The 72,089-nt window shown below is 42.9% G+C and overlaps 1 protein-coding gene across 2 annotated transcripts; it reads right to left on the bottom strand.

Annotated features, from left to right (window-relative positions):
* Positions 1–2,755: 2,755 nt before the first annotated feature.
* Positions 2,756–46,967, bottom strand: dlc1 (DLC1 Rho GTPase activating protein). Of its 2 annotated transcripts, none has more exons than XM_030093169.1 (14): positions 46,706–46,967; positions 18,658–18,729; positions 16,852–16,933; positions 15,672–15,735; positions 12,087–13,756; positions 11,100–11,279; positions 9,432–9,591; positions 8,398–8,605; positions 7,771–7,987; positions 6,927–7,041; positions 5,696–5,911; positions 4,433–4,650; positions 4,153–4,326; positions 2,756–4,063 (listed from the first exon to the last, which is right to left on the bottom strand). In XM_030093169.1, the coding sequence occupies exons 1-14, from the start codon at positions 46,821–46,823 to the stop codon at positions 3,964–3,966; spliced, it is 3,594 nt and encodes a 1,197-aa protein (XP_029949029.1). In that variant the 5' UTR covers positions 46,824–46,967; the 3' UTR covers positions 2,756–3,963. The 2 variants fall into 2 exon arrangements, with proteins under 2 accessions (XP_029949029.1, XP_029949030.1); XM_030093170.1 differs by lacking the exon at positions 46,706–46,967 and adding an exon at positions 24,579–24,893.
* Positions 46,968–72,089: the final 25,122 nt, after the last annotated feature.

A 72,089-nucleotide genomic window follows, 5' to 3' on the forward strand; every position in this document is an offset into this window, starting at 1 on the left:
AGTCCTGCAAGTGCTCAATCGGAGCAATCCAGTTCACACAGACATCCATGACCCACGGTTCCTTTCTGCTATTTGGCAGGTCTGTGGGATTTCTTTTCATGGATGTTGGGGGAAAGGGGGGGAGCTTCTGCTTTCCCTGCAAAATATGAAGCGATAAACAAGACGCTAAAGCAGGTTAGCCCTTGAGCATCAGACAGGCCTGTCAGTTGTGTAATGGAGACAAATGACTGTGCACAGGTAAATGCTAGAATATGCATTGTGATGTTATGCAATTACAGAGTCTGCCTTCTGTCAGGGCTGCAACTATTGTCATTTATCTTAAAGACGGGGGCTGTCAGGCTGATGCTTTCTGCTTCCGAAGGACAACACAAATTGAGTTCTCGGCTCAAAAACAGGATGTGAATTAAAATTGGATCAAAGATAATGTAATGAAGTTTTTCTCTCCCCTATGACAAACTAAATACTGCATTTTGGTAAATCCTTGTCAAATCCAAGGCAGGACACACACCGGGGATGGCTCGCATTAATATTCATTTATCAATGTGGGAAAACTCTTGTGCTCGATTCTCAACCCAGGGAGCAGGAATGCAGCTCCGCTGCTGACTCTTGTTCAGCCTTATCTGTCTCTGCATAATCTCTCCGAGGTGTTGGGTTCTCAGGAAAAACACACACACAAGTACGTGCAAAAACATACCAGCGTTTGAAGTGTGTGGGCTAACATACACACACAAAAAATTCCATGACCTCAGAGGACATTAACTCACATTAATTTACGAAATACTTGCTCTCACTATAGCTAACCAAAGCAAATCAAGACACGATTTACTCTTGTATCCATTTATGTATGTTTTGCAGCACAGTGAAGTCGTGGTGAGAATTCTCACCTGAGAGCAGCTCGCAGCTGAAGTCCAGGTTGGGTTTAAAGGGAAAAGTTTGCATGTCATCATATTGTGTTTTGGGGTTTTCAAGTCCAAAAAAGTGAGTGATACAGCTCTACAACTCCCTGTAGATGTGATTAAGAGTGTGTGTGTGGTATCTGTCTCTGTGTTTTCCCTGTGATGAGCTGGTGACCTGTCCGGTGTGTGTCCCGTATTCACCCTTAATTAGCTCCATTGCTCTGGGAGACTCAGTAGATGCGAGGAGTTCTTTTCCAGACTTATTTGACATCGACTCCCAATAAGATGATGACATAAAGTTATCTTTTCCCGCACCACGACCACAGCTGAACCATCCACACAAACGTTGGAAAAGAACAGCTAAAAATATAAAGAACACTGTCTTCAGGTTTATGTTATTGAAAGAAAGAGTGGAGACGAATCTGTTGAATGTACGTGATGATTCGAAAGGCCAGCACATGCGTAGGTATTAGGTTTCGTCTGTATTCATTCGGGAGGCTCTGCTTAATCTCAGTGTCACACTCCAGCAGAGGAAAGGGTTTGGGTCCAAAAGAAAAAAAAGAAAAAAAAAGAGGTGAGCAAGTATGCCAGCAAGAAACGTAAATGCGCCGTACAGGCTCGGTGCTTTTCACAGTCAAGTCAACACTTGTTTCAGCTGTCACGCTGTATGACTATGGAAAGTACTCGTCCTTGAGTTTTGGAAACACACACACGGCCCTGCTATAGGGATCATAATAACACTAATGTTTGGATAAAAGAACAGGACGAGTACAGCACGTGGGAAAGACGCGCCTTCCCGCTAAAGACGGCTCCTTCTCACTTTGCCGAGCGATTAAAAGCATAAAGGGGTCCCATTAGCCTGCGCTCTGACTCCTGGACCCCCCTTTTCCCTTTGCTGCATGACTGCTCTCCCCCATGTCGAGCCTGCCCTGTCTGGCCATGCCAGCTGTGGTTACAACAGACCCCATTGTCTTCGGCTATATGAAACTGTTATGTAAGAAACAAGAAAAGGAGATCACAATCTACCAGGCCTCTCCGGTCCAATCATGGAATTTATTGGTGAGGAATGAAGGCGAGATGCAGATATGACGATGAGGGGAAGTGACGATGGAAATCCAGAGAGGCCGTGGCTCTGGGAGGGCGTAATTACTTGGAACAAACCGAAGAGTAAACAAGTGACGGTGAAGATTAAGAGGGATTTGAAAAGAAAAGGAAGAACAAAAGCCACAACCTTATGAGCTGAATATTCAGTGTGGGCTGTGCACCCGTTATTACAAAACACAAACACACAGTTTTATTTTAATACATTTAATAGTGCACTTTGATTAACCTGTACAGAAATAATATTAATAATAAAAAAAAGATAAACATTTGTTTCATTTCTGTAACACAAAGTTTAACATGTACAATAAAATAAAATGGTATGATACAAAACAAACATATCTGAGGTATAAATATTTGCTTTAAATTAACTGTCATTGTCATGGGTTATTATTTGGCAGAGACACAGTTAAAAGTACAAACACTCATGATATGAACAATGGCTTAGTGAATTAATCACACAACGCAACATGAACAAAGCACATCCTCAGACTGAAGTGTGAGCGTGATGAATGGATGAATAAAAGATCCACTATGATGAGGACCCAGATGTAGAACTTCTGCTTTTGAACACTGACAAGTGAAACAGAGAAAGAAGCTTACCCAAAGATACTTTTCCTTCCTTTAAAACCACACATTCAATCTTCACTCTTCTTTACAGTAAAACCTGTAAAATGTCCACCTTTATAAAAGGACCTGTTGTTTTCTCTGTGTTCATCGTTTCTTTCAGACTATCAGGAGGTTCTGTTTGAGCAGTGATCCAAGTTTTCTGTTTTTGTATGCATGAAAACAACTATAAAATCTGTATTTTAGGTTTTTTTTTTTCAACATATAGGTGAATTCAGGCCTAAAACAACTTTAAAAACCATCTTTCATGCAGTGCTCTGACCAAAACAACCTCTAACTTGTGAATGAGTGAGAAAAACCTACTTCTTTCTGAATCCATTCATTCATTCCTTTCTGGCCCATTAGAATTATTGGTGTTGGGTTTTAGTGTCTCCCTGTGAGCTTCTCATCATCTCTCGTACTGTTGAAGTCAGTGATTATAAGGATTTTGGCACAATGCTCATCACTCTCATGGAAATCTATTCTGCCTGCAAATGTTCAAGAACAAACAACTTTTTAAATAAAGCTCCTGACACACTGAGGCGAGACGGATTAAATTCTTCACGAAGGAATGACGAGACAATACATCTCTATTTGTTTGTCAGTAAACAAAGACTTCTCTTTGATTGCTCCTTTCTGTTTGGTGAGCCAGCCACCAGCCTTTGCCAAGAAAGAAAGAAAAAAACCCTCCATGCTATCAGCCACCTGTCATCTAACAATATCCTGTCTATTGTCTCCACTCAGTCTGCATATTAACAGCACGTTCACATCTATCTGCACCCACTCACTCATTAGTTAGCTTACCGTCATATTGTATATTATTCCTCCTGTACTTTGATGTAACAGAAAAACAGACAGAGGTAACACCAGACACACATCGACCACAACTGTGTGAAGAGAATATTATATGTACAGATTATTTGGTAACTGAGAACCAGTATGACATATCTATATATATATATTGACCATTTGTTGCTTTGCAAGCACGCACTCACGCACACACACAGACACACACAGTTACATATTTGTGCACATGTTGAGTCCCCCGTGCTTCTCAGAAGCTAAACCATCTGTTGGATCAAGTTAAACCGCACGTCCAGTATCAGCATCGTGGCTTCTGGCCCAGATAAAAGTTTCTGTGAATTGAGTCCCAACAGAACTATTAAACCCAACATCAATCCTTTTCGCTTTGACCCCCCGACCCCCACCCCCCCCCCCCAAAAAAAAAAAGAAAAAAGTCCTTCAATCCAGGATTCAGGTGTTGTCATTTAAATGTGAGAGAAAAGAGGTTTTAAAACATCAAGCTTGCTGACTAAGGTGGAACAAATCAATTCGTTCCAGGAATCCAAGTATCGCTTTCTCATTTGTCCATGGTCACTGAGAAGGAGTCCCGTATCCGCGCCACCTCCGTAGCACACAAGTGTCCATAAAGTTTATTGTACCACTCTGGAAAACGACCCCTGAATAAGAAGAAAGATACACGGTGTTAGAGTGACAGCTTAATATAACGTCTTGTTTTTGCAATTAGGCCTATAATGAATCTACTCGCCTGCAGTCGATTCTGGAAATGTGTGTGAGTCTGGATTTGTTGGCTCCACAGGGCTCAATGAAGTAGCGTGAAGTCAGGACATTCACTCGGACGCCCACCACAGACACGCCGTCGTGGTCCACTGATGAACACACCAGAGCACAGGCTCCCTTTGGCAGGTCTGTGATCCACGTCCTGGTTCAAAAACAAAGAAAGTAAAAACAGTTTGGATTAGAAAAAAATGGCAACCTAAAAGAAAAATGACACGAGAATGACAGGAGAGAGGATGAAGACAGCGTACCTGAGCACGAGGTGGTCCCTGGTGGGATGCGGAGCCATCGTGTTTCTGACGTACTGGTAGATCTCCGTCCTCTCGTCAAGGGTCTCCACCACCCGGCTCTCCAGCAGGTCTTCATCCCAGTGGCCCTGCTCTCGCAGCACCCGGGTCAGAACCTCCTCGGGACTTGCGGGAATCTCCACGGTCACCTTCCACTGCCGCAGTGGAAACCCATCATGCACCTGGAGGAAAAAAACACCACAAGATTTGTCATGTAAATGTTTTTAACTATTTATAGTATTTAGCATCGTTTTGTGTCCATATTTGGTGGAAGAAAGATGGCAGGAAAAAGAGAAAATGACATAAATCAAATGTCCACACTCTTGAAGTGAGAATTTAAATTGTTTACAGCACTACTGTTTCATAATAATAATAATAAAAAAAAGCCAAGTGAATGATATAACAATTTGTCAAGGAGCAAGACATTAAATAATGAAGGTCATATATCTTTTAATGCTGGACGCTATGTTTTTTATTCAAGTGGGCCGGAAAAGATAAAACTGGAACTTCAAGTGTGTTATGTAAGTGCATAAAAGTTTCCCATGGGACATCTAATTCAATCAGACGTATATTTATTATTAAAGCATTCAGATGTCGCAATCCAGCCGTAAGTTGACGCACAACACTCAAACACTTGTGTTTCAGAAACCATCCACTGGCCTTCAGCGGAGTCAGCTGCTTCACTTCGCCATGAGATGATAAAGAGGACGCATTCTACGCCTTGTGACTCTCAAACTGGGGGAAAAGATAACCTCCCGCTGGCCTCTTGCACACGAGACACAGGAAATGTAGGCCTGGGATAATTTCAAGGCCCATGTTTGTGTGTGTGTGTGTGTGTGTGTGTGTGTGTGTGTGTGTGTCAGGCTGATGTCATTCTGGGACAGAGTCCAGTTCTCGGGTGGGAACGAGAAGCCGAGGGCCAGGCTACTTTCACATGGACGTGTTTCTGTACAGGAAACCGTAACTGCTGGTTTTCCACTCGGTATTTAGAGGAGAGGCGGACATGAAGAGGAGACAGGAAGCAGGGACGGCGTGTGCGCTTCATGAGTCAGTTCGCGTTTACACTTTGAATACAGACTGACAAATGGTTTGTCATTTTCTCGTCCAACATTGAACCTTCTTGTTGTTGTTGTTGTTTTTAGCCCGTCACTTTCACCATGGGGTATATTTAAGTTTTCTATTCTTCACCAAACATTCTGTGAAGAAGGCGCCAAACTGTCCTCTTACCTTCCTGTAGGCAAGTTCGGCGTGTTCAGGCGTGGAGCAGCTGTCATAGCCTTTGAACTTGTCTTTGGCCTCCTTGAGCAGAGTGTCCAGGCTGTCCTGCAGGTAGGCTTTGTAGCCTCCTTGATTGGCGTCTTCGCCGGCAAGCTCCTCCAAGCGCTGCGGCAGCAGCGCCTGCTCCACGTAGGAGTTCCTGCACCGATTCATCTCTTCTGGGATCTGTGGGAAAAGGGGAGGAGGGTCAGAATGTTCAGCCGATATGTTTACCACATTACTGCTGAAGCATGAAGATATGAGAAAACTGAGCAAGTTCTTCACTTCAAATCCACTATTCAGATTTGGGGGAAAACAAGCTTGCAAATCTTGAATTGTGTGGAAGAAGAACGATTGAAATATTTTTGTCATTCGCATATCTTCATCCTTATTAATCTTAATTCCTATGGATGCATAGGAAACAGATATTAGATAACAGTAGTTGTATATGTGATCCTTTTCAATGTATTTGTGGCTACAATCCTTCAGATTTAACAGACGTAACACTATTAAAGGGTGAAATTGTCATTAGATAAAAAATACAGATTCAACAGGAGCTAATTACATTCATTCATTTCACAGGATGTCTCCCGCAGTAGATACAAACTAAGTTATAGGAAATAATTGAGTTTGGCTCTGTGATGGGACCACGACAGGAAACGAGGAAGCGCTCGGATAATTGAATAAAAGTTTTTACACTGTATGTGACCTTTTCACTTCTACCGCTGCCTGTCAGAAAAAAGATGGCACAGGAGCAACTCTTCAGATGAATGTCATTTTAATTGGATCTGCTAAGCTGCATTTTGTGGATTATTTCCTGTTTATCCAGTCAGGTGCTGTCTTTGTGCTCTGTAACGTACCCCATTGACGGAGATGGATTGGTGGATTTATGACTTTCCTGCTCTGCACAACGGAAGCATTCAAAGCAGGAGGCATGTTGGCACATTTACTTTATGTAATCATAACAGAGCTTGAACAAACGGGCGCATGAACTGGATCAGAGAGTTACGTAACGCGGACTATGCTTGTTTACAGCACCAAACGCTGGGACACAAGGTTCGTGGGCGTGCGTTGACACTGTCATTGAATACACCTTCGGTGCCCTGCCATGACCATGGCCAGTTTGTCAAAACTGCTTTTAATTTCTAGGTTTTCTCCCAATAAGGGTAAAAACTGGGCTTTAATATAGTTCATCACTGACCCTGAAGAGTTTCCTGCACTCCTGGATCATGTGCGCCAGGCCGTGAGTGGCAGCCAGGTTCTCATTCAGGTCTCTTTGGTCTGGCTTTCCCAGTGTTTGTTTCCGGTTCATCACCCTGAAGGGAAAAAGTAGGATGGGGAAATACCAGAACAAGTTATCCATCAATCAGGCAGGATGTGAAGATAAGCAAGAGGAAAGACAAAGATTGAAAAAGGGATGTTGGCTATATACTAATGAACAAACTGAGAAGATCAGACATCCAGGTCATGGTGTATCAAAAGGCAACAGCTGCTGCTTGAAGCTTTAAAGACTAAACATAGTCAGAGCCAGGTTTCAAATGAAGGGTTTTACAGTATATATGATGAACTTACAGACTGATGAACTGATGAAGAGATACGAGGGGAAATGTTTAAAACTTCAAAGTGCAGTAGCCTTCCTCTGGAAATGCACCTAACTGTGGTTGTTGGTAGCATTCATGAGCCGGATACAATATTATCCCACCCCTTGCTTCTAAATATATATACATAAACACAACATTTCTATAAGGACAGGGGACATCGTCTAAACTGTGGCTACGCCTGTAAAGGGAGGGTTACATATATGTCAAAACAATTCTTGGTGGGTTAATTAGGACAACGTGTTTATGTAACCTTCCTATTTCCTGTGTCTCACTCTTTTCCTCCAGCTTTTCTCTCTTTCCTTTCTACCTTGTCCTGATCCTGCTCTTTTGTTTCTTTGGAGTGGCACTTTCCTGTTTTCAAAACGTAAAGCGGGTCCCCGTTACATAACAGTAACTGTGTCGCTTTAGAGGCACGGATGTAAAGCCGAGCGCTCCGACACACACCTGGGCGAGGAGCTCTCCTTCCGGCGCAGCGTGTTGAGGTGGAAGAGGGAGGGGGCCAGGCAGACGGCCAGGTTGGTGGGAGTCATCTGGTTCTCGGACACGCTGGCCGTCACGTCGCTCAGCAGGCACAGGAGAGTCCGCAGCGCCTCTCGGTTCTCGTCCGGCAGCAGCAGCACGGCGGCACGGGCCGCCTGAAGACGAAGCTCTTTGGGCATGTCTGGAGAAGAAGATGGAATTTGTCATGGCTCCTTTTCAAAAATAATACACCACTGTCATGCCACATCATGTCATCTTTTTTTTAGCATCTGCTGGTTATTCAGGAAGGAGGTTGTTTAGGGGCTCCCTTTCCACTGCCAAGAATGAGCTATCATGGGATCAGAGTTGACCTAAGTGTGTTATGTAAGAATATCTGTGTGTGTGTGTGTGTGTGTGTGTGTCTGTGCACACTATGCTGTATGCTTCATGGTCCATACCTCATGCACAGGCCAAACTTTCCTTCCCTCAATATAAGCAGCAATAACAGCTGAACAGTAAGCAGTCAAAGGATGGATTTCTCACATGTGTCCCGCTGTGTAGCCCCCCCCCCCCCCCGACACCAACACACGGGAAGCTGGGTAAGATCCTTACACTGATAGATCTGGAGAAAGGTCTCAGACAGCTTGCTTGTGAGAAGAGGTTCGGGTAAGTCTCTAAAGTACTGCTTCAGCATGTCGGCAACATCATATGCCGACTGGCCCTCGTAGTTGACGCCTCCGCCGTCCGCGCCGCTCGCCTCGTTCATCTGACGAAGAGCTTGGATACGAGATTTCACTCCCGATTTCCTGAAGAGACCCACCTAGGGGGGGAAAAAAAAAAAAAAAAAAAAAGCCTAATGAGTCACCTTGGAACTGTGGTTTCTTATTAAAACCCGAGGCTGGTGTGTTTATAAAATATCGCTTTTTTAATTCTTCACAAATCAAAGTGTACTGTCAATACGGTTACATCACAAAAGATCCTGTTGACTATTAACAAAAAGCCGCTGTGACACTCAGAGCTCGGAGGGCATTCATGTTCTCAGTGCGGCATATGACTTCATTAGTGGCCTTTTCGGGCTCCATGAGATCACTGCTGGGATGAAAACAAGTCGGAATTTTTTCCAACAACTGTCCATACTTCCAAACAGAGGCGCCATGTCCCACTCTGAAAAGAAGGCAACTATTCTATTTTCTGTTTTTTCCCCTCTAATAACAGATTTATATGAATTTATCTTTTTTTCTTTCTTAATGAGTGCACATTGATCCAGGAGCTGACTCTCTGCAGGCCTGGTTGTTTCTGCGTATGACTGACGGAGGATGAGAAAAAGACAGAAAATGTATATACACACATTGACTAAGTGGCCTATCTGGCTTTTTCCGATTCCCAGCTCCGTCTTATGTAACTTGTTAAAAAAAAAAAAAAAGACATGAATGAATACTTGACTGATTGCAGATGTCCTATAATTGAAATATTATGCAATTCAAGTGCCTGAATGAGAAGTTCTTTCCTACTGAAGAAACCGGAAACAGTGCTTCTGGCTAAGACACAGGCTCTCAGAATATTTGGCATGTAATTACAGTGACATTTATTGGATAGGATCTGTGAAGAGTAAATATTTGTGTGTATATCTGCGATCTTTGTGTTACCTGGTCGAGACATTGACTGCGTAAATAACGCATGGCCTGCTGAATGCCTTGAGGGAGCGGCTGGCCTGTCCGCTGGACGATGACTTGCAGTGGCACTCCAAACACATTCCTATCTTTGTAGTCGCGCACCTTGATCCGCTTCATAAACTTTGGCACAGCCCTGCAACGCACATGCAGGCACGCACACACAGAGGAAAAGATCAATCAGTGCCAACTGTAATCAGAAATTCAGGTCAACCATTTTTTTTCCCCTGAGTATATGAATAACCACCAAAAGTAAATATTTACTCAAGTTGATTTAAAGCTTTATTTATACTGCAAAACTCCAAAACAAAATATTGTTTACTGATCAGCCTGCTACCAGTGAAAGTGTTTTGACCGAAGCGGCTGCAGAAGCTGGTCTCCAGGTTTACGAGGGCATAAGGTGAGCGCATAATAGAAGTGAGAGTGGGATGAAAAAGCCACCGTGTCAACAGGAGGGACGTACTGCTCTTTACATCCACTAACACAAACACACACAGTCACTATTTTTAACTCTTTGCGAGTGTGTGCGCGCCTGTGCAGGAGTGCTACTGAGCAGTAAGTCCATAACCGCAAACCCAGGATTGAAACATGCCACCCTGACCATTTCACAAGAATGTGCTCACAGATTTATGGCTGTGTATCTATCTGTACGAGTGTGAGTGTGTTTAGCTGGGCGACTGGGGTGCGTGACTCAGTACAAGCGCGTCTTTGTAGGAGCTGGCGTTCACAAGACTCAGAGCGCTTCTCAGAACCACAGTTAGGGAAAAATGAAAAAAAGGAGCATATTACGGTCCCTGCCGGAATTCTGAATATGTACGGGCCTCCAGCGGCTAACAATCAGACTCTGTCTTTCAGTGAGCACCAACCTGTCATAAGACTGTCATAACGCCTTCTATTCCTGTCCATGGAAGGCCTCGGGGAGAAGGAAAACACAAGGAGATGCTGTGTGTGCGTTTTTAATGTCAGTGGTTTTCAAATAAAGTGAATTTAAATGTCATAAAGAAGTGACTGTGGTGTATCTAACTGATTCTCAACCATTTTTACATTTTTAAATATGGAAGATGAACATTGAGATAATACATTGTTTTTTGTTTTGTTTTGTTTTTAGCTGCTCTTATTTCAAAGGTTTTACTAAAGAAACATAAAGCAAAGTAAAAATCAGATTTAGAGTTGGGCAGATAGCAGAATATCAAAAGCAGACACACTGTCATGTAAGACGTTCGGTGCAGTTGGTACGGGATAGTTTAGAGGGAGGATTGTGGAGGGCAGCTCTTTCCAGCCTGTGGCTCAACACCTTGCGTGTGAACTGCCATGATTGCCCCGTTGAGAAAAAGACAATGTACGCCCCTTCCCAGCAATTATAGGCCTGGGAAAAGAATGTGAAACCCAAGCTGTCTGGACAGCCATCACCACTATACGGCAACCTGCAGATGGAGTGGATTGGCAGGAGTGGGGTGAGCGGATATATCCACGGGCGCTCTTTACAGAAACAATCTGCTCGGCACAGAAGCGGCTTCTCGCGTGAAAAGCACGCTGTAAAGATTGCGTGTGTCAAACGGTGACTTTAAGCGAACACACTCTTCTCTGCGTGTGTACTCGGGATGAAAGAGGCAGGCTTACACAAGGAGGACGCAGTCAACTCACCAACTGAAGCCATGTTTGTTTGTAGGAGTGTGCTTCTCCAGCAGAGCGGTGAGCTGCAGAAGGGAGAGCTTTTGGAGCAGATTCATCTGCAGCACAGACTGGCAGCTGATCTGGAGCTGGGCAGAGGCCAGGCTTGGCCGATGGGAGTTCTGGAAGCTCGGCCAGCGGAGTTTCTGAGGTCTGGAGTAGATTGAAACACATGGGGGGGGGGGAGTGCAAATTAAGACTTGCAAAGAAGAGTGAGGACTGAACAAAGGCAGTTTAACTCTTAGATTCTGCGTCATGCTTTTGTGTACACATAATGTAGAGAGGAACACAGGCCCACACACAGCATTTGTAGTTGTATGTACCAAGTGATCACTTTCGGGATTACAAGGATTTATGTACACCTCAATCAAGAGATTGTCTAGAAGACTTTAAAAACCCTGCGACCACCGAACGTAATTCCGCTGGTGAATTCCTCAAAGCACAGAGACAGTCGCCATGGGGACAAACAGCATTCCAGTGAATACAGCATCATTACGTAAGAAGAGAAGTCTTAGTGCGTTCCCTGGTTTATCCTCTGCAGTCACTTTCTATGGAAACCTCCCTATTTGTTGATGATACCTTAATGTGTGTTTTATCATCATAAACTCTTTCGTGCACGTCATGTATTTACAGAGCAACACTAAGCGCATCAGCTTATCTATAACCACTACACTGAATTGTAACTTTCCATCAGTTCCAACAAATATGAAAACATTTTTATGGAAGGCAAAACTGCACCACAGAGAGCTGACAGCTGTCCTTGTATATTACTAGCTAAGATTCTAGCTTTTGAAAGCTCACTTCTCAAAACATACATGCCATAAAAGGTGAGTGAATAAACATTTTCTGTGGTTATTTCAGTGAACTGACTGAAGTGCTCAGTTTGCTCTTATCAATATAATCTGAACGTTTAGTGCACACCATGTGTTTGAAAGAAGAGAGTTTATTTTCCTCACTGACCTGCTGGTTCGAGTTAGGGATGCCCCAACGCCGGAGTCTCTCCTCTCCCTCATGCCTTCCTCTCCCTCGCCCAGGGGGTTTCCTGTGCTGTCTTGGTCACTTCCATTCTCAGTCTCCTCCAGTCGGTTTTGCAGCGGCGAGGACGGGCATGGAGACGCCGAGTCCAGTGCAGAATCAGAATCGCCTTCTTCCTCTTCATCTTCGTCTTCTTCTTCCTCTTCGCCAGCCACGGCCTCTGTCCAGGCGTTAACGAAACGCTGGAGACCGCTGACGTGCTGAAGCACTTCTTCTAATTTGCGCTCATCCCCCTCTTCTTCCTCGCCCTCCTCCCGCTCAGTGTAGGGGACGTTGTCATAAAAGCTCAGTCGGCTGTCGACTGAGCCTGAGGAGCCGCGACGATGGCGTCTGCTTTGCCGCCCCCTGAGGATCACTGAGTTCCCATTATCATTCCCATTGTTATTGCGTGAACTCCCATCCTGCAGGGCTTTGGGGAAGGTTCCAGGCTTGTGGCCCTCTGGTAAATAGAAGAAGATCATGCCGTCATCTTCCCCATCCTCTTCTTCTTCTGCCTGTCCATTGCCTTCTTGGACACTGCAGTTGTTCCTGCGGTTTTGCTCATCAATTGTGATTCCATTAGTAGCTTTGCAGGGAATGGGCGGGGCCGATTTGGGCGCAGACGACGGTTGCTGATCTGAGCCCTGCGGGAGAACGCTGAAGGGATCGAAACCCTCCAGATACATTCCTCCTCTCTTGCTTGAGCCTGCCGCCGTGCTGTGGCTGCGAGCTCGGGTCACCGGACTGGGCGTGCTCACTGCGCTTCCACTGCTGGCTTCAGACTGGCTGCTGCCGGTGCTCCCGGTGCTTCCGTGGCTGGTCTGAGTGGAGTAGGACACGGAGCGGTTGCGGTTCAGCGTCATCGTCTGGGTGGGATTGCGGTGGTGATTGAGGTTCTGATTGAGGTTGATGCTGGAGATGTCCACACAGTTGAGCCTCCGCAGTTTGTCATCGTCCAGACCCTCTTTGATGACAGGACCGCTAATCTCTATTTTCCCTCCGCCCGTGCTTCCCTTCTTCTTTCTCTTCGAGGCCGACCCACTCCGAAGCCGTAGACTCTCCATCCTCTTGAGGAAGCTCTTAGCTCTTGAACGAGTACTTTTGCCACTGCCGCCTCCTCGGTCCAGGCTTCCTCCGAGTCCCACCATCCCAGTTTTCATGTCAAAAGTGAACTGTCTGAGTGTCTCCAGGGGAGATGGGGGCAACCCATCAGACAAAGAGTCCTCGTTAGCGCATCCTGATCCCCCTGTGCCTGATGATGAACACATGCTCGCCACTGAGCTCGCCCGGGTGGCGCCGGCGGGTGCGGCTTCGTTCGCCACACTGGCACCATGGACCTTCTCCTCTCCTCTCCCGACGCTCCCGCTGCTGTGAATGGAGCTCACTTCCGGCTGCTCACTGAGGTCGGTCAGCACACTTTCTGAGCTGTTGCCCTCCCGCAGGGCAAGTTTGCCCTTCTGGGATACTTGGTCCTTGGGAAAAGAGGCCTGGGGAGCATCTGTCGGCAGCGAGGAGAAAACCTCCAGCTCCTCCATACGAGACCAACGCTTGCTGTCCCTCTGGAAGGTCCAGCGGCCGCTGATAGCGCAAGGCTCGTCCTCATCCGAGTCCTCGCTCTGAAAAGGAGCGAAGGAGGGAACAACAGAGAAGGCAAGGACAGAAAGAGAAGGAAAAAAAAGAGGGAGGGAGAGGAACAGTCAGAGGACATTATGGATTATTGCGTTTTTCAACTTTTTTTTTCCAACATTCCTCATCTTGATCCAGGAAACTTTGAAGAGTTATGAAACCTATTTTAGATTTGTTCTAATTTTAAACTGGACAGTAGAATTATATACAATAGATGTCAAATGCTATCATAACAAAAAAGATTTGATGTAATGGATGACAAATTCAACTTCAAATATATTGCATTACACAACAATCTGGCATAATATCAATTTCAAACAATGGTTTAACAGCTAGGCATGTCATAATCCTGTACAAGATTTAATAGTCAGCAGTAAGGTCTCACTCACTTCCTGATTGCGCGGACAATACATACATAAATGGCTGTTGTTGTTTGTCTAATTTAAACTATACACCTTAGCAGAGCATACACACCTCCCCCACTTTAGTTAATCTATCCCAAACCCTGAAGGGAGTTCAGGAAATTCCACCATGACCCCCATTGCTCACAATGCAGCCAGCCAGACTGGGGTCACCGCCCCACACCCCCACCGCACAGTCGTTATCTCCCCGGTCCGTTTATACTCCCGTTCAGCATGAGATATCATCACTGAGACTGCCACTGTCGGTTTTTAGTCATCGCACATGACCGATATATTCACCGTCCTCCAATCACTGTGGACGTCTTTATGAAGCCAAAAAGCACTGACTACATAGTTAAACTCTCTTTCCCTCATGTTCAAGGGCCTTTTTACTGTGTAGCCCGACCTCATAAAACTCCCCGCCATAGGTGCCAAAAAAGGATACTTTAAAGAGACGGCAAAAATAAAGCACTGCAAAGGAAATTAGAGATAATGCTTGCATGCTTTTTGTCATGCATAGACGGCAGCGTCTGGTCATGGTGCATTTTGGAGAGACCTTAACCTTAGAAATTACAACATCTAACCAGAGAAATAACTGCAATAGTTGGCACTCCGAGTGTCACGTCGAGGAGTGTCCAGAATGAAAACTATTTAATATTACAACAGCGAGTCAACCACAGGGACACGAGAGACATGGAGATGGAAATTTAAGAGAGGGAATGTGAAGACATGAGGAGATCAATGCATTCCTGAGCTGTCTGGGTGGGGGGTGGTAGTCATCCCTCAAGAGTAGAGGAGTCAAAGAGGCAAATAACCTCTCTGACTCCTCTAGTCTTCTCTGTTGACTCCTGAAATGAAAGGTGACACAGAAAGGGTCATCCTAATGAATACCACCACGCATGGAACAAGGATGTTACTATGTAGCCCCCAAAGGCAGAAGGTTGATGTATATAAAGTGGAGCAATTCCTGCTCGCACACAATAGTGCATGTCAGTCGTGACTTAACACAGTTTCAAAGTGAGATTTATAAAAGAATTATCCTGTTGACTTTGATGAAGAAAAAACACCTTCTAAGAAGCCTTTTTCCTTGAAAGCCTGAAAGCTTGGGCAAGATCACAGTTGAGCAAGTTTCTGTGAGAGCGTCAGAAAGGCCTTACAACACAAACCTTCACTCTCTTTATGGTGACCCCCGACTATGAGGGAGCGCCTAAGTATAAAGGTGAATGTGTCTCGAGTGAGGAGAGCCCCTCGTGAATTCAACCCCTTCATTTAGACATTAAAGCCGTGCTGCCCTCCCTTCCCTGAGGCGCCTCACACACTACTTGATATAGGAATAAACCCGACAGGTGCCTTCTCATTAAACAAGATGAGAGAAAACACAGCGTTGCCCTGTGGCCAAGGGTGAACTGACAGTTGCGTTGAGGATGTGCAATTGTGGGTGAGGAACTGTGCAAAGGAGCTTTTTAAAAAAAAAGGATGATAGTTCGGGTGTGTTTGCACTTACTCTTTTTCTCTGTGGTGAAATCTCCAGTCTCATTAGAGCACACTTGTTGAGCGTGTTCAGCCTCCTACAGACACAAATATAAAAAAAAGGTTGCATTTTAAAATAAACAGGCTTTTTGTGCCAAAAATAAATACATTCTTATCACAAAACAGGATGTTTATTGGAAATATAAACTAAATAAGACAAAAAAACTGGGGTGCATTCAACCTGGCTAATGAGCTGCTGGAGAACAATCCCTACAAGAGCAGGAAGAGAATGAGAAGGAGACAGTAGAGGAGAAAGAAAAAAAAAGAGAATGAAATCTGCTGGAGTAGCGGCGAAAACACTGGGAGGTGACAGAAAGCTTATCCCCCCCAGCCACCTGGAGAACTGGAGCAGAAGGTAGTGGTGGTGGTGGGGCCGACCCTCTGGAAAGCTTTAAGAGGATATCGTGTAACAATGGAGAGACGGAGTGATGGGAAGTGAAAGATAGTTGGGAGCAGTGGGGAAAGAGGTGGAAGCCTGCCAAAACCAGAGACACCGAGATGATAGCTTCCACATGTATGGACTACACCTGCTGTAGTTTATTACTCAGCCTGAATTTGATGAAGCAGCAGAGTTCATTAAAGAGCTGTTAGCCTCCTTGTCATATGTTAATTAACACTGCAGGTCCGTCAACTATGATGCAAACTCACTGTTCCCGGGTGACACACGTTACTTTTTAATCAAAACAAGGAAAGACACATGTGAAAGTTTATTACAACAAAGTTTTGAAAACTATGAAACTAGTAGTTTTTCATTTACACGGTTTAAGTGGCAAATTAAGCTGAATAAAGCAGGAATAAATGCACCATTCAAGAAGTATTGCGTGACTTTTGCTTTGAACAGTGAAAGTTCGGAGTGAGATATGTGGCAGAACGAAACAAGAGGCTCTAATGACCACAGTAAACACTATCAGCCTCACAGAAAAAAGAAAACAAAGAAAGATGAAGGAATTTACAACAGAAGCAGAGAGGTACAATGCTTTACTCCAAGGTGCTTATCTCATCTGAGACTTTCCAAAGCATGCCCCCTTTTGAAGTCATGCCCACATGGATTCATTTGAAAGGAACAAGTGATAGTACTGACAAGAAGAATGCCGCGCAGCATCAAAAGACAGACAGAAGAAGGCCGAAAGGTTCATATTGGTGGGCGATCTCACCTGCAGAGAGCCTCAATGGCATCCCGATCGAGGAAATCATGGTCTCTGGTGACTGAAGAAATGTCAATGGGAAACTGTACATCTGAAGAGAAAGAAGGAGAGAGAACCAGAGTTGGTACGGGCATCTCCCTGCTCAGATAAAACTACAGATATCAACCCGAGCCTCAAACACACCCACCCACTCAAACACTGCCCCCCACCCCCTCCACCCCCAACCACCACCACCATACAGCCACGATGAAAAGCTAAAAGAGGAAGTAGCGTCTTAGCCGACCAAACAAACACAGCTGCAGCTTTCAGGGCTGGCAGGCAGGGGGGATATGGAGCACAGAGGGAGAAAACAGGGGACTGATTGAAGAATGACAATAGGTACTCCACTGCTGCTCGGAGGACCTGCTTCCTTCTCCGCTCCTTGTTCTACCTCAACAACGGGATCACTCATTCACCCAGTCATTACGCACATAGTTCGTGTGCCTTTAAACATAAAGCCCATTTATTTGCCTCACTCCAGCTGGAATGTCAGTCACTGAAGGACGGAGCGATGCTAAAATGTTTTATCCTGGAATGTGTGACCAAACCCGGATGAGGAATCTTGCGTCTTACTCCTCAGGGCTGATGATGATAAGAAAATGCTATTCATGCAAGGGTGGCACCTTTAACCTACAACACTGCATGCCTATCAGTCTGTTTATCTTTAGTGGGGCAATAGTCCCGATAGCACAGACAATAGAGATCCTCCAGTTATGGGTAAATGGGATTGGGGAAAGTATCACACATAAGAGCAGCAACTGCTAACTCGTGCTATGAGATGGCTGAGCACACAAGAGCGAGTGCACGGCACATCGACTGAGTGTTCTTTGCACTTTTGTGTTGCTGCTCACGTCTGGATAAAAGGTCTCATCACCTGTGCAGCTACACAATGATTGTTCCGTTTCAATAGGAAACCTTTCACAGTTAAGTGGAAGCAAGCAATAACCTGTTGACAATGGCAGCTTGGTCCTGCTGTCATCGTGCTGTAATTACATAAAGGCAACTGGTATGCCCACCACATGCCACAGTTAAGAGCAGCTACGTAAAGTACGAAGAATGTTTGATGTATTCTGCTATGTGTGTGTATGTGTGTGTGTATGTTTAAAACTCAAGGGTCACGCAAAGCAATCTCTGCTTAAACATTTGTCACCGTATGTGCACCTTCAGAGCAAAAACAGTAATCTGAATAGATTAATATGGTAGATTTGCTCTGAAAAAGACATTCATTACATAATTACTGTTTAGTAGGCTTTGCCAGGTTTATATGGCAAATGGAAAATGTAAAGACTGAAAAAAAAAGCCCACCTCCGCTTCCTTGTGAGGAATGTTTTGCTGTGTGTGGCGTGTATGCATGCACAGGCACAAATGTGCATGTCGGTGCTTTGTGTGGCTGACAAATGACACAGTGCGGGAGTGAATACAATACAGTGTACTCACACAGTCTGGAACACCAAAAGAGAATGTCATCTGCTTTGCATTTGTTTTATTGAAAAAAAAAATTCCTAACCTTGATTGGTTTCATGTAGGGAGATCAAGTGTGGTATGAAGAACATTAAACTTAAAATAATAATAATAATAATAATAATAATAATAATAATAATGATAATAATAATAATAATAATAATAATAATAATAATAATAATAACAACAACAACAACAACAACAACAACAACAAAAAGATGTAATTTTTCACACATTTTTCAGCGAGTAACACAAAAAAAAATCATAAAACACTTTTGAATTTTGAATGGAATTTTGAATGGAATTTTCCTTTACCTTCATATAGCTGCGCATACTGTGGGAAGCCTGCAGCCCGGAGCCAGGTACAAGCCTCTTTGGCTTCAATCTCTACAGAGGAGAAAGTCAAGAACAACATAAACAGTGGTTAGAAGTTGCAGAAGATTCTTCCAGTCAGTAAAATGTAAAAAAAACATTCAAGTAAAGAAACTACAGCAACAGTGTGTCAGCGCATCCATCTGTAGAGAGTGAAAAGGGGAACTGAAACATCATTTGAAAACCTCTTTAGGTCAAAATGTCTTTATAAGACAGAAAGTCCTTTAACTAAAAACTTCTGCACTGCCAGCAGCTTATCAAATGTGCACTCCTTGACCTTATCAGCTGTCTCACAGTCGCTCTCTTCTCACATGTTTCAAAAGCTAGAGCTCACGGCATCATTTGTTCAAATCATATTAAATCGGTCACACTCCATGTGTAGACTCCTCAGTCAGGTATTGTATCATTCTTTGTTGCTCACATACCCATAAGTAATGTCAGATATGAAATTAATCATTTTCCAAGCCTTTGCTATTGTCCAACAAGTCATCAACATGGTCAACCAGAGCACTTCACAATAAGCCACTTTTAAAACAAGGTGTGACATTCGGACTCGTAATGCTAAGTACTGCGACTGAAGTTAGGGTTCACGTTGTGTCAGAGGAGCCGCGGGGCAGTCTCCCAATTATCTGCGAAAGGCTTTTAGATGACATATGCCAAATGGCTGCCCACTCCCCGTTTCCCCCCCGCAGCCGGTTGTTTGAAGAGAGGAGACAGAAACACGTCTCAAGGCCTCAAAAGAGCTGACTTTACAATGTCCTCTGTAGTGGAATGACAGCAAGTACAAATGTAGCACAACCTTGAGAAACACTTGTAAACACAACCAGCGGGACAAAGGCAGGAAAAGACACTGGTAGGCTGGATGAAAGTGACAATACAATGACTGCTAACAGAAATGTGAAATTCAAAAACTGTGAGTGACATCTTAAATCACGAGCAGACAGCCAGAACTTTCTATTCCATGCCAATGTTATAATTTGCGACTCACAAGCAAACCGCTAGCAACCACTGGAGATGACACGTCTCATATATTTCTTTTTGTCTCTAAATCACAGTTAAACAGCCTCACCTCATTTCAAAGTTAAATTACCCAAACAGTTTTTCTCTGCAAGTTCAGAACCATGAAAATCAGACTTCATCCAAAAAGAGTCTTAATCTTTGAGGATAAGAGAAAGATAAGTTTTCAGTAAATTATGCGAAAACACAGTAAACTGCATCATTTTCAGGTACAGTAGAGCAGTGTTTCCTCACTGTCAGGCAGACAGAGAGGCCACAATGAGTGCAACGCGAGAGGACTACACAGAATACCTACATTTACATACCAACTACAAGCTTCGGAGGCAGACAGACCTGTAAACAACATGACAACAACAGTTTCTCCAGTCCCCACACCAATTTGCAGAAGACAACGTCTCCTGAAGCAGGCCCGATGGCAGAACCATGCAGACAAGTGTCAAACACTGCATTAACAACAAGGTTTAATATAATTTCATCAAACATTCTTTGTGAAACAGCATATTTCTGGGATCATGTGTTTGAGTGTGATTGTTTAGTCTATTTTTGGATTGTAGTGAAATTAGTGGAAAGGAGAAACCAAGGGGTATTTTTCTTGAGAGCAAGTCCGACATGGGTCGACACATTCTTGTGCTTATGTGCCTGTCGTGCTGGAGTGACCGCCCAAGAAAATCAGTTCGTTTGCAAACACCAACCTCATGTTTAAAGACAAACCACTCAAAAGACAGTACAGCTATTGAAATGCAAATCAGACATACAAACACATGGTTAGCTTTCCACCCCCAAAGCCCAGCAAAGAGCGGAGGGATCCAATAAGTGCCTTGGGTGGGGGGCTTTCCAGTGACACACCCCAATGGGTTAGAATGTGTGTCAAATCTCTTTAACGGTGACATATTGTGAACTTTGTGTGCCGAGGAAACAAAATGATGACAACAAGATTCACCACGCAGATGGGTCAAACTGAATAATATTTGTCAGAGCGCCACATTGTGTCTCCATTCATTCGTGGGGTGAAGCAAATACATTTTTTGGCCTTTTGTTTGGCAGCAGGAAGTGGACAGGGGCATCTGACACAAACAACCTAACAATAGAGCAGCACACACATTCATGTCCATCTGGAATTAAAATAAAAATGGGCTCAGCAAATAAACTAAAGGAATTTACAAGAAAATCCCAGCACTCTGGCCATAAAAATGTCATCCCATACCTCCCTACCCTCAGTCTTCTACATTTCAGTTTGCTTCCATAATTTGAGATCCAAAGGTGTATTTCTTTTTTTTTCTTCATTCGCTGTCGACCCCAGTTCCTGAGCCCTCGCCAAAGATCTACCTCACTTCCCCTTCCTGCTTCCCTCGCAGGAAGTGGGCCGAGCGGCGCTGCAGTGGCCACCGACCACTTGGCTGTAGGGCCCTGCCTTCATTTGTTCCTGGCCAGATAATGGACGGGGAGGCAGCCAAGACAAACATGGGCTCCGGTGATTGTGTGCACTTACCAAACGTCCGCATGGTTAAAGACAGCTACAGCGCCACCCTGGACCAATATCTTACCCCACATGCTTAGAATTTAAAAGGAGTGGCAACAATAGTCAATCGCTGCGGTAACCTTTGGTAAAGAAGAGTTTCCTCACCTCGGTGATTACTGACTGATTACAGAACTTGTGCGACGTGTGCCTTGTTGGCTCAAGTACAGGAGATAAGAAATGCAGAGGCAAGTCAGAAAAAAAAAAAAAAAACAGAAAATACATGCTCTGCCAGAATTTAAAGCCAAACCATGAGCTGGTTATTGTATGGCTGACAGCGACATGGACAAGAAGATAAACAAGCACTTGGAGAGATTCATGAGTTCAGACTGGAGCTTGTGGTGTTGCTGATGGAGCCATGCAGGATGTCTCAAACACGCCTGTCAGATGGAGGTGTGTGACTGAGTCCGAATGGGTCTCATCGGGACATTATGGGACTGTTACAAGAACATATACACAAAAGCATACTTCTCTGTGGAAAGGAATTAGGAAAACTCCTAAAAAAAAAAGTCTGTGTCACACTGTGTCTGGTTGCTATCAATCCAAAAACAGTTTAAGATGCACTTATTGTTAGCAAAAAAAAGCTGAAAACAAATATCAGACTTCTCTCCCTCTGTCTCCCTTTCTCAGCCTCTATATGTTTTTCTTCTGCTGATATATGGCCAAATCACAACCTGTTAACAGCGAGTCAAAATAAATCTTCATCCACTGCTCTTCCATTTTCTAAAATTATCCATCACGGTATTTTCTTTGCCTTCCTTTAGCCTGCTCTCACCCTCCTCTCCTGCGCTGTCTTTGGTTTTTTTTCAACCCTGCTCGCCACTTCTCTTCTCTCCCTTCCGGTGGCAGGAAATTCTCACAATTGCCGGCCACGGTTTCCTTACATCGCAGGAGTCAGAGGGGTTTGGTCAGGGCCGGGGCTGAATGCTCAACTCCAGTGGGAGTTTCTCAGCAGCTCGCAAACAAAGGATGCGGCTCCCCACCTCAAAGGCTCTGCTGTAGCAAACTGGAGGTCAAGAGTCTGCATACAGATATCTTTGATTCTGGGTCTTTGAAGTTGGCAGATTGAGAAGAATGCTTCACAAGCAACTGTTGTGAACTGAGGCGGCTTATCTGGAACTGCCCCCATCACTGCTGGGTCTCCAAGTGCTAACTGTAAAAGAACCCAAAAGGCAGTCACAAGGTTGTTATCAGCTCCCGTTCTGAGTGGCTCGTTCTGAAGGAGCTGCAAAGTGGGTCCAGACAGTTGATGTGATAAACCAGGCCAGACTGTGTGTCTCAGCAGCAATCTACAACAAGCAAACCCGGGAGCCCGAATGCTGCCGGTGTGTGTCCTTCACCTCGCCGGTGACAAGGGCAAACTCCCGACGTGTTCATGAACTTGTCAAAACATCTTCACTCCTGATCGAAAGTCTTGTGCGGGCGACCTAAGTTTAATCCTCTACTTGTGTGGGTATGAAACAGTCAAGATGGATTTTGGATAACAGCTTTTTTAGCGTGACAAACACAAAATATTTCGCTCACTGCTGGAATGTAAAGATGGGTGATAACAGATTTTTTTTTTTTTTTCCCTGATGGGTATCATGTTTTGTGAGTGCACTGCCATGACAGCTGGTGGTCACTGAGAAAGTCTGGCTGTTAGCTAAATGATACGGTGCCAGGAATATCACCATCTGGCCAGCCTCAAGCCATGCCCTGTTGACACACACACACACACACACACACACACACACACACACACACACACACACACACACACACACACACACACACACACACACACACACACACACACAAGAGAATAATGAAGTTACTACAGGGTCCTTCCCAGTTATCTACTACCAGCTGGCATAGGCATCCAGGCACGGTTCCACCGACACATGCACACGCAAACACAAAGCTGGTCCAGATGGATCATCACAGCGCGAACCCCAAAGGCCCCTGTGAACCCACGATGACAGATTTATGCTCACACGGAGGGCTCTCGTCCTGGATCAGGTGGCCAGGCACACTGAAAGACTCTGAGACGCTTTCTACAGCCAGATGACGGCTTACCTGCAGGGACCCCTGCCCCCCACAAAACATCACTCTGACAAAGATGTATTAACATATCTCTATATAGCCCGGTGCCTCCAGTCCTGAGAAGGTGAGAGTGAAGACAAACATGTGTGTGTCTCCATACAGGACACAAAAAACAGCTGGATGTAAATCTTTCAGATAAGGCCTCAGCTCACTTCCTGTTTCACAAAGAGTAGAGATGAAGTGTGTTTCCTCCACTTGGCCCCAAAAGCCCAACAAACTGACAAACCACCTTACACATTCAAGAAATTAAAGATTAAAAACATCAGGAAAAAGCCGGTTCCTTATATTACCCTGACAGGATTAGGGAGTAGTGGGGAAGGGCAAGTCATACAATCTGCATGTCTGTGGTGTGTAAATAATCTTCATTGACTCTGCATTATCATTGCTGAGTGTGTGTGAGTGTCTTAAGGCACGTCCATGGCTCTCCACATCTGCTTTATGGCTCAACTGAATCTGACTGCTCTGCTCATATCAGCTCCAGACCCGAGGTGGCTGATAAGCAACCATGTGCTGGAGCAAACGATCAAAAACGGTTCAGACAAAGGGGCTGGAGCTCACACACCAAACTGAGCCTGCAAAAACAAAGCTGAGAACATGATTTAATTCTGCTGCAACACGTCCTCTGAGACCCTCATGCTCGCAAAAGGTCGCCAGCCAGGCAAAAGGCGGAGGAAGCTGGCCGGACTGGAGGCGCAGAGATGGCAGAAGTGTCGCGGGCTGGTACTATACCATCGGATAATCTCCAAATACACTAAAGTCGATTTAAGCTGAACATTCCTGTTCGCGACCCTGTTTCCCAACTCGGATCAAACTTTGCCTTTAATCCCGGCAGAACAGTGCGCTCGGTCTGCTCGAAACTCCGTGCGTAAAAGGAGTGCTCTGATTGAAGATTACTTTTACATGCGATAGAAATCCCCAAAAGATGTAATGTAAGTTATCAGTAAGAGGTAATTCAGTAATTCAGTGAGAGGGGACCGGTCAGGCGACAGGCGGCGGATTTCTTATCTGACAGCCCGCAGCGTTATGACTCCAAGACGACAAGTATGTCTAATTTCAAGAGAAAAGTCCTGCATACATCAAGAACCTTACAAATAAACAACGTCGTGAAAAATAACAGCAATAATGTAATAAACTGGTGATCCTCAACAGTGAACGGTGCATTATAGATGGACAGGAAACCGCTTGAATGTATGAAGAACAGAAAAAACAAGACGTAAGCTTCTCAGACATTTAAGCGCATGTGACTTACGTGTTAGTATCATGTTTTTAAGTTAACGATGGGGACCGGCTTCACCATAAAAAAAAAAATTATAAACAAAAACCCGAAGTCCCGGCTGCGCCTCGGCAGGTCAGCTCCGCTCCGCTGTTAGGACGAAGTCCGCATGATAAATCCACTGGAAGGAAAAATCAGGAAAAAAGCGAACAAAAAGAAAAACTACACAGCCGGTTGTAAGTGTCCTCTAAGTCTTGTGCAAGACAGCAGATCCATCGTTTCGATATGTCTCTCTTTAGGAGTATTCCGGGTTTGAACCCCGCCGACGCGGCGCGCGGCTGGATGATGCGGCGCTCCAGCAGGAATGTGAATGGAGAGAGGAGTGATTCAAGCTTTAGGAATGGGCAACTCCGCCGTGGCTCCACCTCCCGTTCCACCGCTCCCCATCTGATAAGGAGCCAGAGACCCACACGTACGCTCAGAAAACCCCTCAGGAGTTCATAATGTGAAGGTGACAAGTTATTATTATTATTTTTTTAATTACAATAGAGAGATTTTATATTATGTGAAAAGGCGCGCATCGCGCCTGCTGTAAAACCTGCAGCGGAACATCTCCTGATCTACTGTAATTGACTGGTTAAAGAAATAAAACAAAAATTCTTTTTTTTTTTTTTGTGCTCTCTGGGATCCCTCCAGAGCCCGGGCCACCCCACCGCCGCTCCCCCACCAGGGAGCACTTGACTCGGAGGCTGGCACCCTGTTTGCATATCATTAGAAACTAGTGGCGACAACTGTGAGGCGCCCTATTGTGACGCTAGATTTGTCTGAAAAGCGCAAGTGGTGCCGTGAAGAGACAACTGTCGCAGGTAGAAGCCCCCGCCACGGTCACGCCTCTGTCCGCCTCGCGGCCACTGGGCGCCGGGCGCACGTACACCACGCTCAGTCCGCTGCAGCCACAACACAGCAGACGTCCTGGATGCGGGGCAGGGTGCAGTCTGCATGTCTGCACGTATAACTGGTACATTTAAAATCAGTCAGCTTATTGTTGAAGTCTTATCCTCATCAGTGATGTCCTCATCCTTCTGGACTGTTCAACCAGAGTTTTCCAAGATCTGTTCTGGGACCAGCTCAGTGTTATTTCCATGGTAACACTACAGGGCACAGAAAAAGGGAAAGCCAGACGAGTTACCATGTGGCGGGGAAATAGGCGTAATCCAGAACTTGGGCGGCCCGGAGGGGGGAAAGGATGATGCAGAAAATCCTGGCTGAGTGTGCAGTCTGGCTGCTGCTCCGCTCCCAGCTGACAGTGGAGTCACCAGTGATTCACCCCAAAGAGACCCTGCCAGCTATTAGCATGCCAGAGGCCCGGGCTGGCGGAAGCATGTTATGCCAATATGTCAAAAATATATATTTAGGATCATTTTGCTGAAAATTTTCATTACCTAAACATGTCAGTCCCAGAAATGAAAACATTCACTTTTGAAAGAAAACTTGAATTATGCCTTCCGCTTGTGGTATTTGATGTTTTTCCCTGCTCTTATACACTCCAGACACTCTATAAAACATTTGAAAATTATTTGTTTTCTCAAAAACACATAAATTGCTCATAAATTCTGAATTTATGACATGTTATATGAGTCCACTACTGAAAACTGCTCATAATGTATTTTGAGGCTCAGAAAGCCTTTTGGTAAATCCTGACAAAACAGTCTTTTTTTAAATCTTGTGATCTAATCTTCTGGACCACCTCTTTAACTGAGGACTGACTGGGAGCTGGAGCCGATCCCAGGTGGCTGTGGGTGAGGGCAGAGTCCCCTCTGGACATGTCGCCGGGCTAAACACCAAAAGACAGATAATTACACTCATTCACATTCACACCAACAGGAAAATTTGAGTCACTTATTAAACCGAAGCACATGTTTTTGGAGTATGAGAGTAAAACTGGTGACCCGAAGAACACCCAAAAACCTAATGACGAAGTCAAACCTCTGAAGTAACAGAATAACACCTACATGAATATTTGTGTCCCTTAATATTATTATTTTATTTCCTCTATCATTCAAAACCTGAGGGTTAACACATACTACATTATGCTGAGGCAGAGGTGTCAATATGCTTCAATGGAAAATCACGAACTGAAGAAAATCTCCTGTGATTTCTACCTGTGACATGAAATGCAGAGGAAAGATAATTATAGACTGTCGGTGTGTGTATATGTGAGAGGAAGAGAGTGAGGGAGATTGGGGAATGATAGAGAGAGGGAGAGAGGGAACGCAAAGGGAGGAAGAAGAGATGAAGGGAGATTACCAAACAAGGCCAAATCCCCCAGCCGCAAAACCCGACCACCCAGAGGCTGCGCCACAAACTCCAGCACAAAGTTACACTACACTAAGACGGGTCAAAAACCCCACTCAGAGATTGGAGGGATGGAGGTTCAGCCTCTCAGCTTGTTTTGTGGCGATAAATACACAATAATGCCAGCGACTGTTGATGAATGTGTGTGGTAAGGTGTGAGAGATTTGGAAGAGCTGCAGACTGCCGCGGCTGCCAGTCGCTCAGGGGCAAATGAGTGTGTCTCTTTGGAGTGTCTACAATTTTCATTCATCAAAGCTCATCAGACGCAAATGCTTGTTTGGCTTATGATTCAGATGCGGATCAAATAAGCACAAGTATAATACGGGCTTTGGACGAAATAAAGGAAATGAAGAGATGCGCTGGTGTTTCAGCAGACAGACACAATGGATTATATCCAGCATTACATGCCACTGTTGCTTAGAAAGGAATGAAAATAAAGAAACATACCTTGAAGGCATGGCAGTGTCTGTGGATTGTCTCCTGTTTCATAATACATTTTACTGATGTCTCTCATGAGTGTAAATTATTCTGTGTTGACACAAAAAGGCCCATGTGTAAAAACACAGCACAGACTTTTGGTTTTCTTATGGAACATCTCCCAGCGTCTTGGTGCTGGAGTGTTTGGTGAAGCTACTGTTGTAGGTTGTAAAGTTTACAGTGTCACCTCTGACCCTGAGACAGGGAGGGGCTGGAAGAAAAAACACAATGAAAAGGAGGTGAAAATCAAAGACGAGCGATTAAAAAAAGCGTTGATCACAACAGAGACGGGTATAGACAAAGAGAAATCAATGGTGAGAATGAAAATCGAAAACATAAACACCTAATCTGGTGAAAATATGCAGGATATGAGCGAAACAACCACCCCCGACTTGTGGGCTAACCTTGGGGCTTATGATCACTTCTGCTATTTCTAACCCCACGCAGTGGGGCCAAGGGAGGGTCAGGGAACGGATGTGTCCATCCAACTCACACACAAACACCCAGGGCCGTGTCAACAAAGACTCCCAAGAGATAACCAAATCCTGGTCTGCAGAGGTCACAGCAGCACGTCTGCAATACAGAGGTAAAAATGGAATGCAGTATTTACAGTTACTGTCACTGATCTTAGTGAGCTAAAATACAGACAAATCAGCCATAAAGATACATTTTACCAACCTGTGTGAGACATAAACCACCAAAACAGTGCTTCTGTACTCATTATAATTCTATTTTTTCATTTTCCCAAATATTTATTGGCGATTTTGAAGTGTGCCGCCACTTCTGAGCTATGCAGCTGCTACTAACCTTGAAACTTGAATCTAAATGCCTCCAGTGACGAGCGTGTGTCCTCTGCCTGTCATCGATGAAGGCTGAGATAATGAGGTTAACTAGTGTGTGTGTGTGTGTGTGTGTGTGTGTGTGTGTGTGTGTGTGTGTGTGTGTGTGTGTGTGTGTGTGTGTGTGTGTGTGTGTGCGTGTGGCAGGCAGGCGTAGGGTGGAGGTGGGGTGGATAATCTTTTCATAACAGGAATCTCCAGAAATAGTTCATCCATAGTCTTGGAGATCAGCCCAATAAGACAGTGATTACAGAGAAAAGGAGAAGACAGGGAGAGAGAGAGAGAGAGAGAGAGAGAGAGAGAGAGAGAGTGAGAGAGCACATGCTCCCACAGACACAATGGTGAGGAGGAAGTGTGTGGAGACAGCAGCTTGGAGCAGCACTCATACAAACACACACACAAACAAAGGAAGTGTGAGGCAGACAGTGGACCAAATACCTCGCCAATACCCTCTCTGGACTTTGATGGACTGACCACGATCACAATGGAGGCGGGAGGCTGACACACACACTTGCTCAAACAATGGCTCAATGGTGGACTGAGTATTTTTCAACCGGAGGGTGTGAACATGAAAAAAAATAACTCACAGATCGAATTGAATCTATCATGTGAAGGTTGGCTTGACCAGAGCAGTGAGGTTGTATTCAGATGACCGAACATTCGTGAAAAGCTAAAAGAGATGAATTAACTCTGAGAATGGGCCGATGGGCTAAACTGTGCAGGAATAATGGGCTTTTAAGTGGCAGAGTACTTGTGGTTTTGTCTGCACTTCCTCTTGCGTGCATGCACACGTACGCATAGTTTCAAAGCATATAAAAATTGTTGGCACAGTCATTGTTTGCAAAATCACAATCGAACGTGGGTTCCTTTGCCAAGCATCTTTTCACACATTAGGAATTCTATATTGTAGCACACAGTGTACAATTATATCAATTATCTATATAGTCACAGAAATGTGTACAAGTTAATGCATGAATCCATGGAGTATAGTCAGAAGCATGAGGAAAATTCGCTGGAGAAAAACACGAGAAGCGACAGAGAGATGCATAGAAATATGGGCCAATGGGATGCAAGCAAGCTCTCATCAGTCACTTCATCAGGTAAATGAAATGTTCCTCATACGACACGGTTACTAAAAGAACCAAGTACACACACTAAATCGAATGCTGCTGCTGATGAGTCGGTTATTAAATGTAGATTCGTAATTTATAATTTCAGTCCACATGAAACTCAATGTTTTAAACCAATCAAAAAGCCAATGCTAGGTTTCGTCTTTCAAAATGGGCCTACTTTTCAAAATTCCGACATTGGAGATCTATTTAAGTACCTCGAGTTTGCTGAAAGTATATTTCCTTTCAACTCAACCGTCTGTAAATCCTGTGCTTTGGGCACCACTGACATCCTAAAGTAGTTAAATCACTGTTTTCCTTTAAAGCTCTTCCACATATGGTTTCAACTCAAACATGGGCTTCAGATAATGGAGCAAATTACTGGCCAACACTAATGTGTAAATGCTAAAGAAAACAGTGCGTAACTAATAATACACACACCCACGTACATACGAATGCACACACGTGCAAGGACATGCACCTCGGTTGGATTCCGCCTGCACATCAGTGTATGCTGTATGAGATCAATATCTCCCTTAGAGAGGCACAGAGTGTACCCAATAAAAACTCAGCGTGGTAATAATAATCCTTGTTACTAATGTCAAATGACTGAAAAAAATAAATAAATCTGAAAACAAAAAGCTCTCAGTGCCACCATCTTGAATAAGACGTCTGGTGGAAAATTACATTTAAACGTTAGTTGTTTTTTTTCAGAGTTTGGAAACTGATTTCATTAATAAAAGTCATCCTGAAGAAGTCTACTGATCAACAACTCTCCCCTGTTTGGAGTATTGTACAGAAGCTTGGAAAAGTACACACACAAACATACAGAAAGCTGGAGATTATTGCTCATATTTTTCTTATTAGTCATGCCCACAGAGAGCAGATTAGTTATGGTTTGCTTTAGGGTGAGAGAGGAGTGGCAGAGGAAGAGCAGAGCTAGGAAGCCAGGAAACAAACAAAACAAGAAAGCAAGGGTAAAAATAATAATACACATTCAATAAACCAAACCATTCGAATGTGTCAGGTAATGCTGGTTAAAGACTTCTTTATGTGTCTACTCTTGACTTCTTTTTTGCTTGTTCTTTCGTCGGCTTTCTGTCAGATTTAAAACAAGAAAAAAGAACACTAAAGGAAAAATGAAGCAAAAAGTGGAGAGTTTCTTTGCAGGAGTCTGACTCATTTTGTCACTAATGCCACAGTTAAGGCTCCAAAACATTGTTTGATGGCAAAGTGGAACACTGGCGAATGAAGCAATCTGCTTTAATTTATTACCCCGGGCTCTTTGAATGGAGGAACAGCATGTAATCACGTCAAGAGCTGCTGTGTGTGTGTGTGTGTGTGTGTGTGTGTGTGTGTGTGTGTGTGTGTGTGTGTGTGTGTGTGTGTGTGTGTGTGTGTCTACATTTTCTAAGAATTACAAGAGGTGGAGGTCTGCCTGGGAAACCAACACGAATACTTTGGGAGTGGTTAATGATGCCAACCATATGGCTGTGAAACGAACACACATCCTGAGCTCTGCCGTAATGCCTGGAAATTTCCAGAATTCCTCTTCCAAACCAAGTGAGGTACTATAATTATTCCTTGGAATAACATGTGTTCCACATCGCCTGACTTTCCGAAGTGAAATCGTTGCTTGACCAGAAAGATCAAATTAATACAACCACATGTAGCAATGACTTGAATATTTACAAGCTTATGTCTGTTAAGTGTTTTCACGGCCAGTCTTTATTTTTCTATATTATTATTTGTTTTACGCTTCAGAAATAAAAGCAATTTGTGATATTTATTGGGAGCGGTTTATACGGATCTCATGTGTTGCAGAGGAGACACCGGCTTCTCCCATACCTTCAGGTTGTTGTGTTTGTCAATTTGATAGACCCTGGTTTGATGGCTGCCATCTGCTAGCGACCGGAGGCTATCGTCTGGAGTTAAAAAACACAGACGGATTTAAAATAAATATTCTGGTGCTCTACAAAAATGTAGTGACAAGGGACCATAAAAAAAAGCTTGCGCCGCCGATAGCGTCTGACGTCAGGATGAAGTGTTTTAGATAAAGGAGGAGATGGAATGCCAACCAACTGTCAACAACAGTGAATCACGGGGGCCTGGAGGTGAGGTTTAGGTTGCAGCCAGAGTGTATTGAAACCTACATTTGTACAAGAGCTAAGCAGGACTGAGTCAAGAAAAAAGGTGAGAGGAGTTTGAGGCTCTGTAGGTCAGTCTGATGAAGAAATATGTGTTTGTCTGGATTCAAGTTTGTTTTTTTAATGCTTGTGTGAGAGCCATGTTTTTGCCTTTCAATACTTATGCTTATCCTGTATGTAGATGTTCATATTTCTGACAAAAGACTGCAGAGAAGTTTTATTTTCTTGTCTTGGAGTCTTTGACGCACCAAATTCCAGAGTACCACGTATCCATTTTCTCCCTCTGAGTGCATCATCTGCCAGCGAGTAACCCAGGAAGTTGATGCTTTTGGTCTTCCCTGCCCCGACCTGTGACCTTCTCTGAACCCTAACCTCTGGTGAGCCACGTGACAGACCATGCAGACATCAAGGCTGTCACGACAAACACAAACCAGGTTCAGCCGGGAGATTACCGCTGATCCCGAGGCTCCTTCAGCAAAGTGCATCGAGGAGAGGTTTGGATTTCGGAATGATTTCTTCCAGCTCACATCTTACCACTTGTGTGTCATGTGTCATTTTTCTGAGGAAAAGTAAAAACACTCAAACAGATCAAAGAGAGAAGGAAAACACACACACACACACACACACACACACACACACACACACACACACACACACACACACCCACACACACACCCACACACACACATCACAAATTTGAAAAACTCATTTTAGTCCCTTCAAAGTAACTGAGTTAAAATATTCATTTTCTCAAACTCTGTCATGTTAAATTATTATTTTTTTTTAATTGATGGGTAAAAATCTGAATCACCTTTATCAGAAAGTCCATCGCTACAGATGGGATGTGCTGCCTTTCATGACGATATATTTATATTGATCTATTGGTAATAGATCCTCTGCCCTGCACAGCAGTCCTCATGTTGGGCCCTTGGGGATCATTTAACAAGAACGACAAGCGAATGACTCTGACAGAGACAATGTAGCTGCATTCATTGTGTCGAAAGCATAATATGGTTGGTACGCAGAGGCGTGTCAGAACAAGGCGCTCTTCGATATGTTGCATACAGTAAGAGTGCCTTGGTTACTTTTATAATGCACTGGGATCTGATGTGTTGCTTCATGTTATGTTTGTTTTGGAATCGCTTGTTTGAATGGAGTCTATTGTTTCACTGCTGAACAAATCTACCTGCAGAAACAAACACACAGTGGAGCCTCCGCTAATTTGGATGGGATTCTAGTTAAGAATCTACAATTTGGGTGCCGCTGAAGAGCTACGTAGTCATTTCTTCTTTTGCTTTGCGCTTTTCCAGCTAAATGATACCAATCACATCAACCAATGAACATTTAACTCAGTCCTCATGTGACTACACTGACCTACTAATCTAGAGATGTGCACAGCATCCACGAGACAAACGCCTCTCACATGCAGGAATTAAGGACACTCTGGCAGAAAAAGTACGCCTGTGTAAACTCAGATAAACACCGAAGTTTATTTGCATGCTTGACATATTTTCAGGTGGCCTTCTGTAATCACTGGTCAACAAAGAAGGTATCTGTTGTGACTGGGAAGGGCCTTCGTTTAGCTGAAAAATCTAAATGTTTGCCTTTATACGTAGCTGACCCAATATCCAACGCTCAGGAATCCAAGGAATGTGGTGTATTAAGCTAAATACAAATAAACAGAAGGGACTTAGCATATGTGTTTAGCTGTGTAAAGAGAAGACGGCATGTCTGTAGATTTGAAGCAGACGAAAATATATTATGGATGAACAGTGACCTGAAAGAAAATGCGGGTCAAACAGTTTATTAGTCAAATAAAAGATGAACATGGAGAAGATTTTAAAGCTTTTTAGATTCAGATGTTCCTTTTAAGAAAGTGTGACATTAATTTACCAGTCTTCAGTTTGTCACACGCATGTGACAAAAGGTATAAAAACGCCCACGGTTAAGTCTTGGATACATCTCGGAACTTTTGGTACTGTTAAATATTTTATGTGATAAGCTCCCCCTCTGCTATCGCTGCACAAAGACGGCTGGTTTATTTAGGTTAGAAGCTAATGGACACTGCTGGTGTATGCGGGGATGAACAGAAGCCACTGTCAGGCTCATCAGCCACCCTCACCCCACTCTGCTCCCTTTGCTCCCTGAAGGATGATACCTCTGCTCCGGAGTTTGTGAGGAACTAACACCATCCAGCTGGAGGTTGGCAGCAGTGATAGAGCCTCCATATGTCTGACAGACTGGATTTTGGTTCTTATCACAGACCTTCCACTGTTAGTCCCTCCAATAGCCCCAACAAATAAGGCAATCTTCAGGAAAACTGAAGCGGTGAAGTTTCAAACACAAATTGATCTCAACTTTGATAAAACAGTCAGTTTATTTTAATACTGCCACCTAACTGAGGTCAAATCAAGACAGAGACGAGTCCGCTCTTTCAGGATGAAATGACAGCTTGGCGCTGGGAGGTGAATGTAAACACAGTGTTTCAGAAATATGTAATAAGGTTAACCTGCTGATAATTGAAAGGTGGCGTTAACCACAGTTACCATTGTTCAGTATATGCTACTCTAGATGTGTCCAAAATATGGCCCCAAGGCCAGCTGCTGCCAGATGTTCATTTTTTACTGGTCCACATCAAGTTCTGAAAACATGAAACTTACACTTGATCGTATTGTATTTGACCTTGAACATAACAGCTCAGGCAACAAAAATAAGAGTACTGAAAAAAAAATACTGCTCCCGATGACAATGGCAGAAAAAAATGTAGATGAGAAAGTTGGTGCAGAAAATTTAAGACAATTGCGTTGATATAGTTTACCTCCTCCAGTGACCCTGCTGTTTGTAGTTTTCTGTACATGACTTTCAGTGAAAAAACCCTACAATTTCTGGATTTACCAAGGGTTTCTGACTTTTTTATAACCACCTTGCCATGTAATTATTTAACATGAATGTGGCAATGTTGTAATCATTCCTAAAAAAAAAAACAATGATTACAAAATGGGATTTTAGTTTTATTCAACTTTTTGTGTCTGTCTTATCATTAGATTGTTTTCCTAATATTCTTTCATATTCAGGTTTCTCCCAATCAAAATGAAGAACTAATGAAGCAAAGTTCTTTTGTTGTTGTATTCCCAGTATGTCTAGTCTTCAAAGTACTACTGATGAATAATTTTGTATACAGAATATCTCGCCATAGGCTAGGATTAGGTGGTATGAAGCAAATTACAATGTAGGTGGTGATGGAGATGTTGGATGAAAAGCTACAATTTAAAATGATTAATATCATACAGTTTATACATCGCCTTTCTGTTTAAACTGTTTCAACCCAATGGCTTGATGATCAATTCAGTAGTTGCGCCATGTCTCATAAAGAACATAAAACCACCACATCTCCAGTATGATTCTGGTGTTTGTACAAGAAAAGTGAATTTTCTACCATGCTGTTCAGAGAAAAAAAAAAAAAAAAAACAACACATGATGTGAGGCCAAGTCACAAGCAACTACACTTCTCATAATGCCAGTAATTTCTCAGAGAACAACAACAGATGCCTTTCATCAAAGCTGTTCTGGACAAAGAGAGACTGTGGGCTCCTTGCATGAGAACGATATTTAATTTTAAGCCCAACAGTCAAAAAAACCCCCAAATAAATACAATAAAACATGCTCCCCTTTAACTCATCACTGCTAGAATTAAAATCTTTAAAGGCATTCAGGCAAGAAAATGGAAAAGCAAATAAAGAAGAGAAGCTGCGGGGTTACTGTGTCGTGGCTGTATTCACCCAAAAGGCTTTGAATTTGATCTCCAAATGTGTACCGATGAAGCTTTAGACGACCAAGCTTTTTCTTGCTCATGTTTCAGTGTGTCCATATTGTAAGAGCAACTCAAGTGGTTCACATGACAGCGACTTTAACCCTGCGGAAAGACAGACAAAGACCATAAAAGACCCAACATGTTTACCACTCATTAAGTTTCAAATGGAAGCTATTTGAGAAAGGGACGGATGCATTCACAAAGAATCTGTGAGGGTAAAACAAAAAAACCTGCAGGTCTAAAGTCTCCTCAGGCAACCAAACAAACCCTCATTTTCATCACATTCCCAGACTGCCTTGCTCAGAGCCTTGCAGACCCGTTTGTTTCATAACCAATGTATGAAAATCCGAGCGCTTTAAGATGAAGAGGCCAACTATGCGAACTGTCAGGGCAGTTAGTTTGGGAAAAGCCGGACCCGCATAATGTTGGCTGACCCTGACCTCAACCACACACGTACGAAAGACATTAAGTTGTCAAAGTGTCACTTAGCCAGCATGCTAATGCTAAGCGCCCCAGCGCTTCTATTATTGCCTGCTTTACAGAGTTAAAGCAGAGGTTGGCCTGAACATACAGGGTGACAACACTCAGCCAGTGGCCTTGTGTTCACCCATTCAGGGCGGTAAAAGGGTTAGGAGCCCTGAGTGACTGAAGGGTGAAAGGTCACGGACAACCCTCTAAGTTTCCAAAAGAGAGAGGGACTTTAAGTGGCTAATCAGTCCACAAGAAGACTGCATTGAACTCTCATGAAGGTCTCAGTCATGACATGTAGACACGAAGATAAATATTCCCATAAAAAATAAAAATAAAACGGATGCTTGTGGGAAGCTCACAAAGTTCCTTATCATCGGTCTGCAGACAGCATGTGATCGGTCACAATGTTTTTAACTTTGAAATTCTCAAATCAGGTTTTAAAAAGAGCAACAGCTGCCTGAAGGCATCTTGGCTCAGAAAAAAACTGTTGATGCTATTATTTTTTTGGTGGTAAAATAAATCTGTTACTGTTTGAACATTGGGCAGTCTTTGAAGGGGCACATTTTATTTATAGTTATCTGATCTAATAATCATTTTGTCTGATTGAATAAAAGAACAAATTACAAATAAATAGTCTTGTGTTTGCGCCAGTCTGCCATTCCTAAAAGTAATCTTTAAGCTCTCAATGACAAAAGAGGAATTGGATAAATGAAGAGACAGAATCTGAAGTACCCTTGCCTGACTTAAAGCCAGTGTTGGCTTCATCATAGACAAAAGGTAACAATCACTCTCCAGCTCAGACAACATAAGATATTTGAGAACAGTTCCAACATGAAAAGAAGTGGAGCCTCCTGGAATACCGATCTGGATTCTTGAATTCTATTCATAATCAGTTTCATTTTAAATTTTATTGGTACATCCTTTCAGAGGCCGTATCATGCCCATTTTAACTCCCTTTTCCTCTAAGATACAGCCAACGGTATTTTTTTGGACCCAACACAGAAAGTCAAAATAAAGTATTGGTATGATTATAGGGAAAGCAGATGTCGAGGAATGCAACTATCTTAAAATGTGCAGCTGATAAAGCTGAACATCCTTGCAGATGATCTCAAATATGTCATGTTTCACTCTAACAGAAACACTCCCATTAAAGTATCTTACCTTATCTTACCTTCCACTGCCCAACTGCAGCTCACTGATGTGGCAAAATGTGCATCTGCATTCCCGGCTAAACACACAATGAAGCTTCACATCATAAAGCCTTCAACCGTACTATTGCAGAAGATCAGCTACTCGTTTTATTTTATTTTATTTTATTTTATTTTATTTTATTTTATTTTAATTGGGAGCCATGACATTTTTATGAAGCACAGACTCAGCTGTGACTTATTCATTTGGAAAAAAGCGAAAAGATCAAGGCTTTAATGCATTGTTTGCAATCAGCTGTACAAATGGATTAGATGATAAAACCTTTCTGAAGTCATGCAGACCTGGGGCAACATTGACACACATCACGTGAAGATCAGCTGAACCATGTGGATGCTTCTGCCTTTAGTACAAAATGTGACTTTTCGCCGCCTGTGTTTCAGAGAATCATGACAAGGGTCATACATCTTGGAAGAACAATTTAAAGGTGCACTTACAGCTTTTCCTGCTTGAAAATAAGGCATGCGGATGTGCTATTTTACACGTTAATGGATTAAATATAAATGGTAGATTGGCCCAACATATTGATTTCTATCTATATTTATAAATCGCAGTTTGTGATTTAATTGTACACCCTCCTTTGATTTCTGACATTTCAGTCTGAGCTTAACGTCTCCTAACCAAAAGAAACTCTCAGCAAGAGACATCTATCGTTGTTCATTATTCAATTACACTAGTTTAAACTGATCATTACCCTAGTTAAGATTTATTCTCTTTATCAATTTTCCAAACTGTGTGACTTGATCTAATGACAGCTGCTTCCAAATGTCATCTAGTTTTCCAATTGGGTCTTTTGGGGATTAAAGTCACTGTAATTAATTCTGCTAGTTAAAAGCCAAAGGAAACATCCACTATGACTCAGAGCCCTAAAATGAAAAAGACAATCCTCCAATCAACAGCATTGGAAGGGTCACACATACCAACAAGAACAACAGGATTAGGTCAAAATCTCCTGCGGACTGACTGAGTAAATTAAAAATGGCCAACCTGCTGAGGCCTGTTACAGCTGCTAAAAACAGCAGACACACAGGAAATGAATGAAGACTGGAGAGTAAACAAACAGCATACCACGAGATCAGGCACCCCGAGAGGCAGTTAAGTCGCCAGAGATGAGCCCGTCTTAATGGGCCACTAAAACTCGCCCCAAGTACCATCTGGAATAGATTTTTGCAGAATGTGGCTGTTTTACAGCTAATGACCGGTGACGAGCCGCCACGCCATCATCTTCCTCTCAGTTCTCAAGTCATTTTTTATGACGCCTAACAAACGAAGGAAGACACTGAAACCCTCAATCTGTTGAAATACAATGCCAGTTCCAAATTTTGGGACGATGTGTAAAAATGTTATAAACCAAATCTTTTAATTTTAAGATAAATTAGCACTTCATTTTTAATTTGATGGCAGCAACTTATCTCTAAATGTTACGACTGTTTACTTCTGTGTAATACCCCGTTTTAGTGATAACTTGCATGTTTAGATTGCAAAGCTCTGCTCATTGCCGGCAGTCTCTGAAGGTGTTTCTGAGTCCATGCAGTAGGTTGTGAGCCAGAGCCATGCTGGGAATTTATGCAGCGCTGCTTGAAGGTCCAAGGATCTGCAGCATCCAATACCAACCTTCAGTCTGGTCCTTCCACTCAGAGATTTCACCACATTCTCTGAATGCAGTGATTTTATTCACACTTGTTCTTTGTTTTCATCACTCTTTTCGTACCTGCACGTGCTTGTTTTGTTTAATACTGGACCTCATAGCGCTCTCCTTTAGGGTTAACTCTCCATTCGCTCATTTCTCCCTCAGTGGTTCTTTTATTGAAAGCACATGACTACCCTCAGCCACGGCACCACCAATCACCCCTACGGCATCGATTAAAGCTGGGGAAGGCACACGTTACACAGTGACTCACACTAATAAAGGAAGCTCTGTCTCTGCCAACAAAGCAGCACTGCTCCCAATTGCGCTCACACATTTCTGCTGATGGAGGGAGAAAAAGGTGTAGGAGTGCACGGCTCTGAAAGACTGCGCTGTGAAATCAGACATTCCCCAGAGCCGAGGCTGGAGTGAATTCCACAATGTGTGCAAATATTTGTGCACACCACTTTGGGAATCCTGAGTTTTGCCAATTCAGAAGTTCCACAAGTGTCAGCTCCAGAGGACGCTACTCTCCATCAGCGTACCATTTTAGCACGATGGAAAACTCCTGGTTCCAGCTCAGTTGTGTCAAGCTTTGTGGATCCATGAAGGAGACAAATGTGCTGACCTGTAGGAGTAAACCATGGGCAGAGAATGTGACAACTAGAAGTCAAGAGCATTCCTCAAGGAGGCTACTTGTTATCCTGCTGGAAAGTGCTAGACATCCCACTTGAGGACCGAAGAAACACAAATCAAAGAAGAGGCCGATTAAGATTCTGGTCACAAAAAAGCAGAAAAAAAAAAAAAAATCACAGCTGCTGGATCATTAAGAGCTTCATGGGCTTTGGACCTTTCTTTCTAGTCAACTTAATTACAGCAACAAAACGATAATTGAATAACAAAAAAGCATGTATGGTAGCATCAGACAGGTTAAAGGTGTGGTCGTTTAAAGCTGGGAGGGCTGCCTCAGAATAAACACGTTCAAACTTTCACTTTAGCACAGAAGACAGAGGAGCGTTTTAATAGCGCGGTGAAAAGAGGCACTGAGCAAATTTTATGTGTTAAAAAGAGAGAAAGTGAGAAAAGATGGAGAGGGAGAGAGGCAGCATGGCAGAACAAGCAAAGTCAACATGTTTGGCGCGAGCTTGCCGGAGTCACTGAGTTTAGCAAAACATTCCACAGTCTCCGAAACAAGCGACCTTGTGAGACAGAAACAAGTGGGCTTTAAATCACCCAACAGGAACGCTGCTGAGGGACTCTAATTCAATCATAAATATCTCAAGTGTGTTCAACCTGACATGGCAACTTGAGTGACCAGCAGTCACCGGTACAACAGCCGGACAACCAGCTCAATTTGCGCACATCAGCAGAAGAAACCTGGAGTTCAACGCCCTGCTCGAGGACACTGGCACATAAACAGGCCAACGATGGGCCATCAAACTCTCAACCTGTGATTGGAACACAATCAGAACCCATGTTGAACTAAAAATGCAAAATGGGGAAACATGCATTGACACGTTCGCATAAAATCTGTTTCAGGCAGACTAAGAAAACAAAGTCACGCATGACTCCACACACGCTCATGCTAACGCACTAAAAGGGCCTTTTCATCCTTTCAGGTATTCTCTCAATTACTCATACAGACAGCCGTTGTTTTTTCATGGGTCCTTCATGAGTTTAAATGTGGCAAACTTCACTCACGAAACAAACTCTGACACGACAATTAATTCTCTGTCACGGAGATGACAGCACTCGATGTTCTTGGCCTAGTTTTTCAGTCTCATGACCGGGATGCAATAACACCGGCAGGGATGGAGACAGTGGAGCACTTGATAAAATAATAAAGATGCGCTATTTATAGAGGCACAAATTGAGTGGTGTGACCTGAATATCAAAGCACACTGAAACGTGACATTTCAGCGAGAGAACAGCTGCCGAGAAGGAGCATCCACAGCAGTTCTACAAAGTGAGCTATTTCAGGTGGTTAAAAAAAAAAAAAACAAATGAGAAAATCTACAAGAGGAAAACAAGTACTCGAAGAAAATGTCATCTGACGGATCTGTCCTCAAGCTGCTTTGATATCCAGGGATAGGGCGGATTTCATTTAGAGAAAGGTTCAGAACTGATGTTTTTAACAGGGATTTTAAACAACTCAAAGTGGATCTGAAACATAATAACCAGGTTGTGTATTCTATAGTTCTGGATTAACTGTTAAAATGTTGATATTTTCCCTTTTTCTCAAAAAGTTGTCAAACTGAATAAAAAGCATGCATGTTGCTCCTGTTCATTCTCTTGCTTTCCAGCTAATTCGGTTTAAAAAAGGGAAAACTCCATTCTTGTGGTGAAAGTATCTTGTTGAAGCTAATTTGTTACATCGCTACCTGCTGCGTTGTTATTCAAAGAGATCTCCACTGATGTCACAGTGGTGCGCCCCTTCTGACTTCCTCTTTGGGCAGCCCTCAAGCGTGAAATGACCCTGTTGGGTCCCTGTAGAGCCTTGTAGGACCACAATAGAGCCAGAACATCTGTGTGGTTGAACAGCAGGCCGGACCTGAGTAGACCGGAACATGTCTGTGGACCTCCCACTGGCCCACCCTTAAGCCTCATACAAAAGCCTGGTTTCTACTTGACTATAACACACTGATGCACGAGTAGGGGCACAAAGAAACAAACACTCAGCCCTGCACTCAGACGCTGGCGCTTCAATGTATGAATTCCATGCAGAGCATTTTTAGTTTGTGTCTTTTTTACTCAAGTATGTTCAGACTAGGAATCTGTGTGTGACCTTGATGTTCGATGTTCCTCCCGGCGTTCTTGAGTTTGTTGCAAAACTGATAAAGATAATGAACTTGTTTTTCATGACTGTAATTAAAATGTTTTATAAACAAACTCCACAAGCTACATTTTAACTGGAGACACTATAGTGCTTTATCAAACAAACAAAACTATATTGAAATGCACTACTAATAGTAACAGAACATTGTATAAACAATTTTGCAAAGACAAAATCATCACTGACTTGCAAGAAAGATTTTATATGAATATTCAATTCAGAAACTTTAATCTTCTCACCACACAACAAAGTTGGTTTCTTTTTAGGAAAAACTCAGTGAATCCACAGCCTGGAACACAGAAGATGAAAACCTGGAGGACCGTTTGACCCATGCAGAGAGGTCAGTGGGACGTAGTGCAGTGGCCTGTTTGTTTATCAACCAAAGCGGCCCAAGCTTGTATTGAACAACATGGTGTCACAACAGTGTAAGTCCACTGAAAAGTGTGCTGTGAGACCGCAGCACACATCCTTCTTTAACAGAATGATACAACAGAAAATACATTATGTTCCTTCGTTCTGATTTGCTGTGCAGAGCCTTTTGCCCTGGCCTGTAGTCCCTGGGGTCCAGCAGAGTCTCTTTGAAGAGCAGGTCTCAGTTCAGCCTTCAACTAAAGTATGAATGCAGCTTGAATGAAAAAGCTCAAACGAACCAAACGCTGAACACGATGGGTCTCAGAAGCGCCAAATCCTTACAGATGGTATCTGACATGCTGTGACGTATCGGTGGATCACGTCCAACGCGTTCTGCTAGTTTCTGTGCTGATTTGATGTGAAACTCAGCCTTGCAGTGGGAACTGATGATTAAACCCAGAAAATAAGACAATCCCACGTTTTATGGGAACCTTTTTGTGTTTAGAACCATACGGTATTCATTACCACCACAATAATCACACATAAATTTTATTCATCCCAGCACAACAAACATGTTGTGAAGTTTGCGTTCACAGTACATGAAAGTAGTTTTCCATAACGCAGCTTGTTTACAATTGTTGATCCAGTGTTTAAAATGCCAGGGTGAGTATAAAGCCAACTGAGCTGCACTTCTGTTTTTTTTTGTTTTTTTTTTTTCTTTCTGGGGGGGAGGGGGTGTCCATGCTCAAACACATTTGATCCCAAAGATCCCGATAACCCCTTTAATTCGAGTCCTTTACGATGGAGCATGGAAACATCTAAAATATGCAGAGTAGCATAACTCCAAACTCAGGACTGGAAAACAGCTGTCGAGAGCTCCTAAATGCTGGAGCTTAAACACACTGGCACGAAGATCCCAGGGACATCTCACAGTTAATGGAGACTAGCCAACAGCCCATAGTTACACTCACGCATCAACCCAGAGCTGGTCAAACCCAGCTCTTCCTTACAGAGCTACGAACTGCACCACTGTGGCGCTCTGCTATTATTGATATCCGCGTTAAGCAAAGATTCTCAATTCTTTTAATGAGATTTAGTTGAGTTTTTAAACATTTGCTAAAATGTATTTAGCTCAATGAAATAAACCAGTGTTGTTATTATACAACAGTATTAGCCTTGGGGAATTATGATAGAGCGAATGAAGTAATTAAAATTCCTAGGTAATTAAGCATAAGTGGTATAGATTAACAATAGACACAATATTCACCTGGAGTCTATGATTACATCACGTTACAGCTGTGGCTATTAATTATTGATTTTCAACATAACATGCTTTTCTTTTTTCTGGAGGCTTCATTTTCATGAGGACTGTTACACAACGTCCATGTAATTCTTTTCAGTGCAGGGCGAGTAACACTTAAGTAATAATAAAAAAAAAAAAAAACCGTACACGGCAGCCTAAGTGATATGAAGGGATAGAAAATAATTTATGTGTTGAGAGTGGTGCTGATATAATTCAGAGGGCAGCCTCTGTGCACTCTGAGCTGAGTGCTCCAGTCTATAAGTGGCTCTTATATCAGGGCTTTCATCAAAACCCTCTTCCTATTACACCATGGAAATGAGTGATCACATGAAGTGCTCCATCTCTGGAGAAGGCTGCGAAACACTGGATGCTTTTTTAATTGGATTGTGTTACAAGGTATTTTTTTCAGAATTTTTGGACATTTGGGAAGAATCCCAGTTTCTCTTTACTGAAAAAAAAAAAAAAGCAACTCATGCGCTGAACTATAAAATAGATTTTAAATCTAGAAAGAATGGACAAACTGAAGGATTTCTGCAGAGAAGCTGACGCTTTTAGTGACTGAAATTAATACCGAGGCGAATGGATGCCACTCATTCCAGGCTCCAAGTCAAACTGTCACAATTATAAAAGCACTTTCTTCAAACTAACATGGCACTTTTCGTCCCCACAGCTGTTAAACATTCAGCTGGATAGGATAATGAATGTAACAGGAAAGGCTCAATGCTTTACAGCACAAGGTCGTTCCAAGCTCAATAGAAATTCTCCCTGCTAGTGGTAATCACATTATGAAAGGACTTGCAGCCTCAAGGATACAGTATCTGACACTTCCTGAATACCCAGGGCTTCGTCATTAACTAAAAGGAATTTGAAGTGTAGCGCCCTTCAAAGTTACAAACATTCAGTTTCTTGGCCTAAAAGAACTCTGCATAGTCAAATAAATGTGATTTGAGGTGGGTGGATTAAAGATTCAGGAAAAACTTTGCTGCCAATTAAATTGTGATTTTGCACAAAGTGTGTGAAACATCCACAGCCACACAAAAATTTGCCAACCATTTGATTGGGTTCGCCTGTTCTACTGGTCTTTAATGCAAATAGCTAATCAAACAATCACACTGAAGGAATTCAGTGTATCTACACCGTGAAGAACTGAGGCAGTTCTGAAGGCAACGGGGATCCAAACTGGAACTAGCAAGGTGTACCTGATAAAGCGGCGAGTGAGTGTAGTTCATAAAAGCACGGATGAGTTGGTACAATGTTGACAATATACATTGCCACAAAAAAGTTAAAATCATATCTTAATATTTAGTGACAATGATGAGGACCAGAACAAGAATCACAGCCACTGGGATCCAAAACAGCATGGAAATACAGCAGAAAGGACACAAATGAACCAATTAGACAGACTAAGGACTTAAAAACAGGCAGTGGGAAGGATGGCTGACGAAACGCAGGTGGAAACACTTGAATGGTAATCAGAGAAGGAGCAAGAGATAAAGGAAGAGGAAGTGCACAAATACAAACACATCGTATGTGAAGTAGAAAAAAAAGCAAAACACACGCAGAGAAAAAGCATGAATATAAACCATAGTCTAGACACAAGAAACAAGAACATGACAAAAACTACCAAAACAGAAACCCATATAAAGCATCATTTACCAGAAACACAAGCAACCTTCAAGAATAAACACATGAGGGAAGCAACTACAATGAACGTAGGCCAAGAAAAGAACATAAGATGACAAGCTGTGTCCATGCAGCTTTGCTTAAAGCGCTAGTAGCAGAGGGAATAAAGGATATCTTGTGAGTTTTCTGGCCAGAGTTACCATGTAATGTTACCGTAGGGATGCAAGTAAAAGATGTCTCAGAGTAGATATGAAGATGTGATGGATACGTCAGTGATTTTAACAGCCTCTTCTGTTATTCTTATGATTATTTTCTCATCCTTTGCTCTGATTATTTTTCAATAGTCTGTAACCTGGGACGGCCTCCTGGCTGCAGAGGTATTGATGACGTCCCCAACAGACAAATGTGCACAAAAGCCGGAGAAGCAGCTGCGCTGTGTCGCAGGATAAACTGTGTTCTCCTCTCCATCTTTTCCCCCTCGGATGTAAACACGCTTCCAAACACGATGCAATCACGCGGATGACAAGGGTGGGAAATGTCAACAAGGCTATTGAGTTTCAGGATGTGTGATGCTGCGGAGGACCAACAAAGTCCTTGAGAGTTTGCCGTGAGTGTTATTAGCTAACGCACGTGCGTCATCAGGGATCAAGTCCCAAAACCATGCCATCATCAAGTGTGATAGTAAATAAATATTACGTTACAGCTTTTCAGAAGAGTTTCTTTCCAAGGCTGCTCAAGGCGATTATCCCTCAGAAAGGTTGAAATATTTTATTGTAATTCTTCTTCACCTGAATTTAATAACAAGTCGGAGCTGTGCAGTAACCAACACAACCACGCAGAGCAATTACAAATCTGATGCACGGTACAATATCTTCTTACAGTTTCCCGCCTTGAGCACAGAGTCATCATAATGTCAGTGCACGGCTAAGCATCAGCATTGTGCCCAAAAACATACAGAAAAGAAATATTTGTGTGAAACCCGAAGGACTGTAACGTGATCCTGTCATAGTTCTCAGAACGACTTTTCGCTCTTTCATGTGGGACAGTGAGCTATGTGGCAGCACCCTGAAACATCCTGAACAGTGTTTGTCAGTGGTTATTTAATACCTGGCATGCTTTACTTTCGAAGTGAGGTTAGGCCAGAGGGCAATGGCCCCTGGATGCACCGGGAAAATCTGTATGTACTCTTTGAAAAGAAGATTCACCTGCACTGACAATGGACGTTTTAAGATTTCAAACACAGGACAACCTCATGTAACGCGTGTTTGTATAACTCACAGGGTTCCAGTGAAAACGCCATGAAATGGCCTGATATCAGTCATCTAGGTCCACTTTTTCCCTAAAGCACTACTGTTAAGCCATTCCTTCATCTCTTACATGATGGAGGGCGTTCTGTATTATTTAGAGGCGAGCGCGCCACAGAGTTGGGAGTCTATTCTAATGGACGCAGCCCTCCATGCATACAGCCAGCTCATTAGTTATACATGGGGCAAACCAGGTCCCAAGAAGCTCTGAGGGAGCCTGGTGTGACGGAAAATGACAGCAGTGCCCTTTCTGAGTGTTGCATAAATAGAAATAACCAAAACATCAACCCACAACAGACTATTGATGTAGCACAAGAAAATGTGAGTATGGCATAAACCAGATAAAATTGAGCCTGTGACATTTAAACGGCCAGCTGTCTGCTTTCTGAGCGTTAACACACACACACACACACACACACACTCACCTCAGCAGAGCGGCTCGCTATTGATCTGTTCATCAGCACAGCTGAGTCAAAAAGAGCTCTGCAGCAAAAACTGTCTCCCCTCCGAGACAATGACTCTGCAGGTTTGCTATACAGATGTGCACCACAATCTGAAACTTTGCCAAGCCGCAAGTTTATATTCTGAAACAGAACTGTACACATGTGCACAACACTGCATTCAAAACACTGGCGAGGAAACATAATGACAAACAACCTGCATGCATGCACCCACTGTGTCCGACGCTGCTCCTGTCGCCGACTCACCTGCCAGTCGGCTGTCTCGAGCCGGCTTGCTCAGCATGTCGAGGGCTTTGTAGGTGGAGGACCTGATGTGATCACTGAAGGACCTCTGCAGCAGCAGCAGCCTCATGGAGCGAGACATACCAGTACGCCTCCACCGAAAGCCACCCACCTCAGACTTGCACCTCGATTCCACACCTGTTTCAGATCGTCCCGATCTTCTTACGCGTTTGCCTCTCGTCAGTCCTGCCTTCTGCCTCTGATCCTTGTAGCAATATTTAAACAGTCATAATTTGGCTGTTTTCAAACGGGATCTGCCTCGGTTCTGTCTTGAGGTAGTGGTCTCTGTTCTGCCTCCTCTCAGTCTACTCCGGTCCGGACTGTACACTCCCGTTTGCTGCAGCGAGCATCAGTGCGGTAGCTGCTGGGACACATCCAGCCCGTGCTGCAATGCACTCATATTCTATTCTGCCAGTGTGTGTGTGTGTGTGTGTTAGTGTAAGTGCTTTCTGACACAAGCTCAGCCACTCACTGTGAATATCTGAGTGCTTTTGAGTCACGACTAAGCCTTTTTTTCCAATCTCACATCTATTTTTTTCCTGCATCTTGTCATTGTCACCTTCCTCCTCGCTCTGTTTACACCTGCCCAACCCTGTCTAGACACAGCTTGCATCAATGCCAGTTATACAACCCATCGCTAAGGCAGCCTGTTATAAATTCTCACCTGTCCTCGACCACATGCACCTAAGCGCGTAACAGAACGGCAATCAAGACACAAGAAGAGAGGTGATAATGGCTGATGTGTGCTGATAAATAAATATATCTTCACAGTGAAAGAATTTACATCTAAATGCGAAAAAAAATGAGGAGCCATTTCCTGTTTTCAAGCTTCAGAAAGAATAGAAACTCTGCCGTTCCTCATAACCGTAATAAGTTTTCTCAGCCCCTCCACTATGTAAAACGATCCAGCTCACGACATAACTTTACTGTCAATATGTTATTGTTGAAAGAGAACACACACGCACCGACACACACAAACAGAAGCTCAAATGGACGCCAGGAGTCATGGAGGAATGAGGCACGTACAGTAAACCTTACACAACAAACATTACGTGACTGACGTGGACAAATGCAACAAGGAACTCCATTACTTATATTGTTGCTGAGCTGATCGGATAATGTATCTATTTAGGATCGATTGAACAAAGGGAACTTAAAAAATACATCCTGTAAATGTTAAATTGCAAAATACAATCATCATAGAACAGCTTACATTAAATTCAAATCATTACATTGAAGATGTTTCTATTATATCTCAGAAGGCAGAAGAACAAGTACGTGACGCTAAACAGTCCGCAATGACAAGGATACATTCTGTATGTTTGTGTATTGACAATAACAGAAAGTTGTATTTTGCAAGTCTGAGACCAACTCCTTCAAACTGGAAATCTGACGAAACAGACAACAAAACGACCAAAAACATGACTGTTTATGATTTTAAGCTAAAACTAATAGCAATCTTTTGTGAAAAGTCATTCAACAATGAAAAACATAACTTGCAAACAAAGCAGAGTGAATGTGTGAATTTGGGATCATTCAATCATTTGGTAAAAAGAAGAATTGAACGATTACACTGAAAAACATTGATAAGTGCAGATGTCAGCTACACCAGCCTATTATCAAATTATATATGTAACGATAGGTTTGATCTTATTTGTAGCTTGTTCCTAACATTAGTTCCTTAAAACAGAGTTCGCTGCTTTTACACACCATTATACACAGTTAGCATGCTGCTCTGAATATATGTTGTTACTCATGACCTGACAGCGTGCCTGTATTTGTGGTGTGCAGGAGGACGTGCGGTCCATTGCATTCCACACTGAGCTCACACTTGAGAGAATCAGCCAGTCCTGCTGGTAGTAATGCGCCCGGGACAGGTTTATTGCAGTGTGCTGATAGCATTGTCCTCATCACAGCCAAGTGACTTTATGGTCTCCTCAGGTTTGCTGAGACTGATAAGGCAGGATTCCCGCGCTTTTACTTTTCACAGTCCTTGACTTTCATGCTGATTCAGCAGAAGCGTGACCTCTTTAACTGCATTGATAATGAGGATTAGAAGGGCAAACAAGAAAGGCAAATAAATCGCAAAGGTCTCAAATTTCCCCATAACTTTTCTTTTAGTCGTCTGAAACCCAAATCAAAACATAATTTCTCATGTGCGATCACGTGCTGTAGCTGAGACGCTTGTATGCAAACCATCTGGTCCAGTATTTGCATCTCGGCTGCATATCAGTTTACTTTCCCTCTCTGCCTCCCATATACCTGTGATAAGGGGGCAATACACAGACTGTGACCTGGATACGAGGGTAAACTGTTTTCACGGGAGGAGGACAGTGAAAACAATGGCGCTCTCATCCCTCGGGACGGGAGGTCTTGCCAAATGCCCCTTCTGTCAAACAGAGAGACGGCGTGCCAGGACTGCATACCTATAACTGTATCCATAAAACAGAGGGAGGAGAGGCTCACCTGCCAACACACTGACCCAGATACGAGAGCAGGGAGGCGGAGGTTTGGGAAGTTGGGAGGTGACTTCAAACAGTGTATGTAAACAGCGTGTGAGGGTCGACCATCAAAACGATTGACAAAAACAATGAACCGTGTGTCTCTTTACAGCAATGCCAAAAATGTGTCGGTGCGTCGAAGCATGTACGTGTGGGTGTGCCCAAGTGTGGCTACAATTGTCTGTACATCCCTTTGAAGTGGCCATCTGCTTGAGGTCTTATTCTGCTATCAACCTTATACTCCCTCACAAAGTCTGCCCTACTTTCCTGTGACTCCTGTCTCACGATTTGATACCTTGTTTTTGTGCGGCGGCAAGATGGAAAGTTCTTCCAGCGAGTGACTAAACACCCTGATGTGTCAAGATATCGTTTCTCTAAATATTCTACATCTAGTTTACTTTAACATTGACTATTTCAGCTTCTCCTACATGTTGTTGATGACGACTTTTCCCTGTCAAGCAGATAAGGAGAGTAAACCAGTGACGGCGGCTGCTGATCCATCGGTATGGGGCAGCATTGGAACATTTACAGTCTCCCAGTGAACCACTTGCTATATGATGTGACATGAAGAACAGGTTCAAGGAGATATTAATGTGAGTTGAAATGATAACAGTCGTGGCAGGAAAGCGCTTCCTGATTTTTCAGGTACCTCCCAACACATCCTGTTTATTATAATGTAAACTAATCAGGCAGAGGGTAATTGTGGTAAAAGCGCAATATTTTCATGAAAGGACATTGACATCTGGAATATGTTGATGACTCAATTATGAGTTTCTTTCAACGATCAAAATGTTAGCAACTTTTGAAAAAATGGAGTGAATGTGGAGAAGTTTCATTATAACAGATGGGTGAACATGACTGAGTGTGAAAAAGACTGTTGAGACTGGTGAAGTGGTAATGGTGGAAGTTAATTTAAAGAGATTTTTTTTTTTTTTGGACTAGGTTGGGAAACACTGATTAGACCGATTCAAAATTCATATCAAAGCCATTATGGATATGTTTTTGATATCTTAGTGTTCAATCACGAATGAACTTTAGAGGCAGACAGACAGAAAACACTGAAAAGGCTAAATTGGGAGTCATGACTCAGTGTCTGTTGAGGCTTCTTTCTTTAGGACTTCTTTGGGAGACTTTTGTTGCTGCAAATCAGGGAGCAACAGCAAAAGTTCCTGTTGTAAATTCCCCTCCATGCAGTGATTTCCTGTCCAGCGTAGGACTGCAATGTGGATGGATACCCGGAGAAACAACTCTCAAAACATGGAAAGCAATGAGCCATGACTCAGAGAGAACCAGGAATACTTTGGTTGAGAAATGACTTTACAGTCTTTGAAAATGTATTTCTGGCAGAGAGGAACACTTACTGTCAGTCAGGATGATTCATGAGGAAGTACAGCTTAAAAAAAAAGGAAGAAAAAACTCCCATATTTCCAAACTCTCTCAGTTTTACAATGTATCAGATAAAAGCAGATAATAGTGCATCTGTAGATGTATTCAGAAGTGTAAAGTAAAGGTTGGATGGGGTCCAGTTCGTTACATTAGCAGCCTCCACACAGGAAGCTGGGGCGAGTGTGTCGAACGCTGGGGGGAGGAGGGGCTCGTGAGGAGGGGAAGACATGAGGCTGGCCGAGACAGACAGGGCAGGCCAGGAATGTGACCTTGCACAAACACAGTGACTCCTGTACGGCAATGGACTGGTAGCAACAAAACGGGAGGAGGAGACTCAATCAAAGAGCAGGAATAAGTTGCAGAAAAACAAACATCGTCCATGAGCTATTATTGACTTGGCTGCAGGCTGAAGTGGCTTCATTACATCTGCCAGAGCAACTCCTCGGGTCAGAGCAGTCTGCGAGAAGGGTTCATAGCTGCACGGAGGTAATTTAAGTGTCAAATGAGAAAAGCCAGTCATCCAGTGTGAATGCTAATGCATTTCTCTGTGAGGCTCTCTGAAAACTGGGGTGAAAATGTGCCAATTTTGAATGCTAGAAATGTGGATCAAGAAAGCCGAGCTGCTCAGTCAGAGGATTTGAAGGGAAATATTGATTCTTTGACAGCATCTGTGCTCTTTTCTTGCCTTGAAAGAAAAGAAAAGGAGTGAAATCAGACATGCAGGCTCACAACTCTTATCTTATCCTCGTTATTACACAAGCCGTGCTGGACAGTAACAAATATATGAATACTTTCTATTAACCAGGCTAATAAGAGACAATCAACATCACTGATACAATATAGAAACAAATATGAAAGAAACAAGGACAGTAGCACAAATTTTTCTACCTGAACATTGTGTGATAGTATCTACTCTTTTCAGAGGTGAACACTGGTCAGATGGTTGCGTCATTTCCATGGGAGATTTTTATATGTGTAATATCAAAGTGATTAATTCTGGGATACCCAGGGGTCAGCACTGAAGCCAAATGCTTCTTAAAATGGCTCAAACTTCCAGTAAAGCGACGAGGTACATGAGTGATGAGCAAGAAAGGGAAACTTACAGAAACGATGAGGCGACTGGTTCACAGGAACCACGAACCCTTAAATGTGAGGAAGCTCCTCCCACACAGGATTTCACTGAGGGTGTTAAATCACATCCAGTTTCCTCCGTTTTCCTTCCCTCCTCCCACAGCCGAGGCGAGAGAGACGATCAAGGAGTCCAGGTAAAAGGTCAGGCTTTAACCCCGCTGCTGGTTGGATGCCCATCATTGTGTTCTGTATCCCCGCTGCTTTATATTTAGATCAGCAAGGCACAGCGTGGTGCCGCAGACCTCAACTACCACCACAAAAAAAGTACAACTATTCTTAGAATCTATAAAGCGGCGTGTTGACAAGCTCCAATATGGGCGAGAAAGAGTGTTGTTGAAATGTTGATGGGCTGATACCAAGAACTTAAAGGAAACCGCCCAAAATAATTGTTTTAATAATTAATGATATGAAGAAAATATTAAGAAACTGAATATGCGAACAAGCAAGGTTTTTTTTTTTACTTTGTGGTAATTTGGAAACGTAAACTCTTCATATTAAAATCTAAAAAGAATAAGAGCCATGTCAGTGAGCAGCTGCACTAAATATGTCTTGGTGAGAGACATTTGGAGAAGCCAATCTTGTCATTAAGTCACCACAGATGAGAGCATTTGGAAATTAGACAAACCACTGTCTTCAGTGGTGATCTGTCTCATCCTTTCCTTTATTATTTTCACTCATATAAGAAAAACTTGGGGAAAAAAATGGATAGAAGTACAGACACACACACACACACACACACACACACACACACCCTCTGATGATACATGCAGGCTGGTTGTGAAGCATGAATTATAGACTTTTCTGTGAAATAACCTGTTTCCATTAAAAGAAAAAAGGTGCTCTTGTCCAATCAGATGAAACAGTCATTTGAAGAACAAATTAAATTTGGAGCCATTTAAGAACCAAAAAAGGTTTTTGACTGTTGCACAGTTGAGGCAGTCCTTCTGCTCATTCTTATTTATTGAAGCAACTCCACATAAAGGTTGGGTGTTCCATGATGTTGACAGGTTTCACTTGAGCAAGGAGCCAGACTGTGGTGAAGAAACCACAAAATAATGTCTGAACAGTTCTTTTGTTCCCCTTTAATGTCTTTTCTAACTAATGAATGCACACTGTGGTATTAAATTAGTATCAAACATGGAAATGATTTCTACTGAAATTCAATTTCTCTGATTATTTCTCAGATTTAAATGTCAATGCTTGAACTATACCCAACTGAGAACGTATCCAGATTGTGACATGTGGTCCTGATGTGTAACTCATGACGGCGTCAGATGGCATGCAGGCGGAGATGACTTATACCATTCCAATGCACAGCGCTCTGCAGGATCATTAAATCTCAGGCTGTGACTTGAATGGCTGGAGTTGTAACAGCAGCAGAAGGCATACCATTTCTGTGTGCAACAAAGCCGTGACACTGACCGCTCAGTGAGGTACCCCCGGCGCTGCAGGGGGGTCATCAACCCTGCCATTACAGAAAGCAGACAGTGGAAACTTCTGGCTGACTGCTGTTGTGCTTCCGTTGTCACGCAGATAGTAAAATTAACCATGAATGAACCGTCTTTTACGGCGGGGCACCGGGAGCCTTGGGGCCGTGGTGCGTGATGTAACACTGTCACAAATGTGTCATTCCCAGGGGCTCAAATGGTGGCAATACAGAGAGAGCTTTGAAGTATCACAATGAACACTGGGCTTTGTGCTCCACCAAAACCTCCGCCAACTCTTCTGGTCCCCCCCCCACCGCTCCCACCGCAGGGTCCTGGGTTCCATCACAGAGACGCAGAGATGGAGGTTACATAACTTGCTTACGGGGAGTCCAACTGATTGAAATGAAGAAAAATGACCAAGAAAGTTTGACCCCCTTTGAAGTCGAGAGTACGGTTGTTTTGTGAGGTTTTTGCCACTTTGGAAAACAACATGAGGAAAAGGCTCCACTCAGATATGCACATAACGTACACAGTCGTACACACTCAAGGCCAAACTCACTGACAGCTTCTGCACATTCCCCATGAAAGGTTTCCCGACTGTGGCAGTAATTAGAGGCGCAGACTGAGTGAGAGCATGAGTGAGGACTCCCATCAGGATCCGAGGCAGCGGGGGACGATATGAAAGCCTCATCCCCGCGTCCAGCCACCTCTCTGGCATTGTCTACGGCCGGGCTGACGACACGGGGGGGTGTTTAATGAACAGTGCTTCCCTGCCGCCTGTCTGAAAGTAGGTCTGTCCATCCATAGTTTCCTGATGACCCTGTGCTTTATCAGCAGACTGCTGACGGAGAGGCCGGAGCCACAATGGAGGCAGCGGTCATTACAGATCGAGTCTGTTCTTCAGATCAATTCATACTAAAGCGTACAAAGTGGATGAGAGCATTCAAAGAAACAAAACAAAGCAGACTATTCACCAGGAGACAGCCATGGTAAATTAAAATATCCATATGTCAACTATTTATTCAGAAACATTTGAAAAATTTCCATTCAGATGACTTTAGTTATCGCGTACAAGTTTTTTTTTTTGTTTTTTTTGAACAGAGGAGGGTGAATGAGGGCAAAAGGTAAATGAGGGAAAAGTTCAAAAGTTTTGCACAAAAGACTCGACATCCAGTCTGGCTCTTATCTTTCAAAGGCGACAGGCTTGATGTTTTAGCAGATGAGTCTCGGATCTTATCTCCGTCACCAACCCATTCCCAGCCGCCCAATAACTCATCTGCGGTCCCATGATATACTCGCCAGCCGGCCATCGATCATACACTGTCACATACATCTCCTCACTTGACACCATCCAGGGCTCAGTCAAACCCCCCCTCCCTCAATCTCTCATGTGACAAACTACGAAGGATGAAAAGGGAAATGCTGCCACAAGATTCTCATCTCACCTCCCACAAACAAACTGCATATATATAAGGGTGGAAAAAATAGCAAGGACTCACCAGCTTTTTCTTTTTCGGGAACAACCAAGGCGCTCTGTGAGGCAGAAGAGAAAAACAGATTAAAGTGGAGATAGTTGTGTTGTGATGCACATCCTTGACGTTTGATGTCTGGCAGTGACTCAGACTCACACAGTAAAACACAGATTTTTTTTTTCTCCTCACAGAAAAAGACTGTATATTAATCTCTTTGTATGCTTTTCCTCTTAACCAGAAGACATGTTTTTTTTCTATTATCCTAAATCTGAATGAACAAGGAGGAAAAGACATAGGAAGAACATCGAAACTAGCTTCTTTTTGTTGATGTTTGTCATTTTCTGTTGGCTGATCGGTGTTCTGACTGTAATCTGAGCTTGTCATTACTCAAAAAGATGGACTCATCTTGGATGATCACTATTATTATCCAATTCCATCTAGGGATACTGTCATCTATTACAGAAAATGGACCATACAGTTGCACCAAAATGACAATTCAAAAAAAAAAAAAAATCCTGTTGAAACAAGGAATGCCGTTGCTACAACTGCACACATAGTTTTCTGATTTGCAGACGTTTTAATAACTGCTCACAACAGATAAGAAACCCACCAGAGATTTCTACACAAATATCACATCATTACAGGTCTGAGAGTGCGGCACATTCTCCAGTGAGTCACTGTTGATTCAGCTCCGGCGTAGATAGTCTGGATAGGCATTACTGACTGAATCATAACAAGTGTTGTAGCTATAGTAGATTCTCATCATTCTGAGCACCTAATATTTCCTTCTATGGCATTGTTGCGGGTTTTAGAAAAATACTACGGCATCAAAACAGTGTTTTTTTAGAAGAATCGTGTGTGTGTGTGTGTGTGTGTGTGTGTGTGTGTGTGTGTGTGTGTGTGTGTGGCGCAGCAGTCAGTTGGAATGCAAAGGTCTCCCTTGTGGCTGACTTTTGACCTCAGGGTCCTTGGCTGATCTCCACACCCTGATCTGTTTTAATCCACACTCTCCTCAAAAAGATCAGACCAAGTTAAAAAAAAACAAAAAAACAACTTGTTTAAAAAAATGGATTCATCAGCATAATTTACATAAGCATATTTCCGCTCATATTTCTATTCAGGAAAAAATGTGACCAACGTCTATTTACGCCTCAAGCATGTTTGAACCATTTAACAATCTTGCGGTGTGACGACTTTATCCTCAACACTTCACGCTTTGTCTGCTGCCAGAATGCCTAAAACGACAGTCTGAGTTGAAGGCTGTGTTCGCACTTGTGGTGCGGTTCTGTGATTCAGACCAAAGTTACATAAAAAGAACATTTGCACTCTTGCCTGGCGCGGCTCGCACTCACGCTGGCATGTCTGACGTTGAACCCAAAAGATGTAAAAGAAACAAATGCACAACAGCTGTCAAGTCTTATGATCTGCGAAATGACTTCCAGTGCAATGCAATGTGCTGACTGAATGTCTGCCATTGTCTGTGGGAGTATTACGGTCATATTTCTATCAAATAAGGCCTCACAAGTTAAGTCAGAATCTTGTCAAGTCCTGCATTTGGTCCATTTTAGCATTTTTAATCAGTGTAGTTTACTTTCACCAAAAGTGGACTGAAAAACTGCTTTTTAACACCCAAAAGTGGCCGTAAAATCTGAACCACACGCAGTGTAGGAAAAAAAAAACAAAAGAAGAAGGTCTTCTCTGAGGAAGAATAGCCACAGTATTTATACTAAACAAGGGGCAGTGGTGCCCTCGAGGTTGGAGCAGGGAGCCTGTCGGGTTTTGATCCCACTGACCATAAATCCCACAGAAAGCTGTGTCAAAAAGTCACCTGGTGTAAAACTCGTGCCAAATCGATTACACAGGTCAGAGTCCACTGTGGTGACCTTGAAAGGAGCACCTGTAAGACAATCACCATCGTTTAACTGATACCAAACAGCACCGACTTTCCAAGAGATTGTCATTAACATTGTGGTCGAACAGACAGCAGACGGATAGTTTCTTTAAAGATAAGTCGCAAAGCAACAAATATATCAAACCACAGAATTTCTGAGAGGTCTTCATAGATGCCAATGTAAACGTCTGTGCTATCCGTTAGTACTAATGTTGAAGAATTTAAAACTTACTCGGATGATAACAAATACCAAATAAATATTTATGTTGCCTCTTTACTGCAACATCAGACCAGCAGACGCTGGTTATTCCGTGTGTCTCTCAGAATTCAAAAACTACAAGAAATGCATTTTTGTCTTCACACCACAAGACGCCTGTCTCGATCTGGATGGTACGAAATGTAAACAGGCAGTCAGTGGAGTCCTTCCAGAGCTCCAGTTTGCTTCGCACGTTGGTTAACACACAGGATGTTGAGCTCAATCCCCTCAGCTTGGTGCTGGACATAAAGCAAGAATAAAACCTTTTTTTCATTTTTCCTGAAGGCATCCCCTGCCTAAATCCATGTCTTATTCCTCTATTATTACTGTTTAGAAACACCTCTGTTAACACTTGAGCTGCAAATACATATGTGCCAACAATGTACTTTTCCCCAAAAGAACTGTTTTTTGCCAATCAGCAATAATTTCAGTACACATTTTGTAATGCATTAGTTTAGAAAGTGGGTAATAATTCAGGCAAGCTTAATAAATATTCTACTCTGGATTTCTGTAATTTCTTGGAAATATCCCAGTGAAACATGAATTAAAATTCAGGATAAGCCCCTTGTCTCTCAGATATCAAAAGAGCCTTTATGTTTTACATTGAGTCACCACAAGCATGGCGCGGTCTGGAGGGAATGAACACAATGGCTGCTCTCACACACCGGTTTGTTTTTGTGAACATGCTGTCTGATTAGCGCAGGATAAATGTGATGTCTCAGTCTTATCTGTCTTTCTCAAGATTTTTTAGGTGCCAGTGGGTGAGCAGTCTGCACACACACACACACACATCTAATCTGAAAAGCCACATTTCCATCACTAGAGTCGTATCTCAGGCATGTTTTTTTTTATCTAGGCATCCCCATGTGAGCATGTATTTACGAATCGTGCATGCTAAGACAACACTGAATCACCTAACAGGTCATATTTCAGTGGTGAAATTCCCCCTGTGGACTAATAGCATTGCAACGTACATCTGATTAATGGCCTAAAAAGACACCGGGGAGAAGACAATACTCCTACTCACTCCTATTTCACTAAATCACCAGCACCAACAGAACAGCAGCAAAGAGCAATCACACAGATGTAGTATATATTCACTCCCGTTTTCGCTGTTGGACTCATGTAACTTCGCTTGCTCAGTTTTTATCAGCTGATTTATTGTTTCTATTGTCTAAAGTAATAAACAGTATTTTATTTATATGGTGTATTTCACTGCTGCGGCTTGCATGATATTCGTGAGCGTGCACACACCAGTGTGACGGCTGCTTTGCAAAGTGGAGTTCGGTGTCTTTCCCAGGAACACTTCAGACAGGACAACACAGGGAATTAAACCAACAGTCCATGGCCACCGTAGCTGCTGTAGCATTAAATAACTGAGGGTCAGAGAGACGCCACTTCCCATCAAAATGACAACAAATCATTAGCAAGCAAATGTATTGCATGTCGAAATGAAACATTTTTATGAGAAATGTCATATTGTGGGGTTTTATATGTCTTTCTTGATACTTCCACTCAATGATTTAATACTTCTATCTTCTATATCCACAAATTCCTAAAAAAAACACAGACCTAAAAGAATAGCATCAATCTGGGAGGTCTGAGAGAATTCTCTGCTTAGCACTAACTAGACATTTCTGTTCACCTTCCCTATTGTGTAAACAGCACACCACGGGTTCCTGTCAATGACCCATGAAGTCACTCACATAGTGTAAATCTCACCTCCGCACAATCTCCTGTTTTCCCTCATAATAGCAATTACAGAGGAATAAATCTGAGTGAGAGGCCACAGAGAATAAGAAGAATGTGAGTGACTGGGTACCAGTCAGTAACTGTTTTCATAGCACGGCGGTCACATATTTTCCTCATGTTTGCCTCTGCTCCCCTTGGCAAGGCACAGTGCAGGTTGTCTCAGTGTGGGGCTGCTCGGATCCCGTCAAGTGTCCACTGGGAAACGCAGTCTGCACAGCACAAGCGTCAGCTGCCTCATTTACTGCCACTAATTTACTGGAAGTGGGTTGTGCTGGGGCACGGGGGGTATGGTATGTGTGTGTGTGTGTATGTGTGTGTGTGTGTGTGTGTGTGTGTGTGTGTGTGTTGTGGCCTGCAAGTGTCGGTGCCTGCATGATTTCTCACTGTAGGGTTATTATTGTCATTTCCTGTAGCAAGCACTTAAGCAGAGTGGTTTCCTCACAGCTCGCTGATTTTAGAAAGATCCTCAACAAATCTTGCAGTAAAACTTTTAGCGTGCTTTTTTCAATTCCAAATCCGACTTTCATGAAATCTGCAGAAGTGAGTAAAGTAACACAAATGAAGCTTTTACACTCTTAACCTGTTTGCACCGGTTGACGGAGTGTTAATGGAAATCGTAAAGGAAATGAAATTCACTGGATTAGATTTGTGCAATTTTAATGACACTGCAAAAAACACTGATGTGACTTTGAGCAATGTTGCTCTACCACATGACTCTGACTGACCAACTTGTGAGCGTATGTACTGATAAAATGCATAAGAGAGCAATCCTGGTGGTCACTTTTCATACCGAATTTTTAAAATGTGCCGATTGTCAAACGTGTACTTCAGTTCAGTGTCCAGCACAAGTAACAAATACACGTCTTGCAGTGATAGATGCTGTATTGTGTGTAGCTGCACACACACATCATTGCCGTTTGTAAGCGAGATATGTTAAGCTGGCCATTGACATGTGGCTCTTGCACAACAAACTCAAACAACCCACCAAACATGTTTCAACCCCACAGCCTGCCTCTCTTCCCCATCCCCCCTCCAGCACTGCAGCTGCGCTCTGAGTGTGTGTGTGTGTGTGTGTGTGTGTGTGTGTGTGTGTGTGTGTGTGTGTGTGTGTGTGTGTGTGTGTGTGTGTGTGTGAGACTGACCACCCATGGTCTGCACTGGCCAAGGATTAAGGGGCTCAGGCTAACCCAAACCTTTTTCCCCACCACTTAAGTCAAATGGCTAAATTGGTGCAGATGGCTTATGGTCAGGTAAGCTCGCGTCTCTGGCAGAAGATGTATAAGGTAACTTTGCTGCGAAGAGACGAGAGACGGGTGTGTGAGCGTACGTGCACACCCATTCAGGAACCCTTGGAGATGTTATCTGGAGCTCATTTTTGTTTTTGACTGCCATGAATGTGCTCTTTCTGCCCTGCATTTACAAAGGAATTTATTTTCCATGCTCTGCCGACCCAAAAGTGCACGTGTGCAGGGAAATGTGGGAAACAATTTCAATTTCGCCTTCTCCTTCTTCGCCCACCCCCGTCCCGCCACTCCAACTCCCAACCCGACAGACTTTCTTCCCCACGTTTTAATCGTCTCCATATGTCACAGTTGGAGTGTGTCAACAGGAAGTGATGCGATGACTTGGTGTAATGATGCATTGGAACATTTCCTGCTGAAAAAAGGTGTATTAGTATCCAGATGTTGGATTTTACAGCTATTTGAAAAGCAAACAACTCTGAGCGAAACTTGAGGACTTCAGAATGTCTCAGTAACAGTTTTTGACATCCTGTGCAACACTAGATGCTATCAGGCTAATGATTTTACCTTACACACTTTGACAGACAGAAACACACACCGGGTTCCTTGCTCAACCTTGAGCCTGAGTTATGCTGTGCAGCGATGTCAGCAGAGACCGACAACAGAGGTGGAGATGCGAACCAAATCAACAGGCCTCTCGTTTCAGGCGGTGTCTGGAGGGAATTAGTGTTGACCTACTCTTGGAATCCATGACGAGACAATAGCTTAACTTTTCTGACCACAAGACTCTTCCTCTCAAAGACCCACTCAACGGTCGTTATAAATTTGCATTCAAGTCATGCATGCTAGCATGAATTAAATACTGTATATGCAATGAAAAAAGCCTTCTTACAGTAGAGCAGTTGACAGGTTCAACATGTTGAACTAAATTGAGACTTCTAAATAGTAAAAAATTAGACGTAAAAATTTATCAAAGACTCAAAATGAAGTATCGCTCATAATTTAGATGACGTCAACCTGAAGCTCCTTAACAAACTATAAAAACAAACATGATCACTATTAACTGACTGTAACATCATAAAACAACAAATGTGCTGTCTTTACAGAAAGAAACAACTGGATGGTTCATTATGCAGAACAAGAAAAGAAAGCAAAAACTACTACATATGATGAGAAAATTCACCAAAATCCAAAATAGGTTTTCCACTTTGAGAAGTTGTCTGATTTTTAAAACAAGAAAAACATGAAGAGAAGCAAACACATTCAGTCTGTAGTAATCGTATCAAAAGGTGAAGGGAAGGCATATGTTTGAACATGCAGGGAAAATGAGCAAACTCTTCCCCCTCATTTTAAAGTCCTCTCTATACAGAAAGCCAAAAACAGCAGCAGAATCCTATAAAAAAAAAAACTAAGTGTGGGATCAATGTGTTGTATAAACACTGTGCTTTTTTTTTCTTTTACAATTTCAGAATTCAGTAAATTGAAAGGAAACTACTTATGAAACCACACTAAACAGTGTAACTAACAGTGATACCCTCTCTGGACGCACCGACAGACTGAATGTGTCACCTGTTCCCGCTCGCCACGTTGAATTTGTGGCTTAAGGGCCAGAGGTAATAGGGATAAGCTTTACGATCCCAACTGCACCAACAATGCAAGCCCTGTGGATTAGCTGCTGACATTTTTCTTTCTTTTTTTTTTTTTTTTTTTTTTAGGAGAAAGCATGGAGTGGGTTAACTAGAGGGATTAGACAGAGAGTGGCGGCTCCATAGCAGCGCCGTGGCCGAAACGCAGCTCACTGACCTGCCAGACGACCCGGCCGCCCAGACTTTGCTGGGTCACCGTTTTGTAACTTTGTACTGAATATCGCTTCTGTTTGCTCTCCACTTTAGAGGGCGTTACATATCCTGAATGCTTGATGACAAAGCTAACAGTCGTTCAGGTACGGTTTTTCAAATGCTGCAGTAACATGTTCGGCTGTAAATACAAAGCAAACATCCTCGGCGTGGATGCCACATTCCAGGACAACAAGGAGTGAGGGCAGAGATGATGAATTCACAAAAACACGGGTGAGGTAACACAACTCCCAAGGCCAATATGAATGGAAACACATTCAAAACAAAAAATTGTGAGCACATGCTCGAGCTAAATTAATCCCAATTAAAACCTCAAACCGCCGCCTGAATAAGCAGAGAGTTGGAATCGCACCTGGCCGTACAGTGCATTCCTCTGTGCAAGTGTGTGCATCTCGGTGTTTCTGAACGAGCATTCAGTTTGTTTGTTCTGTGATTTATGGCGCTTCATTATCAGCAGGCTGCAGGGGTGTTTCCAGATGCCTGCGTTTTCCAGTCATCCTTTAGATTTACTGTCAACAAATACCATCATCTTGCAGCAATTCCATGTGATTTTTTTTTTCTTTTCTTTTTCACTGTCTTCTGTTAGATGCATCTCACTTCTTTGACTCATTTAGCATTTGCCTTCAACAACACCGGCCGGTACTCATTAGCACAAACACAGTGAAGCCATGTTTCGAGGTTGGATGAAAAAAAAATATGACTCGGTGAAGTTTAAAAGAAAAAAAAAAGTCACAAAACATATGGAGGCAATAAATCACATTGGCTTGTTTTGAAAGTTGCCATAAAAAAAAAAAGATGAGTGAGATTTATGAGAGACATATAAAAATATTAAATCAAACAGCCCATTCTGTGAAACAATTAAGGCGTACTTAATTTTGACAAAATGTTCAGCATGCACACAGTCAGGCCGGCACATGAGGACAATATCGATAAATCTAAAGACGACATGTTGAGGCCGTCTCCGTTGCTTTATCACAGAGATGTTATCTTTTTGAAGAGACGCTCCCGTAGGTGTGATCACACGCATTAACGCGGCGCGCCTCCCCTGCTGAAATACTTCACACAGCGCTGATAGCCTTGAATCGACAGGAAAAACAAGATTTCCTTGTGGGGGTTGAGGAGAAGTTCATTTTCCACATCCTGTCCAATACATAAGCCTTTTCTTTTTTTTTTCTTACCCTCTTTTTGTAAACCACAGTGGGTCTGTATTTGTCCCCCCCACCCCCCCATTACAGCTGTGCTCAGAGGAGCGACCTTGGGGACAATGACACTACACAAAGCTGCGAGCGTGGCCGTGACCAGAGCCACTGCTGGCGGCCCTCGTCGGGCTAAATGGTGGTTTGGCTTCATAGCTCACTAACTCATCATGGCCTACGACTGTCATGTGGGAGGGTTGTAGGCAAAAAATAATTGTGCCTGTTCCACACTGCGAGAAAGTGTAGGGAGAAAAATCAAAGATGAATAAAAGGAAACGTGGTAGAAAAGTGAGGTTTGGCCTGCCTGGGGCATGTAGAAGGTGTGGTTTTGGACGGAGGATGTTTGGGGACTGTGAGGCTGCCAGACCGGAACATGGAGGAAGGACAGAGCAGAGATCTGCTCGTGACCTTAGCACGCAAGCCACAGCGCTCCTATTGTCCACCAAGCCACAGACAGATAAAAACCTATGTTCATACATAATGTCCTGACAGGCAACGAAGCCTTTCCGTCATTGTGGAATAAAAATATATCTCAATCAATCATCGCCCTCCCTTATAAAAATGCCTGGAACCCAGATGTGGAAATGCCTGATACTGGAAAAGTGCCACTTTCATGCTGGCAGTAAAACCCTTGCTGGAGGTTATGGCCACTTTATTTGGAGTAATGTTTCCAGGGAGACAGACAACTGATTCAAACACAGGGTCAAAGGTTTCCCTGCGATGTACTGCTTGTCAGAGACAGCCAGGACAAGGCTCTGGTGCAGGGCAGCACCTTCCCTGTTACCGTATGCGTGACACGTAAAACACCACAGTGCTAAATTTAACAAGTCGGCCTCAAACTTTGAATTCCTCATTGATCTAAAATAAAACTGAAGTTGAGAAGTCTTACGTCCCTCACTGGTGGGAACTCTTAGCGCCGAAGGTGACTGATATGTTGTTTCCGACTGTAACATTCAGAGGAAGGTGGTCAGGGGTCAGCGGTCTCCACCCGCCTCTGTGGCTGGGCACTTCCTCTGCAGCTACAGTGCTCTAAAAATAGAATTGCATAACAAATGCCTCTCACACTTTGCATAATTCAATCTCATCACTATTGATTATGCCAATAAACAAAGTAATATTGACTTCCCTATCAGCCTTAGTAAACACATATATACATATACTAGTCTCCTGTAGTCTTTAAGGAAAATAGCTCAACAAAAAAAGGGCACACGATGTTGCAAGCATGAGTATATATCAATCTGCCAGATCCAGTAGCAATCCTCTATCCTCTTATAAACCTATCAACGCAGACAGAACAGAAGATTTGAACTTTTCATAATTCAGTGGGTGAGTGTGAGAGCTGCATCACTGTGGATCATGACAAAAAAAAGTATTTGTGGTGAAACAGATAAAGAAAATGTACTAAATGAAACAGTCAATGCATGCAGGCCAATGCAACCAGATAAAAGCCACCTGTTGCAAGACAACAACACAAACCAAACAACAGTGTAAAACACCTGCTTCACAAGGCAAGTAATAGAAACCTGCCAACAAAAACACACATGGTAAAGAATAGCAGTTCCAGTGTAAGAAGGGGGGAAAAAAAAAACACCTGCTGTGGCACAACATCCGCTACATGTTAGCCCCACGCTACAGCCACCTGCTGAAGGCTAACAATAGCCACCAGCTAAGCTAGAGAGGAGCCAAGAATGCATTTTCACATGAACCCGGTGCCTTGTCCGCAGAGAGCAAGTGATAGGCGGCGAGCCAGGAGAGCGTCCTCGGCCGCTTGACCACCACTTCGCATTAGTCCGGGTTACATAAAAGTCAGGACAGCGTGAGAGTGTGTGCTCGGTACGATCACACCGAAGTGCGACGCTGACCGTCAGAGGGTGTCACGACGAGGGCCATAAAAATGCCAGTTACCTCCAGCACAGGACGGAAGGAATTCAAGAGCAATAAAGACATTTTTATTTACATACAAAGATACAGTATCTTTTTATTATCATCAGCAATCAATACTTTTCAGATAAAATGTTTTTCTTCATCATTGTCCAAATATACACCTGGAAGTCTGACAAATCGTCAGCTTTTAAACAACCTAACGGGACACATACTTAGTCACTCTCTGCATGACGGCATTTATCTGAATATTTCACAGACAGTGCTGAACTGCAGCTGACCCACCGAGCTCCTCATGTTCTGACACAGTATCTTTTCAAGTAAAGCAACACTCTTCTGTTCAGATGAGTGACGCTCCCCATCGGCTGGCTACAGAGACCGATGCTGTTTGCCGTGTCCTGTGGCAACGTGCAAATCCATTCCAGAGAGCGTTCACGTTAAACACACTTATGGTTACGTACGCAAATATTAGCAAAATGTTTGAATTATTTACTCTGTGCAAAATGAAAAGCATACGCATTTCACCATCTCTTCTTTTTCCTCTACTTGTATGTTTGCTCTTTAAATGAGTCGGCGAAACCTTTGGCTGTTCAAACATCTTTGTTCCAGAGATCTTAAGAGGTGTTTTCTCATCTGACTGGTTTATACTGCAAAAGTGTTAACTTCAATAAAATCTGTTATACTGCAACTTATAAGGTTTTGCGATTGTAGCAACGTTTCAGAGAAGAATCAATTACCTATTATCAATGTCATTTTCAGTCATTTGTTTGCAGTTTCCACTACAGATTTTTGCAAAGTAAATTACTGACGTTGCATTTCATATTCTCAGTTCACGTCGTAAACCCTAAACATTCACCCTTGTTGAACCCAGAGTTTACCCTGACCCTGTCTCTTCTTTGCATCATTCAAAGGATCTGTATTGTTGGGCTAAAAAGATTAAGTGGGCGTCACAACATTTTAAGTTTGAAAGGGCTCGACAGTCCCCTGCGACTATTAACTACTGACAATCCCCTTCACAAAGTCATCATCTCGTTGGTCTCAATCAATCACCCTGCGGGGTCTCCACTGTAAAAAGCCTCCTATTAGGAGCAGTGAAAGCGCTGTTTACCCAAGCTTAGCCAGTTACCTCGGGTTACTGCAGGAATGGAGGCTGTGGAAACGGCCGACCGAAGACATAATACGCCACACATCATTGATTATGTTGATCTGTTTCTCTCAAATTAGCCGTGAGCTTTTCCATTCTTGCGTGACGGCAGAAATGTTGTGATGTGCAACAGCACGCACAAACACCGGCATGGAGCTGCACCAGATAACTCAGAGATGGGACAACATGTTTTGTCAACAAGTTCACATGTGTCCAGGTCACTGCTTCTCACTGGAAACTACTGAAAAAAAAATCCATTTTTTGTTGTTATTCATCCCTTCAAAGTGACCTCAAAGTCCAAATAACAGCATGTCTTTGGAAAAACCTGCTTTGGTGGTTCATGGTAAAGCATGTCGGACAAAATCATTAAATGAGCAAGCAAGAGCTTAAAAAGACGTATGTCTCACATGAAGCGTGGCCCCCCTCCCCTTCCTTTTCTCTGTCTTGGCTTTTCACCTCACAGACCCCCCTTCTGACCCTTTTTGTTGGAGTGAAGAGGTCTAGTTCTTTGGAACCAGCTAATTATAGAGTTTTAACGTCTGCTCGGCTAAGCCCCAAGAGCTGAGAGACATTCCTATAATAGGTAGATTCACTTGGTAAGAATGTCTGTGTTTATGTGCCATACATGTTACTATTTTCAAATCTTGCAGCAAAAACAAATACACCAAAAGAGAATACTTAAAAAAAAAAAAAAAATCAACACATGAAAGAATACAGAAACACTGAGGCAAGATGAGGTGTTTCATGAGGTTTGAAAAATGCCTTGAAGCTCAGACGCAATGGATAAAGAGGAACACATGAAATGAACTGAAAAGAAAAGTTTCCTGCCTCAAAACGTCCCATCACACATCTCTGTTAAATGACCTTGATTTCAAAACGTGCATGTGTGTGAAGCGTTGGTATTTATGCACACTGGTCTAACACTGAGCTCCACACTCACCCCAGTCCTCAGTTTTGCCCCTAGAGATGAGGTGGAGCCCGGGGGGCCTGCAGGGGGGTGAGGGTTTATTGGTGATGCTTCTGGCAGAGATCCAACATCTAATTCCTGCAAATTAAAAAAAAAAAAAAGAAAAAAAAAAACATTATTAGAACATACTGAAAGTAAATAGATGTCAAGTAAACAAATTTTCTTAATGAAAGAGAAGGAAAAGTCAGAATCCAGCAAAGATTAAATGTCCCATGTTTTTTTTTTGTTTTTTTTTACCAAGGGGTGCCTTCGGAGAGGGGTGGGGGTGCTGCCCATAGAAGAGGTGGCACTGAGGGCGTTCTCAATTTCCTGGTCAAGCTGGTCCAGCTTCATCAGCAGCAGCACCATCGAGTCCAGACGGGCATGTTCACGCTGAATAAAATCACACGTAGCAGGAGAAAAATGTAGTTTGTGTAAAAATTACATATTATTTGAACTACAGCAACATCATCATTTAAGGTTTTAAACATCAGTATACTGACAGTAAAGGACCGGTGTTCATCGGCATGCTGCTGTTCGAACACGACCGACTCAAATGGATCATCATAAAGGACTGCCGAAGCCTGAAAGCCACCCAGTCATTTCAAACGCCAAGGAGAGTCTTGCAAAGCAGTCACTTCCTCAGGACCTGAACCAGGAGAAACTACTTGCAAGAAAATAGGAAATGACCATCCATTAATGGTCAGATCGATAACACCGCATCTAAATTCAGTCATACCATTCCTCCATCTTGCTGGAAAACAGCCAATATTAAATAACCTGTAAGCTTCACAGAGTCTCCCAGCCACACAGAGGTGTGGTGGTTTGCGGTTTGCCCACACAGCTACAACGTCCAGAGTATAATTTCGGATGTGTTTTCTGTATGTGGATTTTCTCCAGGTTACTCAGGTTTCCTCCCGCAGCCCAGAAGCATGCATTTGTTGTTAACTGGTGATTTTAAATTGCCTGTTGGTGTGAGTAAGTCTGACTGGCTGCCAGAGGCGGCCCTGCATTCAGTCAGTCGGCCGGAGGAGACTAAACTGGGTAAGGTGGAATAAAACATGGATGGATGGATGAAAAAGAGGATGAATAGATGAAAAATTCTTCAAATTGATCAAGATTCATGAGTTACCTAAGGACGAAAACACTCGATAAAATAAAACTTGATGAATGAATTATATGAAACTTGAATTTGCTGACTTGATACTAAAATGTGAAGGAGAAAAAATGTAATATAAATGATTTATTTTCCTTTCCATTCTCATTACTTTGCCTTTTTTTTATTGCTGACACTTTTCCCATAATATTTTCCTTCAGCTTCTTAAAGATTATTACATGAAAGGCTTACACTTTTTCTTTCTTACCATTTTCAGAATTTCTTTCAGACTTAAAAATGCCTGTCATTCCATCTTCTGCATTGTTCATGATCGTCTCCCAGCTGTGATAACATGTCTCACACTGACCTCAGGTGGCTTAACGCTGGTAAAACAAGCTGAATATACAAACCAGGCATGCCTCACACTTCACCTACCGCCATGATATCTGCTGTCATTCAATTCTGTTGAGTTTTCTCAATAAAAACTCAATATAAGTCCTTAAACCTTTTTTTTGTAATTTTATGGGTTTTTAATTTCCATCTGTCTGCTGTTTTGCTTTGCAGGATATGACCTCGGAGAAAATTCATGGCCGGCCCATTAGTCTCAAACAAATCCTGTTGCAATCGGCACAAACAGACCCTGTTCAACAGTTAATGAGGGTGAGATCATGAGACACACAGCGACTGTGACTTTGTGTATTTGTGAATTTACAAAGTCATGGAAACGCGGAGCTGGCTGCTTTTCACACGCTGCGTCTGTCTCTGGGCATCTCGGGGGATTACGTGGAATAAAGTAGGGATGTTTTGCGTGTGATCGTCATATTCTGTCAAGCGATTTGGCAAAGTTCATTGTTGTGAAATTAGGTTTCCAGTGGGCGTTTATGGATGACAACATTCATATGAGACAACATGTGAGCAATGCCGATGTGTGTGGGAGCAGATTGGGCATCAACATGCTTCCAGCTCTTTCTCTGATAAACTCTTATTTTCCAGTTAGCGTCCAATTAGCCAATGGAAAGCTGCTCCTGTTGGGTTTGCTGAGATTGCAAATCGACACGGAGGCCGTGTGCGTTTCACACTGATGCATTCACTGGCATTCCTCGCCAGTGGCAGCGCTCATCGCCGTGCTCCGTCTTCTTGGCGGAGCGTCACAATGAAACATTGTGCCGAGGTAAAACAATGACATCTTTACGAGGCCCCGCTGAATGAACAAAAGCATCTGGCTCGGTGTGGCGAAAACAACCGCGGAACGGCAGAGTAAAACACGAGCGCAGCGCAGTTCAGCTGCCTCAGGAAAGTCAAGTTTTTAGGGGCATTTTGGTGGTTTGGGTTTTCTCAGATGGTTTCTTTTCTGCCTGTGTCCATTTTTTTTGAGGTTTCTGTTACATTCCGTTAAACTTCCTGCCTTTTTGAGATGGTTCCCACACTTGTTTGAACTTTTGGAGCCCTCCTTCCTCTGCTGCGCTCCTTTCAAAGCCCCTCTTGCACTCGGTCTGCATCCTCCTCTTTAGACAAAAAACAAAACACCGTGCGCAATGTTCGCGTGATGGAATCAATTTGTACAACAACCAAAAGACTCACATTTGATTAATAAACACATATGCAGAGGCTTGGGAGGAGAGAAGCAGAGACAGAACTTGGGTGGTTTTGCCAAGTCGTCTGCTGCCAGATAAATGACTGTTAGAACCAATTCTGCCCTGGGGTCGGGATCAGGCCTTGTTGCTAAAACAAATAAACAAAGAAACAAAGCCCAATATCAGGTTAATCTCCAGCTATTATGCAAACCAGCTGAGCTCATTTTACAAAGTGAAGGGATCTGAGAACAACGCAATCTACCAAGAACATCATCATCAGTCTGTATAACATCTTGTCAGAGATCATTTGAAGTTCTTCTTGTTTACTGGAAGATAATAAGATGAGCTCCATAATTGTCTCCATGGTATTAAACAGCTTTATTTCACTTTGGGCTAACTAATAATCATTACCACCTTTGGGAATACTTATTTCATTTTACATCTTTCTTTTTTTTTTTAATATTTTTCCAGCATCACCTGTTTCTAATATTTATGTGCTGCTTGCACTGGGAGGAATCTTTTTGCCATTTCTACTCTTGGTTTTTCCAGGACGGGGCTTTTTTTTTTTGCGTGGATATTTTCAGTAATTTGAAGTTTGAAACTGCAGCCAGTGGTAATAACGGCTTTTCCAAATGGCTACACTGGACTGGCTACCTCTTGCTTTTGGACCTTAATGCAGTGACGTCAACATTAGTCATGACTATGAGTGTGTCCAGCGTTTCTATGCAATTTATGTGGTAATAATGGAATAAAATTGTACTGAGCAAAAAATCCTTCAGCTCTTGTTTTCAGTTTAACAAATCTAACATGGACCACCAACAGTTTTTTTTTTTTTATTATGATGATTAGAAGGATCATTTTTTTATTATCTTCTTAAAGTTTATTATAGTTGGAAAGAGATTATGCTTGTTTTAGCAATGAGGCAGGGAGGTAAAAAAAAATGCCCTGAAGCTGAAACCTAAAAGGCAAAAGCACAAGTTGTGTCTGAATCTGACCAAAAGTGTCAGGATTCCAGCATATTTACACCATGGAAATGATTTCGAACAGTACAGTGAGAAATAAGCCATTACCCACCGTCACGTTGCAAACGTCAGTGCGGCACATGCGACACAGTTCATGACACCATATCACAAGAACAGATTGTACTGAGAGACGATACAGAGATGGGCACAGTGATACAGTGGAGGGACGAATACAAACCCAGTATTTTTGACTACCAGTTCATAACTATACTTTCTTCTGTTTTTGTAGGAATACACGATTCAGTGTTCATTTTGTGTTCCCTGTTAAATTAGTAGCTTTCAGTACAAACAGCTGGTTTTACTGGAACTGGTCGAAAAGAACTTTGTCTCCTTCTGACTAAAACACTGTTTGCAAAGCATATGATGAATGAGCTGAGACGCACATCGACGTTATACTAGATGTTAAATGTAGTGTCATGATCATTTTCTCTACAATGTTTTTAATAGTGCTGCTTGTTACCACAACGCGCAGCTGCAAACTGTTAATGAAATGCATACATTTGGCTGATAGTCTTCTTTTTTTAAGCACAAGGATACATTTTGGAATATAACTCGGGCTTAGGATTTTAATATCCAATTCTATATCGTCACAACATACAAGATGAATATTTTTAATAAATGTTTATGCATTTATTATGAATTTTCTATTGCATTTAGGCTCAACATTTGACTAATTTATGCTCCAGATGTATGAGACGTTTTAATTGTTTTGTTTAGCTTTCTATTTTCTACATCATGACAGAAAAACCTAATCTTTCTGAGGGTTAAGTCACTCGTGCTCTGAAGTTGAAAACTTTTTAGATTTGATAGGTCAGACATAAAGTTGGGTGTTTTCAATTGGCTTCCAGCTATCTCTGACAGGTAAGAGAAGATATGACAATAGGCTTAATGTCAAGTCTGCTTATTGCATCCTATAATATAAATCCTGCATTTTTATTTTCAATTCAGAAAAGTTTTTTTTAAACTGTAATTACTAATAGTGAACTAGTGAAGACTATGCTCTTTACAGTTTCCTCACACAACTGAAGGAAATGATCTTCAGTACACTCAGTACAACATCGAGTAATTGCTAAAGAAAGCAGTTTAAGCACTTCACCCTGGATTTCACCGAGCTTCCACCTCCCTCGGTGTTCATGGTCTCCATGCCCTTATAGGACCTTGTTTTGCAATGAGCGGTTGAGAAAGAGTGAAACGTTTCACAGATCCCCCCCCACTCACGGATCTGTAAGCATGTGAGAGTGAAGTCATTGTTTTCCGAGACGCCGGCCAGAGTGTGGGACAAAATTATTAGAAGGCCATTTATGCCAAGTAAGACACTGTTCATTTTTTGGAAGATCGTTTGAGTAGGTGACACGCCAGATTTACAATCTCAACACAAAATAACACAAAAAAATAAATTATTGTGATATCTTAATACCTTCTACATCAACAGGACACTCGGTCTTACCTTTCTCATGCGCACTTTGACCGTGCTGTCCTCTTTATGACCTGCAGACTCATTTGTTCCATTGAGCGCCGGGCCGTCCAGGTGTTTATCGCTGCAAATGGCCTCCTCCGACTCCTGCATGGTAGAAAC

The sequence above is a fragment of the Salarias fasciatus genome, chromosome 6 (genome assembly GCF_902148845.1).
Source record: "Salarias fasciatus chromosome 6, fSalaFa1.1, whole genome shotgun sequence".
Taxonomy (NCBI): Eukaryota; Metazoa; Chordata; class Actinopteri; order Blenniiformes; family Blenniidae; genus Salarias; species Salarias fasciatus.

Excerpts from the sequence above, each read along its gene's own strand:
- dlc1 (XM_030093169.1), bottom strand. The coding sequence starts at position 46,823 with ATGTCTCGCTCCATGAGGCTGCTGCTGCTGCAGAGGTCCTTCAGTGAT. Across the intron at positions 8,606-9,431 it reads GCAGTCAATGTCTCGACCAG|GTGGGTCTCTTCAGGAAATC; the intron begins GTAACACAAAGA and ends TTCCCCCCCTAG. Across the intron at positions 4,651-5,695 it reads CCGAACTTGCCTACAGGAAG|GTGCATGATGGGTTTCCACT; the intron begins GTAAGAGGACAG and ends TTTTTCCTCCAG.